We start from the raw sequence: 68,843 nt of genomic DNA, 5'->3' as shown, positions 1-68,843 counted from the left end.
GATAATAGAGATACGTCTGATATCAAAACATTGGAACTAGTGAACTATACACCAACAATACCCGGTTATGGTGATCACTTTATTGACTAAGTACTTTTACACGTCAACCTTTCTCTTTTATAATTCTCTCGAATTGATATTTCATGACTCAGCAGATTTCTAGTTACGAGGTTTCAGTTTTTTCCGTTTACGCCCATTACGTAAAATAATTCACTTGATACCTATTATAAACGATGCACTGCCATTGATTTATGCTTCGTTACATAGCCATCTTACCATGACTCACAGTTTTTTTTTTTTGCTCACGCCCATTACGTGAAATACGGAGTGCTTGGGACTCATCATAAACGATGCGCCAAAGGATTTGTTTTGTACGCACGATACCTATCACCATTTTTCTTAACGATTTACCAAAATTATAACGTTACACTTCAGTACTTCCCTATAACAATCTATGAAGATCCCGTATTTACATCTAAATCTTAAACACCAATTCTTACCTTCGGATTTATTCATTCTCCGTTGTGTTCCGTATTACTCTTATCGCCATCCATTGACTTGTTCCGTTACGTCTCCTCGTGTTCCTCAGAAGATTCAAGGTTCTACGTCGACGACACCTTATACAACCTACCCATAACACTATCGACAGAGCAACCAACCCTGTTACCACCATTATTACAACCACTGGTTCCACGATAGGTATCAGTTTCGCACCTTCCATAATAATCCTATCGATCAAGGATAATTCTCTTACCTTATATCCACCTTCCATCATCACCAGTTCGTGCAGCCATCGAGTATAGTTGTAGTCAACGAAATCTGTGGTTGTCTCCCCCACGGTGGTTCTTGATAATCGGGAATATTCAGGCGCGGGTGTTCCCAACCTTGGGTTTTTCTGCCCAGGCAGCGGTGATGCGTCAGCCATCGTTGACTCCAAGGTAGTATTCCTTAGTTCGACCCTCCTCGGGGACAAGTCATCTTTGTCGTCTCTTGCTAAATACAAAACAGTTGTTTCGGTACTTACCTTTCGGTTGTGGTCTGAGTTTTGGTAGTCCGTTCTGATGTCGGTCCCGTCATCACCTCTGGAGTCCTGCAGAACGTCTGTAGGGGTAACCGGGTTCACACGCGTTGTTGTGGACACCCCACCACTGATTTTCGTCGTTTCTTCGGGTAGGTTTCGCGCGCTAGTTGGCAGCTGTTTCTTCCCATGAGGCACATCAGTTAGTTTAACACTTTTATACTCCCCCTCTTTTTCAACCACCGATTGCGATCGTCCGACTTGCACCAGCGTCGTTTGCATCCGCCATCCTAGAGTTTGGGATGGTAGGTGTCTCAGTGCTGTATTCTTTGGTACTTTTGTTGTCAGTCGTTCCACGTTCACCAAAGGGACGACGGCGTCCTCCTGATTCCTTGGAGTCTCGCTCGTTTCGGTAGTGTTGGGGAGGGGGCTAGTCGTTACATAGGCAGTTCTACTCGCCTCGGGTGTTGTATTACCGTATACATGTCGACCGGAGGAACTCTGGTAGGAAACCGTAGTTCCTGCAAAACCGGACCAATTAGTCTCTACTAACCTTTGGTCGGTTATTTTCGTTTGCGTGGTGGTCTTGCGAGTCATTTTTCTGGTACTTATCGCCTCCGCCGATTTGTTTTGGCTCGCCAATTCCTTCCCCCGTCTCATGACTTCCTGGTGCGCGGACGGGAACCTTGGTAACGACATTGCTTCAGTGGCAGTCGTTAGCATTTCCCAAGCCGGAGACGGTGTCGAGCGGTTGTTTGCTGGTTTCCTTTTTTCACTTGGTGTTACGCCACGCCCATTTCCCAAAGCTTCTGTGTTCGTACTGCCCACCATCATTGAAGTAGTTTGCGGAACTTCGGTGGTCCATGTGGTTCTAGCGCGATGGTTTTCACGGTCATCAGTTGCGGTTAACGTCACGGTTTGAGCGGTAAATTTCTCCCCCGCATTATTCCTATAGGCATATGGCGTATAGACCAGGGCACCATCACAAAACGTCCCCCGATAGATCCATTCAGACTGGAATAACTTTTCGTCCCCCACTTCTGCCTGAATCAGCTTTGTGAGGCCATATAATTTAGAAGTATCGTATTCAGTAATTTTGCTTGTTCTACTAATGTCGGTCGTAGGGTAAGGTTATACCTCGTGGATAACTCCTCAAGTTGTCCCCGCGAGACGGGTCTTTCTCGCCGCGTTTCTATGCCTCCCCTTATTCGAACCTTCAGTTGTGACAAGTGTTTCTTTATCTCTTCTACGTATTGTACCCCAAGACTGGATAGCCAGTTTTTGATACCCCCCCCGTCCATTTCCATCGGGTGTCTCTCGAAACGGGGATAGTATAAACGTTTCCCACCCTTTTGAAATCAAGCAGGAAGTTTGGTTACCCAGTATTGGTAAATGTATTTCCGTCCGCGTTCGGTTTTCAGGGGCAGCAATTTGCATTGTACCTTGCCGGGGGTCCGCAAACACGGCCCGCCCCTCGAAAGGGTCGTATAATACTCTATTGAATATTAGGGCTGTTTTGAGATCTCCAACAGCCGTCGAACAAACTTGCCTATCTCCCTTTAGCTCGCACCGCGAACTATTATGCAAAAGAACTGGGTAAGGGTCATACATTGTCATGCCTGAAGGTTGGGGTTTTGCCATCGTGCGGAGGAATATCGTATCGGTTTTTCGTCCGTCGAACATCACATACCAATGTTCCGTATATGTATCGTTCCTTGCTTGTAGCCATACCAGATTCTCGCTTATCTTTGGCAGAGGAGCTCTATCGGGCCATTGATTGCTAGAAAAGGTTCTCCGCTTATCCGGCGGGTTCCCAATAATACCGGGATCGACTTCCTGTATTACAAAATCTAGGGGCAAGAAATTCTCAACCGGTTGCTCCCCCACGAAGTAGCACTCTATGCACATCACCCTACTTCGACGTTTTTTGTGAGCAACACAATGGCTGAATCTATTCTGCCCAATATCCCATCCTCTACGACGCCCGAACTGATAGCGACAATTTGCTTCCACCGTTTCATATTGTTCCAACAAGTTTATGATCATTGTCTTATATACGGTTATTCGTTGTAATGTCTCGAGGGGTGGAGAATGCGAGATTCGAGTTTCTACGTACCTCCAAAGATGTATCACTCCCAGTCTGCCGTTGCGTCGGTACTTTATTTTCTGGGAATAGTAGTCAGTAGGGTCCAGATCCGGCAATATCCACGACTCAGTCCGTCTACACACACACTCCCGTTCATACGCCCAGGTTTCATTCCAATACCTGGCGTTTTGGGATCCTATGGATGGTATGGGTGCCAGTAATTCGTATAAACTTTGCGGTGCAGCTTTCAACGGACCAAACGCCGAGTCGTCAACCTGTATCTGATAGTGACGTCGAATGTCCCTTCGAGGCCAGTCTTCCCCTAACATAAAAAGCCGGGACAAGGGGACCCTTTGCGGCTTTGGTGGGGCGCCGAAAGGTATCCATCCCGTAATATCAAAGTCGTCCTTGGACTCCACGATCATAGCAGATAAGGGAAGTAGGCTTTCGCCAGTTTGGGCTTTCATAAAATAAACCCACAGGGTCGACAACAGTAGTCTTTGTAGTCCTTTCCATTTGTACAGGTAGTTAATTATTGGCATATTAATTTAGCGTGAAAATCTGTAATTCATATAGTTGTGTTTAGTTAATCATGATGGTTAAGAGAGTTTCGGCGGAGATTGGTTACTGTCGCACTATGGGCCTGCGTTTTTTGGAGTCTGATGGTGTCGACGTTATGTACATTGTAAGTTGAGCGTTAGTGTTCCGCCTCTGTACGCTAGATTTTAACTTGGGACAGCATAGGCTGTGATACCTGACACAACAGAATAAGATAATCACCGCACCCAGCACAAGTCCCAAGGGGAGGAGGATGGATCCGAGGCCCGAGAAAATGCCACTCAGTCCACTTCCAAACAGACCTCCGATTGCTCCAAGTCCCTTTTGTAGGAGGTTACCGGCACCGTTTCCGACCGATTCTATCAGACTTCCGGCACCGTTCGCCAACTCTTCTATCGTTTTGCCAAAGTTCTTCATAAATTCTTCCCCCCCAGCAAACTCGAAGGGGGCTACTGACACATTCTCGTAACGCCAGTCGGAGATATTTACGAACACACTCCGGTTCAGGTCTTCCTTCCATACCTGTATACTGAGATCCACTTCTTCTTGAGCCTGGTTCAGTCGAAGCCTGTTGGCTCGAAGTTTACCACTGATGTCGTTTGTCTCATTTACATACGTATCTTTATAGGCGGCTAACTGCTGAGCATGCTCCCGCACCCGCAACGTCCCTTTCCGAATCTTTGTAAGGTAGACCTTACTCGAATCGAATATTGGCTTACCGGTCAGATTAGCCAATTCTTTCATGACCAAGCGGTCGACAGCAAGCTCGGCATCACTCACCTCTGTGAAACTTTGAAACTGAGCTAGGGTGATGGTAGCCTGTCGTAGTATCATTTGTCTGTTCTTCTCCATCATCTTTTGCATCCACACCAGTCGTCTGTCCGTCAGTGATGCCCTCACCTCCATGTCTTCAACCAATCGGTCCAGCTTTTGTTGCTGCGCCGTTTGGATTCGAGAGAGTTCGTTTATCTTTCTTCCCAGCTCGACTGATCTTTCCGTAGCCTGGATCATTCTATCGTTGATTTGATTACTCAGGTTCTCTGTTTCTTTATGCAGTTGGGAGGATACAGTTGCGACAACAGCGACGACTGACACAACGGCAAAGATTAGTGCCAGCAGGCCGAAAAGGAATCGTTTACGTCTACGTTTCCTCCCGATCCTCCTATTATTGCGCGCGATATCTCCTTTTATTTCTATAGGACCTCCCGGAAAGCGGGGTCGGTTATGTTCAGGGTCGAAGTGTACCTGATCCCAAAAGGCCGCCTTCAACTGAGGCCCCCCGACCGGATCCTGACAGTCGCTACCGCTTATCCGTTTCTGACACCTAGGATCATCCGCAACCAAAGAGGGGTGCTTTCGCCAAACAGGCAGTATGTCGTAGGGTGCGGCTGGTCTTTCGGCAGGCCCGTCGAACAAATTATCCCAACCAAGCCCTTGGTCATCTTGACCCTTCCAGTTCGGTAAGGACGCCTGTATCCATCTAATCCTTCGAGGAAAATTCGTGGTGGGCAAGTCCCCCCACTTACTCTTGTTCTGGGTCGGCCAAAGATTACACGATGGAGGATGCGCGATGTTGCGTAGGCCCTTACCGGATAAGGTTGGTGAGTGATGGACGACCCGCCAAAGGTGTTCATAGTTTTCCTGGGTGATCAGTCCTGACGTAGCTCGCCAGTTCTGCATAGGATGCCACTTACGTTCCCATGCGGATTCCGCACGAATGGTATCTATTTCTTGTATTATTATGTCTGCTTGGCTCGGTTCTAAAGCAGAAATTATCCCTGTGATATCACAAAAAACACAGGTGCCGCGTGAACCTGGCCTTGACGACACCAGGCGTTTGTCTGACGTGCGAGTCTTCCAGTCGTAGGTTATTGAATATGTTCCGGCCCAAAGCACGTTACTCGGCCAACAATGCGCAATGCTCGAGCTACTGGCGTTATACTTATTCCATCTATCAACCCGAGTCCAGTTCCAGGTATCTTTTGTCATGCGCTCTGTCCTGCAAGTCGATCTCACCGCTGAAAACCCCGCGAAGGCTCGTAACATGATCAGCTTGAATTTGGTCATTGCCATTAAGGTATCGTTCACATGAGACCACTCGTCCACTTCAGCCCCAGCCTTCCATTTCTGCCTAGACGTTTCCCAGGTCTCGTCCCAAAACCACCGTATCCTGACCCCATGCCCTATTGGGCGTACGAACACAGTTTCTTGGTCAAGAACGGAAAAGGTTAGGTTCGGCGAAATTTGGCTAAGTTTTCGTTGGCATAGGCAGGTTCGTTCAAAATCCCGTACATTCGACCAATATCGCCCTCGCGGGAACGCCATTTGCTGCAATGACGCCTGTTCGGCCACCACGTAACCGAAAGATTCACTATGAAATAGTGTTGGTCGCCTGTACACGTGACGATTCCCTGTCTTATTGAAAGCGCTCATTAGGTCGTAGGTTTCCCATTGCGTATCATTCAGCCGGACCCAGTCGTCAGGTAGTGAGCCGTTGAATTCAGCCAGTGTACCCTGAGTAAAGCTTCGGGCCCTGTTTGCTACAGTATCTCCGGATCTTGGCACGAAGTCCGCCGCCTCAGACAACAAGCAATCAGATGTGCAACTGAAACCAATTACGACAGGCAGAATATAAATAGCGTAGTCCATTGAGGTGGTACAGGCGTCGGTCCCCAATGCATAAGCTTACTATTTTATATTGAATATGACTTAATTATTGTCTGCAAAAAATAGAAACATACATTGTCCGGTTTGTTGTTAACTTCATTTCTTTATCGCAAAAGGCTTCTCTGGGCTTTACTGAGGATTACCTTGTGTGTCAGGAATCTGATCGCTAGGGTCGTCATTATTATACCGCGGGTCAAGAGATATCGTTTTCAACAGAGCCCCAAACCTTTTTTTACGGGGGTACCTTCTCTTCCAAAGCCACTCCCCCACATAATCGGCAAGTAAATGACGTGCTAGACCCCTCGATCTGTGTAAATGATATTTCAGCGAGCTCCAGCAAGCCTCTAAATCAGGGGTGGGCAACCTGCGGCCGTACGGCCGCATGCGGCCGTGGAGGCATAATTGTGCGGCCGTGAGCGCGTGATGTGAAATGCATGTGCTGGCGGCCGTGTGTTGATGGATCATATGTTACATGTATGATAAAACTTATTACGACGATGGAGGGTATTGTTAAATCACTGTGGTAAACTCTTTTACTGCATACTCTGTGACTGCGTTTCCAGCTGCTTCAATCGACATAATATAATACTGCAATCTACCCACTAAAAGACGGACCTGCGGGGCTCGTTCACTTTCGGACCAAACTCACTACATCCTTACGGGAAAAATGTGTTTTTGGTCCGAATGTGAACGAGCCCCGTCCTCGTCCGGGTTCTTCAATTTCAGATTTGCTTATTAGGCTTCCTGCGATACGAATATGCGACTATCGTGCACTTTATCGAGAGTTGAGGGCACAATAATGATTGCTAAATATAGATCTGCTTCTTATCTGTATGTATTGGAGTCAACCATTATGAAATTGACCAATCCTCATGTATGTGGACAGAAGGAGTTTCTATACAATCTTGAAAGTTTCCATTAACATGAACCCGTAATTGTCTGTGTAACGCCTTCAGTGAATTGGATAATTTTATTTCCAGTCGTCACTTGTCATGACTACCGGTTGCCGGTAAAGCTGACTTCGCCTAGCGTTTTCTTATTGCATTGTTACGTCACACTTCGCCAATGTCGGTCAAGTATGAGGACCAAGGACTAAGCTTAGTCAGTCTTGTCGCGAAGTCCAAATGTGAGGGGCCTATTGGCGATACTGCGATAGGTTGAACCGTAGTTATAAAAGCCTTGGTAAGCGGATAACATTGGGTGGGTGTGGGTGTATTGAGCAAACGGAAAGAGAATAATACATTGAGACAAAACTTTTTCCTTATAGCCCAATTACATTATAAAGTTGGTCTACATCGCAATATGTCAGTAAAACGAAAAAGAACAGTAACAGAGGAGAAGAGGGCATTTAATATCAAATGGGAGTTGGATTATTTTATGGTAGAAACGGCAGCCCATACTATGATGTGTCTGATATGCAATCAAGTGGTCAAAACTGGTAAAGGAGATAATGCAAGGCAGCATTTTCGTCGTCATGCGTCACACAAGTACGCAAAAATGGTGGGTGAGTCGAGGAAAAGTCGTCTCGAAAGTTTGAAAAAAAGTGTGCAAATGCAGACATCTTGCATATCAGCTTTCAGTCAGTCGAAAAATAAGTTGTGCGAAGCGTCTTATATAGTCGCATATCATCTTGGTGCAGCGGGAAAGCCTTATTCAGATGGCGAACTACATAAGCGATGTCTCGTGGACGTTGTTAGGTACATTCATCCTTGTAAGGAAACTGATTATTCTCCAATTCCTCTCTCGCGTCGTACAATTCAGCGTCGGCAAGATGATATCGCCAAACAGTTGACGATCTCCATACAGACAAAGGTTAATGAGGAAGCAACTTTATTTTCACTGGCTATCGACGAATCGACTGACATTAAGGACTCTGCACAACTATTGATCTTCATTCGCTCTCTGTCTCCAAATTTTGAGTTCTGCGAAGATCTGCTCTCAATGGAAACACTCTCCACCCACACTCGTGGTGAAGACATATTTGGGGCTGTTAAGAATGCTTGCATTCGCAATGGATTAGACTTGAAAAATCTTCGCGGTATTTGTACAGATGGAGCACCTGCAATGACAGGTAACACAAATGGCTTTGTGACAAGATTTTCAGAATTCGTGTCGAAAGAGTACGATAATAACCAGCTCACAAACCTTCATTGTATTATCCACCAAGAAGCCCTGAGTGTCAAATCTGTTGCCTTAAATGACACTCTGAAAGACGTCAATCGCATCATCTTGTACATTCGTGCAAATGGTCTTCATCATAGGCAATTTCAAGAACTTCTGCAAGAGTGCGAAACGTCGGCAGAAGACATTCTCTACCACGCCGCAGTACGTTGGTTGTCCCAAGGAGACACATCTCGCCGTGTTCTACAGTTGCGAGAAGAAATACTGGAATATTATTCCACAAAAAATAAAGACTGCCCCTTACAAAATGAGAGCTTTGTCATATATTTGGCGTTTCTTGTGGATTTTCTGTCCCATGTTAACATTTTAAACCGAAGCCTACAAGGAAAAGAAGCAACGATATGCACCATGTACAAAAAAGTATCGGATTTTCGTGACAAATGTCGTCTCCTTAAACTTCATATTCAGCAGCGTGATTTTTTCCATTTTACACAACTTAAGTCTCTCATCGACAGCTGCGAAATAAAGGTAGAAAAGATTCCGATCACTTTATTTTCGGGGATTTTTGATACTGTGTTGCAGGATTTCGCAGATCGTTTCAAAGATTTCCAAAAAATATCACATACATTACGACTTGTTGCCTTTCCACACCTGGTGGAAACGGAAAGTGCACCGCCACACCTTCAGATGGAGCTGTTGGAATTGAAGAATGATGAGCAGCTTGTGACAAAGTTCAAGTGCGAGGAGAATTTGATTGACACGTGGAAAATGGCCCATGAATATCCACTTTTGCGAGAATTGGCTAGAGAAACTCTTGTTATTTTCGGAAGCACTTACGTGTGCGAGTCTTCCTTTTCGCAAATGAAATACCTGAAAAACGAGTACCGAACTCGCTTACTGAACGGAAACCTAGAGTCGCAACTAAGACTTATGGTGTCGCGTGAGGTTCCCAATTTTGCAAGTTTGTCATCTCGTATGCAAAATCAAGGAAGTCACTGATTTCAATGTTAGAGACTTTCCTTAAATATATTCGTTTCAAAATATGTTTGGTATTTATTAGATATGATAAGATTAGTAGAAATTAAGTTTTTAAACAAAGCTAAAATGTCCTCCGAGGGCGGCCAAATGTCTTCGTAGGCAATTATGCCGCGTCTTTATGCTTGTGGATTGCACTAAAGTGGCGTGAAATGTGGATTTCAGCATTCGCGACGACAATGGGTATGGTTGACTTTATCAACCCAAATAACGTTAACGGGTATTTCGGGATTCAAAACGGAAGATTTGGATTTTTTTAGTCAACTCACATATGGCTGGCGGCCGTATGGCGCCGAAGTATTCGAAATGCGGCCGTGGACGCCAAAAAGGTTGCCCACCTCTGCTCTAAATCATTGGTATTGACGCCCTGGGCAGATTTAAACGTGGTGGCGTGGTCAACTGATCCATGTTTATAGCCCTGCCCCCAACTTTCAATGCCCTTATACGATGGATAGCCATCCGTCAGAATGGTCGAACCTCTGGCTACATTCTTAATTATAAGTCTTTTCAGAACGTCCGCTGTTCGATCAGATGTGATCTCCACAAACATGTCACCGGTACCTCGGTCCAGGCCACCGAAAGCCCAGACAGCCTTCACTGCTTGTTGACCGCTACCAGCTGCCCGTTTCCGTTTGGCCAAGTGGGTTTCGTCCAGGATTACAGTTCGGCCAACCCCGCCTAACTTCCGTTTACGTCTTTGTATGTAAGCAGAGCACATCTTGCGCAGTTGTCCAGACCATTCTACCGTCGTACGTGCGCTGATCTCGGCCTCATGGGCCATTTGAATTTGTAGAGAGTCTTGGGCCCAAAAATAACTTAATACTAGCAGCTGGGGCAATCCAAGTTTGCTCTTTGAAAAAAATGAGTACTTGCGGATAGTAGCAGTGGTCCTACAAGATGAGCACCTCCACCTCCATCCATCTGAAATTCTCGCGGTAGTCCGTTCTTCTTTCATCAAACTCGAACACTTTCTGCAAGTCATTTGTTTTCTCAGTAGACCCCGACTTCGTAAAAAAGGTATGCAATCGCGTGTATGAGGTAAGGCTCCCGTTTCCACCAATCGCAGTACGTTGTAATCCTCGACGAAGGAGTCTGAAAGGTAATAGAGAAAAGTACAAGTTCCTCCAACGATCGATGGCTTTATAACAGTTAAATCTTGACGGCTGCATCGTCCCGCATCCTAGGCCATGTTCTCCATCAGTATACACTCTGACGGTATAGGCCCCTCGCACAATACTACTTCGTGATTATGCGACTGTAAGAGTCGTAGGCCTATCCTTCTGAGATCGCTCGCTCTCATTCTCAGAACTGTTTTACGCCCACGTGTCTTTGTTGTGTCAACTTTACTCAAATGGACGAACCGCCGGTCCATCCTGCGTAGTTCGGTATTATTGATTTGACGGGCACCTTCATCCGTCGTTATGTGATACAGCATTCCATCGCCCAAGTATTCTTCGTACGGAGGTGGCATCCCTTTGATGTGCCCGTGTGCTGCAGCCAGGCCTTCATTTGACATCACTGCCCTGTTGCAATTTGCCATGATATCTTTGATTTCAGTTATCCCGAGGTCTTGTCGCAGCTTGTCATTGATTATTCCGTGAACTTCCTCCCAGGAGTGGTATCCATCGACGGAGTTTGCGCAATACTCGTGTCGACAGTGGAACATCAGTGCTCGCTGTATTTTCTCTTGTTGAGATTCCTTTTGCCCCGGGAGGGTGGCCCAGAAATGTGGATCATCATTCCCCGCCGCCATTTCCATCCAATAGGATCGGGACAATCCATCCGACGTGAACACTTGTAACGTGCTTAAATGGATTACTTCTTTTATCTGAAATCCGGAGAGATGATTTAGCCACCTTTGAATCAATGGCTTTGGACTCGGGTTTTTCGCTTCATCCGTCATTCTTTTCAGGAGCCCAAAAACTCCCATGTTGTCAGTAATTATTGTGAAAGGTAAGGCACGCAGCATCGACTGCCATTTCTCCACTGAATCCTTCAGGGCTTTTAGCTCCTTAGTGCACGGGTCATAGGCTTTCGCCGTCGGAGTTACCCACTTTTGACTGTAGTAAGCGATCGGATAAACCTCTTTGAAAGGGGGTCTTTCCCCCACATCCGTTTGGAAAATTACGGAGCCAAATCCTACATCTGATGCATCAGTTTCCACAAAAATAGGAAGTCCTGGGTCCAGATGATACAATACCTTGGTATTGTCGAGTGAGGCTTGAGCTATTTTGTAGTCTTGCAATAATTCTTCGGCCCAAAGCACCGGTGTCAATTTACCTCGAGTCGCTGGGACTTTTCCCGTTAGCGCATCAAATTTTGCCAACTTCAAGCTCAACTCTGGGATGTGCTCCGAGATGTAGCGTAGAGCGCCAATCCATCCACGTAATTCATATATATTTCGGGGTGGTGAAAGCTCCCGCAGAGCCCTTATTCTCTCGGGCTGGACCTCGATTTTTTTTCCCGTCAAGGTCGCTCCTTGCAGATTTACTCTCCGTTTTCCAATAAAGCATTTATTGATGCTGAGCGTCAATTTCATTTTAGCAAGCTGTTCAAATACCAGCCGCAGAAGCAGCAAATGGTCTTCTACCGTTTTTGTGCTAAGGAAAATGTCGTCTATGTAGGCCTCCATAGGCGTCGCATTCTCCTCATCCGATCGGCCATTTTGCTTCATGTGTTGGCGATACTTTTCCGTGATGGGTTTCACCACGCATTCTTGCATGTTAGCGCTCCAAAGAGCAACAGCGGTCTTCAATCCCATCACCATCTTGCGCCATCTTACGTGCATTCCTTTGATTGCTATCCCCACATATTGCTTGGATCTTTCCGTGATATCCATGTGGAAGTAGGCTTTCTTCAAATCTAGAAGAGAGAGCACTTCTCTACCCTGGGCGAGTTGCTTTACGTCTGGTACCAACGGTGGAGGGACTTCGATTGACTTTATAGCAGCATTCAGGGGCTGGAGATTCTGTACGACTCTCCATGATTGCTTCCACCCGTCCTCCTGCTTCTGTCTTTCATTCATTTTTTGTGGGACGACAAAGATGGCCAGTTTCCACTCGGCAAATCCTTGCTCGATTATTCCCAGGTCCAAGAAGTTGTCCACTGCTTCTTTTAACGCCTTCGCCTGGCCCTCCCCTTTACGATTATATGGTCCAGAAACAAAAGGCTTAGTCGAGGGATCCTTGAGTTCTATGTCACACTTATACTTCATGGCTTGAGGGGCTCGTAAGTGGCCACGCAGGTCCTCTAGTTCAGCTGCGAAAGGCTCATAGACGGCTTTCCAAACTTCGTCGGCAATGATGGTATTTTCCGGGGTCGTTAGATCAGGAGGTTTGTATGGAAGTTTCGCTAGTGCTACCGATTGTGCACAGAGACTTTCGAGTTCCGTCTTAACGCTAAGACTGGTACCTTGTTGTAAGGTGTACGTGGTAACAGGGCCAATTATCGGCCGATGCGAATCACGTGAAAAACGGGGTTTTGGTGTTGGTGGAGAGGGGGCGAGGTTCTTCGTTGTCAGCGGGGATTCCCTACCTATCCAATCTGACCTCTGAACTCGGTGCGTGCCCACACCTACCGTCACGCCGACGGACTCAATCTCCGCCGGGGGCCCTGTTTCTCGGGAGACGTGCATCTTAAAATCCCCAGACTCCTTGTCGGACGCCTCTGGACATACGTCCGGTTGACCGACAATAGCTGCTTCGTTTGAACCTTTTGGGAAATTACTCATAACTGTGGCTGTCGTCATGCATCTTTGGGCCGAATTGTTACAGTTATTCGGACAAGTGCATCCACGAGAGCTCTCAGGACCAGTTTTCTCGTGCAGGTCCTTATTTACGTCAGCCGGGATTCCGCGCTCGACGTCTTCATTAATGGTGCCAGCAGGGATTCCTGTCTCGACACTAGGGGTTTCTCGTAAGTTTTTTTCGACGTTAGTGGTATTTACCAACCCGTCGTCCGCGCCAGTGGCGATTGCCATCTCGACACTTGCGCCAGCGGCGACGGCCGGCAATGATGACCGGCGCGCCGACTCGACGCTTATCTGATTTGCAGCTTCCATCAACCCATCGTCGGTAGCAGCGTTGCAAGGACTGTTTCCGACTCTGGTTCCATCCCGTTGATCGAACGAGATCTCGTCATGTAGTGTTACTAAAGACAACTCTTCGTTTGCATTAGACGGAGTTTTGAATTCAGTCGTTATGTTCGGTAATTGTTGTACCTGATCAATCCATTTTAACCCAATAATATTGAGAGGGACCCCTTTTCCGGTCGCAAATGGAACCGATAGTCCATCGAAATCAATTGTTACCAAGGAGTCAACGTGGGAAGAGCCCCCTATACCGCGTAATTTCATGTCTAAGGGTTGACGCTCCTCCCAGCTTCGTGGGTATTTGGTCTTAACGACGTTTTTCATTATTAAATTGGGGATGCTTCCCGTGTCGGCCAAGAATTTAGTTTCCGTTGTGGTGTCGACCAAATACAAGAGCCGACCGCCGAATAACTCCATAAAGTCTGGCTGTAGTGGGTTATCCGGTGTATCAAGAAATGTAAATAGGGGTAGGGAAGCATTATGTACAGTTTTTGCGTGTTGGGGTAACAAGTTATCTGGGAGCTGATTTACCGGATCAATCAGCACCCCCAGTCGTTTTTTGAGAGTCTCAAGCCTTGTTCTAGTTCCTCATCCGTCCAATGCGAGGAGCCATAGCGACGTGGAGGACGGCGATATAGCGGTTCCGTCCAGGCCACTTGGCTATTGCCCTGGTTCGGTTGTACAGGAGGTCCCTGAGGACCCCACTGATCCCTATCATGCCAGTGAGTTCTATCTCTATTTTTTGGCCTAGAGTCATAATAGGCCTCGCACAAAGCAGTTCTCTGTGTCAGAGAGGGAGAACCTTGGGTGGCAAGGTATCGGTCGAGGTCCGGGACCGTCAATATGTTATTCCTTGCAAGGAAAGGCTCCCAGTTGCGTTTTGTGGACTCCTTAACGCGTGGAGGTACCGGTCGTATTCGTTTGCGAACTACCCAACCTAAGGTATCATCCTTGGCAATCACCTCCTCATTTAGCCAAAGCACGAATTTTGACACGCAATTACGGGATTGGTGTCCCGGGGCCTTACAATAATAACATACGGATAAGGACTGCCCCTGAGGGGGGTTCAGATACAAGCCTAATGGGGCGAAGATGTTGGGGTTCCCCAGAAAATTATATCTCTCACCTTGGCTCTCCGCGATGCGGAGGGCTTCCTGACTGCTAGCCGGCGTGATTTCCTGGCTGTCCGCGCCGACTCCAGAGTCCTGCGTATTCATCATCCGAGGTCTCCGGTTCGAAGTACTTGGCCCCTGGCTTGTTTGAGGAGATCTGGGGTTCCGCGTTGGTGGAACGTTGGGTCCATTCGATGCGTCGCGCCCATTTTGTGTCCGGGCAGGTCTGGCCCTGTGAGCCGGGCCCTGTCTGCCAAGCCCATTTCCACTCATTACATTGGTAGGAAAACGGTTGGTCTTTGCGCCGCGAGGAGGGCCGCGTCGTGGCTGCGAAGCTTGCCCGGGGCTGACGGGCTGCCGTGGCGACATATTCCCGGACGGTCTGGGTGGTGTCCCTCCGATCATGTGTGGAGGTTGTCGGGGTGAGGGTGGTTGCACCATCGGAGGTGGTGATGTAGTCGGTGGAGGAGGGGTGTCTAGTCGCCCATCTTCACCCCCGTGAGTAGGGTAACTGTGCATCATGGGTCCCGCCGGCTGAACATTATATATATGTACAGGTGGTAGGGGCGACGTTGTTTCGCGCGTCTTTCTGACTTCCCGAGCGGTGGGACGTACCTCTTGTTCATCCAAAAACTCAGAATTCCAGTACAACTGTAAATCCTCCGCCACGTCTTGCCAGGGCCTGCTATCCCATCCCCGCATTAGCAGTCTAAGTGCTTCTGGTAATCGTTGTCTTAGGTTGCGGAAAAGCCGCAGCCCATCCGGATTCTCTTTGATTTCAGCCTCCATGTCTATCTCTAGTTGTTTTAGGGCGCTGTTCAACAGCGGAAGAGGTTCATCTTCCCACTGATAATTCCTCCGGAAATCGTTGATGACCTTTTCATTGTTAACCAAGCCTTGCGGGTTGGATAGCGACAATGATTTCATGACCGAGACCCATTTTGCATTTCCCGAGTTGGTGTTGAAGAAATTTCCTAGCTGATTAGCTTGTTTGAGGCGACCCGCACTTCGCAACTTCTTCTGCATTGCATTGGCCAGGATTATATCTGTATCAGTATCACCCTCGCCGTGTCGTATACGTCTCATCGTATTAGCCATCCACTTTAGAAGGGGCATATCCCCAGGGTCCATCATTAGCTGAAGCATCTCCTTTTCCGACTGGAACCTTTCGGGAGTAGTTAACACCGGGTTCACGGCATCATTCCGTGGTTGATCTCGTGGAAGTCTCGGCCTCCCTTCGCTCTCTCTCGGAGTAGATGCGTATCGAGGTAACCTGAGGTACTCAGAGATGTCTGACATATTCTCTTCGGGTTCGATTGGGTTGGGCCGACCAGAGTCTCGCTGAAGCGCGCGTGTGGTCTCCCGAATGGCCTCCCGTGCCTCCGCTATTTCTCTACCCAATCTGTCCAATTCGGCATCAGTATCTTCACCCGAATCCTCAGGATCTTCGCTACCGTCTTGTCGGTAGTTCGTCCTCCCTTCTTGAAAGGTAACGCGCCTTGTTGGAGTGCTGGCCGCACCTTGTGTCCTGGTTCGGGTTCCTTCAGTTGCCCGTTGATCACCGAACCATGCCCCGAGCCGTTCTCGAGCGTGTGCATAGCCATCGTCCGAATCGGTGTCGGTTCCGGTTTCTCTATTTCGGAATAGACTGGGTGTATCTACTTGATTTCCCCTTCGTAGTCCGTGGCATGTCCCATTTCGAACCGGGAAGCATTGGGTCGTTCCTGGGCGAGAATCTGACAGTGACTTCGGCTTCGAACCTGGTAACATAGGGTAGACTGCCGTCACGGTATGGCAATCCAGGCCCTTTTCGACTGTAAACGTGGGTAGGGGCGCTATCGTTCTAGGCGATTCCCCAACGGGTGGGTCATACGCCGGTGGAGGTGCTGTAGCCATTACGGACAGAGAAGGTGGTGGCGGTGGTTTATCCCCAACCACTTGTGCATGGGCTTTGCCCAGCTCAAATTCCGATTTCAGGATTTCAATGAGGACTTCAGTAGAGACCTTCCCGCTGACCTTCGAAGTGGCATCACATACCGCTTTCAGGTCGGCTTGAGCTCGCCTGACTTCCTTCTTGGCCTTTTCCAGCCCCTTCATTGTCTCAGGCAGAGTTGATTTGACTTCTTTTAGTACTTTCGTTTGGTCAGCCACGTCTTTTGCCAACTGTCTTTCTTGTTGTCTGACGTCTTCGTGGCGTTTTTGCGTGGCTTTCAGCAGCTTGATACCCTGCTCGAGCTCGCCTGCCGCCTTTGACGACTTACTCTTCTTTTTAAATAATTTTAGCATTTTTCGCATAGTTCATGTAACTTTTGATTGTCTGTATTTTGGTCCCGTACCTTTTATTGGCTAGGGGAAGTACCGTTACGAAGTAGATTACCCGCGGACGTGGTTTTGTTGTTCTCGATCACTCGCCCTTGCGTTGCAGGTACGGAATATCTTCCGAAGTAAACTGGGTCGGTCTCGTTGGCGATTACCACAGCAAATCCGTTACGTGGGGCAGCAAGTGCTTCGGCCGTTGTAGTGACGTCGTTAGAGAGGTCTTCAGGAGTTGTCGTAGGAAAGAATACCGGCACGAGGTGTACGTAAACCGATGCCAACGTTATAAGCAGAGATATAACAGAAGTGATTACCGTCACGCCGAGCACGATTTTCACGAGGGTCGTCTTCACGCACATTTATAGGTCAATGTTTTTACACCGGAAATCTCCCAGTGGTGCCTCCAGTAGTGTCTTTATAGTGCAGCCCCAGTAACGATTGTTATGCGGGCCGTCTACACTTGGTTCGGATTACTTCGCGGTGAGGAATTGACCTTCTATTGCACTGTATTGTCCAGACGACGTCCGGAGATATTGATTGAAGTAGCGGTAGTTGCGATAGTTGCAGTAGTTGTATCTTTCAGCATCAGCCAATGACCCTTAGGTCCAATGTTCTAATCTAGCCTTATATAACGTGTAAATAAGCCTTAATACAACCAATCAAATATCCATGCAGACAGAATGAGGTATCTAAGCAAAACTCGGTTAAATTGGCACATAGAATATCCATCAATTATAACACAAGATAAAGCTTGAACCTATTCATATTCATGCACGATTAAATGTATTTTAAATACTCCAAGGTTTGTTTTCGCATATAAACTATGCGACGGCCTTTCCTGCCGAAGTCGTATCTTTCAGGGTTTGTTAACACATATAAATAATGTGACGGCCTTTCCTGCCGTAAAATAGCTCATAGGTTTGTTTACACATATAATGCATGTGACGGCCTGTCCTGCCGTAAAGCAGCTCCAAGGTTAGTTTACACATCTAATGAATGTGACGGCCTTTCCTGCCGTAAAGTCCATTCATGACATATCGCTACATGATACACCATTCAATCACAACAGTCATGCACGATCCTATGTTTTAATCACAATCTGTTATATCTCTGGGTTCCTTTGTATCGGTGTGTATAAGCTTTTTATTCATTCGTATGTACCGTGTCTCACAAACAATAGATCTGATTTACCACGAATCTTTAACTCTACACATGCTCCAATAAGGTAGAGGTTCCTAGCTTAGTCTAAGGGTGCGTAGCTAGATATAACGCGTAACTCCGGGAGGTTCCAACATTAAGGACTTTGTATCGTTGACCCGATTAACATGGCCATATGCCAATTAAAGTGCACTTGATGATACTACCCTTAACAAGGTGTTGCTTATTCGAACACTGTTAGATACCCAGGGTCTCTTTTACGGGTTTCTGAAGAAATCCCTAACCATTTCTAATCCTAAGCTTCTATCCCGTTAGGGTGAAGGGCCCCGACACTAATATAGGGCGTGGTCGGTGTATAACGCCTATGTAAAGCCTACAGGCATAGTACTCGCTATCATATTACTGTAGTAACAACCAATTATTCACATAATAAATGTCTAATCACCACCAGTCCGTTTACGGTCTTATTTAGTAGTTTTTCGAGGCGTTATTCCTCGTTTCTTCAGCCAGAAAATTATAGCAATTAAGATAGTTAGGCCGAGAGAGGTCAGGCCCGCACTTATGATATTCGCTCGCGTCGAGTTGGTGGCTCCAGGGTATGACATGGGATTCGTTTCTCTGACTTTGCCCACTAGATCCCTACGGGAGGACTTCATTTGTTTCCTTAGAGAAGGATAGGTGTGCGTTACGTTAGCAGCGTTGTACTCCAGTTTCAAATTCCGAAGTTCTGGCATTATTGACAGCAGGGAATCACCAAAAGATTGAATAGAATTGTAGCTGATATCGAACGTATGCAAATGCGGAAATATTTCACTAGGGGAAAACGAAAATGTCAGTAATTTGTTGTACGATAGTGTTAGGACTTGTAGATTAAGCAATGACTTAAGTAGCGGCATTTTGAACTCAGATATTTCGTTGCCATCTAAATGCAGAACCTCAAGCTCACCCAATCCCTGGAAAGCCCCGTCCTCAATGACGTCTATATAATTCCCTGATAAATCCAGCACTCTAAGATGACGTAGAGGCTCGAACGTCCCGTTTTTCAGTCTCTTTATGGCATTGTTGTTTAACGACAGTTCTCGCAAAGATTTCAATTCTCCAAACACCGACGCATCAATTTCTTCCAATAGATTGCTGCTAAGATATAGGGATTCAAGGCGCTGCAGGCCCGCGAAACTTCCCCTTTCAATCCGCGACACGTAGTTCCGCCTTAAGTCTATCTCCTTGAGTTTTGTATTGTTACGAAAAACACCCCTTCGGAGCACTTCGATTTTGTTCCAGCCGCAGCGCAATATTTCCATGTTATCATACTTGTGTAATTGATTTTCGGTGAGTTCACGTATACAGCTGTCGTTGATGACTAGTCGTATTCCGACATGATTTCGCCTCATATATACGATCGGGATCGGGAATTCTAGTGTAATTTGAATGATCACACCATAGTGTTAGGTTTCTCCCTTGCATGCACTCCGGGTAGAGACAGGTTCGTTTGTCGTCTGTTGTGCATTTCATTCGCTCTATCATGTCAGGATCGGTAGCAAAACAGATGCCGGCCCATACGATTAGAAATTTCTTTCCACCCATTGCTTCGTTATTTAGTTAACTAGAGCTTACTTACAAACAAAAAAAAAACAGTATTATCTCATGAACGACATTTCATAAAGGACCTCTTTTCAGTCGCAGCAAGCCAGTACTGAGTAAAACAGCGCTGACACTATTGGCATAAGTATTATTCACAATTACAAAGGACCCTCCGTTTTTAATTTCCCCATGGACCACGTCACGGGTCCGTTACCAAGTAATTTTAGATGCACTCTTTGGTCAATCAACATTCATAATGCTACTGGACGCGGCATGAGTCTCTCTCACGATTTCCCTTGGATACGATAGAACATAACAATAGTAAGGTTTATTTACCGATTACTAAGCAAATTCTATTACCAAGTACATTTCATCCGTTAAAACGAGGAGGAAAACCAATTGACTTAGAGTTCAGTTTCAAGATTAAGGTTAGTCATCCCAACGGTCAATTTCTCTGAATTCGTCCCAATCGAAGTTGTTGGTTGTTTCATTTTCATCATCGGATGACAGAAGTATGACAATATTTTCGTCTGAGTCCTCGTAACTCTCATCTCCTGAATCGTCGTATGAATCCGTCACGGCTTCTTCCGATTCACAACTCCCATCCAAGTCAGTCAGATCATCTCCACTCCCGGGGCTCATGTCTGAATCGGTCACGTCACTTCCGCTATCGGAAGTGACGACAGAACCAGCCGTGTCATCGTCAGATTCACTACTATCATCCAAGATGATCGCACTATCTTCACTTCCGAAAGCTCATGTCTGAGTCGGCTATGTCACTTCCGCATTCGTAAGTGGCATCGGAGTCAGTCATGTCATCTCCAGATTCCCAACTATCATCCAAAACGACCATACTATCTTCACTTCCGAAGTTCATGTCTGTGTCGGTTATGTCGACTTCGCTACTCCCCACGAAGACTGTATCTAGGGAATCAAGGTACTCTGCGTATGCCAAGTCGATGTCTTCAATATTCACCACCCAATTCCCAGAACGCAGCTGCTCATAATTCGCGGGTGCGACCATCTCTTTGGCTATGATTAACTATTTTATGGACACTTAATGAAATCTTTTCGGTTCTGTGACTCTGTTTAGCATGTGAGTGTAGTTTGGCAATGAGGAATCGGCGAGTATTACGTTTACTCATCTCGTGACACAAACGGTCAATGTATACATGTACATTAGAGAACAAAAAACTTCCAAAGAACAATATAAAGTAATACCAAGGTTACGGAGTCCCTTTTTTTAGGGCCGGTTATTTACTTTAGTACTTCCAAAAGAGATGAAGCGCGCCACTGTAAGTATTAGTAACGTCAGTTCGAATCAAAACACAATAAGATATATTACAAGTAGTTGTTGGTATCATTTTCCAGATAAACACGTGTTATTGAACACAACGCGCATCTATTTTGAAATATACATGTTCATATATAGTTTTGTCTATTCCCCGGTCCGAAACACGGTTCGTACGAAGGGCCGAATCGCTTCAGTCTTGCTCTCATCACCCCGGAAATACCAACGGTAACATACGTGTTGTAAAATGACCGCCACATCGGGTATTGGATCATCTCTCCAGGCTTCGTGTTTAAGTAATTCACCACGAATGAGACTAACTAATATTTCATCAGAGTTTATTAGTCCCCCTCCCCGCAACTGATACTCAGTCCGGGCCTGTTCTAACTCCATTGGGGTCCCCAATTCGAAAGCAAGGCTGCAGTATACCAATATCGGATAGATCGTATAGGCTATGAAACGAGCCACCCACAGTGACATAGTGCTTCCCTTATCCCCATGTAAGCAACGATAGCGCCAATTCCCCCTTTTTATCCCCAGAATTCTTTTTATCATATGTAACACCCCATCCACAAGATCCGGGCAATCATTAGGTAAGTCACGGCTATCAATTAAGAATTGATAAATTCGAATAGCCTCGACGGCGGTAGCCCTCGCGCGGTCTACATTGTTAAAGAAAATGTGGGGTTTTAACCCTGTATTAACCTCATCGTCCGTCAGGTGACAACATTCGGGCGTTTGTTGAGTTAGTTCGTCCCACAATTCATACCTTTCCTGGAATTGACAAACCCTCATTTGGAAATCCAAAGCAATCTGCTCCGCACTTTCGCGAATTATACCTTTCAACTCTTCCGTATAGAACTCTCTTTGTTCAAACGCTTCCAGAAATCCACCTTCCCTTCTTTGCAATTCCCAAATTTCCTCCCCTGTGCAATCTTCTCCTACCTTTACCACGATAAGCCGTCGTATCCCAAGGATCATCCTCGCTGGATGTCCTTCCCGGATAGTTTTTAATATGTCCTCTTCGTTTATGCTACCCAGAACGTTGGTACGCTGGCTCTGGTCAACTCGAATTAGTCCGACACACCTTATACATTGAAAAGGTCGCTCAGGGGAGCCGAGGTGTTGGTGTTTTCCTTCACTGATGGCGACCACATTAAGTCGTTGCCCGACGTGAACATAGACTCCAGAAAGTAACTGTGGTGGGCGGTCAACCATATTAACTACTGTCCCGTCAATAATCCTGACATTTGATGTTACTCTCTAAATACAAATTTCAACACTTGTAAAACTTACATTAAGACATTCCTAGCAATCCCATTTGCCCGGTATATAATGAAATAGAGGAAAAACAGTAATATTTCTCCTCCGTAACGCAATATGCACGCAGGCGGTAGATTTACACAAAATAACTATATCGTACGCAATTACTCGTCCCGACTCGAATCGCCCTTCTCTCAGCGCATCAATCACACAGTCAAGTCAATTCCGGCCAGTCGTCAGAGTACCCCATTACTCTCTGCGAATGATTTTGGGATATGTCATCATAGCACACGCATATACATAGAATGGTAACCACCCGCAAGGATATTCTAATAATAGTAGGATTTTATGTTAGAATTCACTGGTAGCATCGTAAAATGTCGCTCGGGAGAGTTCTCCGCGAAACTGATCGAATCACTCTTATCACCAATGACAATCAGTCGAATTTTTAAGATACTAGTTTTTACAACTATCACAAGGTCCGTATAACTCGTTATATGGGCAGATGTAGGCCCTGACGCAACTATCCCAATCTCTTTGTGTGATTATTCAATTTTCTTGACTTCCCCTCAAATCGTCCCCGGCCGCCCCGGGGAAAGGCCGACTCAAGGTCCCAGTCAGGACTGGTGCTTGATGATTGAGATTGATTACTCGCGGCGTTTCGCATGTAGGTACCCGAGTTGCATGATTGGGAACACTTGAACCGCAATTGCTAAATTCCGGTCGCCCGTCTACGGCCATTAACTTCCGACCGCCTGGTTTTTGTTGTTTTTGATTGGCGGATTCGATTCTTTCCCTGTAGAATCCGGATGGCTGCCCATTAAACAGAGAAAATCTATTTCCCATGTAGCCAAAGGCCACCTTATTGCCGTAGGCAAATATCCAAGGGTCGGGACTTCCTGCGCAAAGGAATTCATATTCGCAATCTCGTGCCTTTACTGATTGACTGATTGTCATCTCCCTTTCAGCATTATATTGTTCTAAAAGTAGCGAGATCCCTGTCAATATGGCCTCCGCATAGAGCACGTAGAGTATTATGTTTCCCTTATGTTCGTCATCAAGCTTCCCCAGGTCGCCATTCATTCTACTGGCTTCCGCGACGCATTGAGCGCAAAAGTTCATAACTTCATTGACATCGGCAGACTGCTGAAAATAGGGCTTTACGTAAAGGCCGACCCAGCACTCTTCACAGCCAACGTTTCCCATGCCCTTAGTCCCCAAGGCCTCCATTTCCTCTCTGTACTTAGGATAGGTGCAGTATTGCCAAAACCGTACGCGGGGGCTATCGCATCCGATAGTCCCTAGCAATATATTCATTAACCGTTCCTTTACATGTAAGGTTCTGATAGCTCCCATAACCCATTTTTGTCTTACATAAACTGGTGCCCGAGCTGCCCATTCAATAACAAAGCTATTATCCGCGGTCGGTTCACATAAGAGTCCGTAGCACATTTCGTCTAGTATAGTTCTAGTCGCCACTATATCTGAATCAAATAACAAATATAGATTGTACTATGTTTTCACAGAAATCGCGCGGTTCCCAATAAGTAGGGCGGACTCAAAAAAAGTCGGTTCGTCGAAGTGTCCAACCTCCACGAGGGACTAAACAAATATTTACCCTTCTTCCAATACGTTCCTAAGTTTTCATCAACTATACTATGTAAAATGAGTTCTCGCCATCAATTATATTGTGTAAAACGAGCTCTCGCCATCGCAATGAACTCTAACCCCCACAAGGAGCTCACTGAATCGGCCAAATCCGCATCGATCCGCCATCATAGTGTGAATCACGTTTACGGCCGCAGATAGGCCTCGAAGTACTCCAAAGTCTACCCATCTATTCTCTTTGGATCATGAGACAGTTCGTTAACATCTTTACACGCAGGGGCGCATCTAGCCAAAAAGAAGGAAAAAAATGGGGGTGCTTTTAGAATAGGGGGGGGGGTTTAAAAGAAGAGTGGGTTCCTAGTTCTAACCCAGTGTTTCCCAACCCCGAGTCCGCGGACTCAAATGAGTCCGTGGAAGGGGGTGGATGAGTCCGCGAGCACACTAGTTGACAAATTGTCAACCTGGCAATTCCGTGTGTGTTTTCAATGTATAGACGCTAGTCTCATGTCGCATTCGTTATTTTAGAGCATTAATATTGATAATACCTTGAGAAAGAAGGGTCATCGATCAAAATTTGGAGGTCTGTTTTCTACCACGGACATAGTTTTAGCTTCAGCAAGTCGAAAATCTATGATAATAATGTCAAAATTTGCAATGTTTTCGTCCACTTCCGCATTGTGATTCCGCAATATGTAATTTGCGGACTAGCGGGGCTCGTTCACTTTCGGACCAAAGTCACTACATCCTTACGGAGAAAATATCTTTTTGGTCCGAAAGTGAACGAGCCCCGTCCTGGTCCGGATTCTTTAAATTTTGATTTGAGAATTAGACTTCCTCCGTGATGTTTGATTCGCAAAATACCGCTTTTTAAATGGTAATCACCTTAATAGCTCTGAAATAAAACGCACAGATATCTCGGCGGTCCTAAACTGGAACAGTGCTCTCAGAACTACATTCATTGCGGTGCAATTTATCAACTTATCGTGTGCCCCTTATCAAGAGATAACGGCACAATAAGAAGCAGAAAGAGTTTATATACAATATATACCGGTAATTGTATGTGTAACGTCTTCCGTGTATCGTATAATTCGATTTTCTGGGCTCTCTTTGTTAAGATTGTCGGAGTACCGGAACAGCTGCCTTTGCCTAACGTTCCTTTTATATCATTGTATTGTTACGTCATATGTTGCCAATTTGGTTTTCGTTAGAACCTATTTCTGTATGCTTCTTATTGTGCCGTTAACTCTTGATGAGGGTCATACGAAATGCCTTCAAGTTAATAAATTATACTACAATGAATGTAGTTTGGAATGCAATATCAGAGATACCTCAATAAGCGATGTTTCGCCACGTATATTTCAAACGCAAGAACAACGACAACGAAACATAAAGCTCTGCAACAAATTGTTCAGCATTCCAAGCAATATTCGTTCTCCTGAAATGTTCTGTGTCTTGGGCAACCAGTTGGTCGCAAGTGTCACAGGCAAGACGGGTATGCTTTGGACATCTGTAGCATCTTCCTGGCTTGATACCAAATATGTCAGGGATGCCAATAAACCCTTATTATCGGCAACTGGAATTTTTCAAAAAGCCCTCGATTTATGGCTGAGGCAGCCAATTGGTAAAATTGTCATAACCAATTCTATCCTGGTTATAAATGTACAATTTTCGTCGGATTGACTTGAATTTGGTACGCTTGGATGCGGAATTTGACGATGAGTATTCACATACCGAAAATGCCAGGTATAAACTCCTATGACAGCTCTTCATACACACGTATGCACGCGTTTTCGGCGCGATATACGCTGAGTGTTATTGTATTTATTGCGACTTATGGTCCACTTGTAGACGTTATTTGGATATTGATAAATCGTAGGGACATGTGCTCATCACAGAAACAATCTATAGTTGTCTATTTATCAGTAGAACTCGAAATATGGACTACATTACTGAACATGAACAGTTGTTTGCATTGCAAAGCCGTCAGATATGGAAAGACACCTTTAAAAAGGCTTCTTTGACTCAATTTTGGACAAATGTGCACTGTGCAGTCGATGGAGCATAGTCTTTCAGATCTTTGCTAGCAAGCTGCAACAGCTCTTTTGCCATTTCCAACCACATACCTGAGTAAATCTGACTTTTCAACCCTGACGATGATCAAAAGAAGTATCGCAATAGACTTCAACCGGTAGATGACATCAGATGTAGGCCTACATTAACAACCATAATTCCGGAATTCGATAAACTTGTCAAGCAAGTTCAAGGACAAGGCTCTAATTCAGTGTGTGTTGAGTGCAAAACAGTGCTTGATTTTTCCGTTGATACCGTATTAAACTCTCTTGGATAGAAATCAAAAAACCTAATCTTCGTTAATATATAGCTTGAGTCCGCGGATATATAGGCGAGCTTGAGAATAGTCCGCGGGCCAAAAAGGTTGGGAATCACTGCTAACCGATTGATCAGCTTAAAAGTAGGTAGAAATGCAGATATTAGCACGGTCAGATAATCTTACTCGTGTTTGGTGACTGCCTCTCTCGCATATGCAAAACTAAGTACATCTAAACATAACATTGTAACCAGTGAGCGAAAATAACAGCAGAAAGAGAGACTGCGGCTCTGCGAGGTATCTTGACCTTAATTACCAAAGCGAGAAGGTTATCACGAAGGTGCGCGCAGATCATATTACAGAATATTACATTATATTTCTGGAAATCTCTCCATTTGCGCTCACATTCGAACACTCGAACAGTGAAGATACGCAAATGAATGTTCTCGCTTGCATCAATCGTTCAGCCTGCCCTTGCACACGATCGAAATGTTGAGACAAAGGCTATAGCTTCGCGTTATGACAACATTACATTGCACATCGATGTAGAACTATTATGCGCCGCAAATCACGGAGTGGTCTAGCCTCCAAAGTTTTCATACTGGCCAAACGCGTTAAAGCAGGACAGCAATTAAAACATCGCAAATTTGATAATAAACTCGCACAGTACCGAAAATTCATGGGGTCTATTGCAATGCTCTTCAACCGGGGTTGTCATACTCTCTAGGGTGTACCAGAATTTGCAAAGGGTGTACCACTCGAATGGGGTGTACAGGGGTGTACCAGATCCGAATTACAACGAACCGATGGCTAGCTATTCCAAAGGCAGGTTATGGGTCAGTACAGGTTGACGCACAGGTTAATGAGCAATACGGTACGATGTTATCTCAAGTGTAATACTGTACATCGCTTGATTGTGATGTCATAAGAAAATATTTCCTCTATACACTTACATTAGTGATGTAAATTAGCGACAGTAGACTGTGTATACTGTATAGCGTCAGACGATCTTAGGTTACTGACATCTCTTTGCAGCCAATTGTACCACTATCGACTGTATGTGGGGCAGGCCTGATACGCAGTAGGCTGGTGCGCCTGCTATCACCGCTGATCTGATTTAGTTCATGTTGTTGTACAAGAGCGTGATGTGATCCGACAAAGCACTATCTAGCACTCAGTAACTGGCACAAAGCGATACATCAATCGGAAAAATGAGTCACTGAACGCCGTTAACACGCCAGTAACACGCGGCAGTATCTCAGCGATCGTTACTCCCGATTCTATGATCGTAAGAGCCTCACTCAGTTCATTTTAAGATCCTGATCTTGCTGTTCAACCAGTCAGGCGATGACTCCACCCTAAGCAGGCCTATATATGACGTAGTCGCAATTTAAAATTCAAATTCTCCTATTTGCAAAACGTGGAGAACATTTTTTGGTATAGGGGCATCACCTATTTCTTTCCCGCTTTGAGAGTAGCTCAGTTGGTCTGGCGATTCATCGGCAGAGATGGCCACAGTCCGGTTCAGGAGTCGGAGCCGGACTTTGAATAAATTTACTGTAGCCAGATCGGAACCGCTTCCTGAAACCGCCACATGGGCCGGGTTTAAACAGGGTTTGATATTCATCACACATATCAGGCGGTAAAAGGTTCAGGATATCTTATTTTTAATGGAAGAAAACTACTTCGACATTATTTCTGTAGTTAAATGCATTTATTGCTACGGATCAAGCCCCGGCTGGTTCCGACAATAAATGACCACGTTGAAACCGCTGATACCGGTCACGCCGTTGAAATTTGGCCGATGGCCGCAATCTCTTCGAACGTAGTTAATGGCGAGCTCCGGAATTTAAACTTCGGTGTCTAAATTCATATCCAAGTTGAGTCTTAAATTCCATTACAAACCTGAGTTCAACGTATTAATGTTGACAATAAGTGGACTGTTGTCAACCACTATTCACTCGTATTTTGGTGTCATCTCAGTCTGACATAGGATTACAGGTTTAGCCAGTTCGCGGCCGTAATGAAATCTATAGCCGTGGATATACGGCCATACCAAAGATCAAAGCTGTTTCAGCACCCTTCTTAATCGATTTGGTCAACCGGACATATCAGTGAAAGTACCATCGCAGTGCCACCCTGGATTATTCTTGAAAATATACTAATTATTATTAATTCTCAATAACGCCTATATTTCAGAATTTCAGGTTCTTAAACTCTTGAGCGACTACATAATATTGTTTAGTCATCTCCTCGGATACTATGCAGCCTATATTCACTATGTTGGGATCCAATCTGAAATTCAAGGGTCTATCTGGTAAGTACCTTTTACCTAATAGAATTCAGATTCAGCAGGCCTCTTGCCATGGCACTGTGCACTGGCAATAGGTTACCTGACATATAACAAAATCCTTTTAGAACTGGACATTTAAGCATGAGTGTGACCCCAGTTTTCGTTTGGATATAAATCCAATGATTTGTCCTCCCTTTATTCAATATCAATCCAAATTGCCACAATCAACTGAGCCCAAAACCTGGTCCAGTTCTAAGTGGTCAAGAATTCCAGCCTGTGGTCCACAATCTGAACTTACTTTAGAATTATACAAATTTGTTAGCCTCATCAAGGCAATCCACATAGCGCATATTAGGTGTCTGCGACTCTACAAATGTTTTACAAATGTGGTCTCCAATCCAAGAAATGAGGATGATTTGGTTTCATTTTCAGTAGTTTTGGTTTTACTGACGAATTAAGGTCTTAAAATTAAGACGGATTTAGTTTTTTAAGACCATATTGAATTGTCACTATTGCTTGGTCCCAAAAAGCTTGTACCATTGTCCGGTAAGGCAGAGTAAACCATGAATATAGGCATATTGGGTTCAAGTTACAAGATGCATTCCTGAATCAATGCAAAATTACCGTAAAAAACAGTTCAAGCCAGCATCCTCAGAAAAGAAACAAGTTTAATTATCACAATCCAAAGGTCAATTTTTCCTGTGACTTTAATTGAGTATTGTGAGCCAACATGTTGCAAACCACTACTAGTATAGCTCTAATTCCCGAAATTTGCGCAATAAGGTTATGTGAAGTCTTGGGTGAAGCTAGCAGGCCCATAAAGACTTTATCGGGAGTGCCTTATTGACCTGCGTAAGGGGAAAGGTTCATCACCACGCCGCTTAGTCTTCTCAAGGAAGATTGCCTGCGTATTTCGTGCCAAAAAAAAGATGCCGCCCATTGGCTAAGTAATAATTCCTTACCAGCTCCTACAGGAACTAGGTGCTACATCAGAACCCAACAATTATTAATGCAAATGTTTTTACTGACATTTTGCTAGACTTTTAACACAATTTTCTTGAATTTTAGAGCAACAACCTTGACCCAAACAGTCAGTATGACACACTTCCCGAGCCACTCTCCGCCAGCGCTGGGACCTATTCACTTTCCCGAGTCACGGTACATTCTGACTGAGCCAGGTCAAGTCAAGTCGAAGTCAAACCACCAGTGAGTCGAGTCGAATTGTCTAAGTAGAGACATGACTTCAAGTTGAGGTATTATCCAGCTTTTAGCTACAAAAGAGGCCTCCATCTATCCGAATTGAATAACAATTAAGAGTGGAAGAGTTAATTATGCCTAAAATATGCTGATATCGATCGCGCACGCATAGCACTCAGTGCTGATTTTGACTGAGTTCAATCAAGTCAATCGATTTCCGAAGGTGACCGAGTCAAGTCAAGTCAAGTCACGAGCCTGGTCACAACTCAAGTCAAATTGAATTTTCAAAATACGAGTGAGATTCAAATTTCAAAATCATAACATTTTGCCAGCTGTGCGACAGACACATTAATTAACCATTTATCTTGAATTGAATATAGTCAGTTAATCAAATATCAAGCCCAATTCATATAGTACGGTGCACTACCCATTCACATGTGTGAGAATATAAATGCATGAATATATTCATTGACTCAATCATACAAGAGGCCTGAGGCGCAATGTAAATAAACAACATTTACTTAATCATGACTCGAAATTATCTCGTAAATTCTGCTTGAGCCACAAGTCAAGTCAAGTCACCCCGCAGAGTCAGCGGTGTCTCACAAAAGCCTAGAGGTGGGCCAAGCCACAAATCGGCATAAGGAGAATATCGGCCTGGAGTCAATGACCACAGCAGACGACAAAACACCATGAACATCCCAAGACAAACAAGCAAGTGACTGAGTAAGCCGACCCACACAGCAAAGTTGATTGCAATTGTATAAGTTACCGTTCGCCTAGATCACACTAGAGGACCAGTCAAGGTGGCACTGAAAGCCAGATACATTGCAAGTGGGCTATATATATATTGTTTACTACTAGTTTAACACCATGCAAGCCGCACATTTACTGAATGATTGATTAATCTCGACAGGTCACATCGGCGCATTGTCAAGAATTGGACGCATACCAGGCTCAAAGCACAAGATTCCGGATGGGTCAATTTGATCGCCGACCCCATTACGCCGCCAAGTCAAATCTGGCCACATGGAATAAGGATAACAGTATCAATTCCTCCAACTACCACTGAATCGCAAGGCAAGTAACCTACTCCTTTTAAAATTGGGACCCAAAAGCATTTACCAAAAGACACATTGTGCCCTTGGGACCACGTTTTAGTGCCCCAGTTTCTCAGGCCTGTTTTTCCAGGAGGATTTGGTCAATTACACGCATCCCAGGCGGCGACCTAAAACTTAGTGCGTTGAACAATTGTTATTAAAAGATGGTGGACTGCTCTGCTTAGTACAGACTTGGGTGCTGCGACATAGTCCAACCTATAAGTACTATTTTCGAAAAGACTGATAACCGCTGGTACACACATATTAAAGGTGTGCAATGAGCACTGTTAGTCTCTTATAGAATCCAGGCACCATACTAGCAGACTATGTCACTTTATCACCTGTCTAGACAAGGTTATTCAACTCATTTGTGATACGATAAGCGCATGATCATTCAATTCTTACAGGTTACACAATTCAGGAAGTATTCAAGGTGCCGTGATCCAGCCAATCATCGACCCACATCTTAGAAATCCAGTCAAGACAAGCTAAACCACAAAAAAAGGGGAAAAAAAAAGATGACATAAATTCATATTATCTGGCTATTTCTCGCACAGTACTCAATCGGTACACAATTTTAATCCAATCAGGACATTATCCGTGGCCTAGTGAAACCAATCTGTAACAACACTGATCGTTCTATGATTTCAAGACCCAGAAATGACCCATGTTATTTTAACTTTCAAACTCAAAACCCCAGAGAGTTCTGGTTTCAATTTTTAAACATCAAGCCTTCCTTTGATACTAATTGCAGGCATCATCTCAATTCATATTCCTATTTTTGTCGCAATCACCATCACCTATACAATCGTGTGGGCATTAAATCCATCGTTCCAAATTCCCCTAATTTAGCACCATAATTATTCAATTTTAAATCTATACAGGGATTCTAGCCAGTTTATATAGAGTTCCATTACTATACAGGTAAAAATTACCCTCTCCAATTACGCAATGTCTCTTTTTCCACACCCAATATCGGTATGAATTTAATTAATTTGCATATTAATTTCACACATCAAATTATAGCAAAAAGAGTTCTGACGTAGGAAAGAATTCAGGAACCGCGCGAATTTGAATTTGGTCAGAGATTACGGTATCAAGTTCACCACCCACCCCTGAGCCAGGCGCATGTCTACGGCCGACCAGTAACTTGAAGACCACCCCCTCTTGTAGTGGCCCTGGCATGACCGGAACTCGCAACACACCGATGATTGGTAATCCTGCCACTATCAAGCAGAAATTCGCAGGTAGTACTTCAACAGCTCTTAGCCTATCCAAGTAACAATGCTGCCATTATGACCACCTTTGGACTGTAGTGGTCGTTGAGCAATAATCAGTCCTCCTTTCACAGAAACCGCACTGAATATCATGGCATTCCCACAAGGACCAGCTATCACTCAGGCCGAGCAGCAGGAATACCGCTCATTCGGCAAGGTAAACTCATATCCGTAACTCGTTATGTATCAATTGTCAAAAATTATTTATTATGACCTCGGCGAACTCGACATCCAACATAGATCAAGGCGCATGCCTCAAATTTCAGACAATCAAGATCGACATTTCATTGTAATTTTGAATAATAGCAAGGTTATCAAACCACTAGGATTCAATTCATTGGTACCGAACTTGAAAATGCGACCATAAACTGCCAGGAGAGAATTAAATCAGTACTAGCAAGACTTCAATAGGAAACTGAGCAGTCAAATCCGAACTTGATCGCTGACTCGGTCCCGTTTACAACCCCGAATCGAGGAGTATTCATTTTTGCAAAAGTGAAAACGCCAAATTGAAACTGTCCTGTGTAGTTTACATGGATTTAACCCAACAGATCGACTTATTATCAATTGAGTATCCTGTGTTCCTCACAACACATGTGCTGGGCTAGCGAGTAGAATATGCCAACCCATATCGTCGTAATTTGCCAATTCCATTGTACGTGAACAAATGCTGTTACTAGGTATTTTATCAGCTGACCGGCCCGCGAGCGATTGGAAAGCCTGAATCCGTCCCGGGACGCCATTTGAGTCCGACACCACTGCCTCAAACCTCAAACTCATGGTATGTATTATTTTGTCCGTATCATTGTGTACCCAGATCTCGCGAAACCCCCATCAGTGCGCGTTACGTCACGTGCCGTCCTATCTACAGATTCAACTTGAACGTACGTACCTACTTGTAATGTATATCGGCCATAACATGAAACAATTCGGATAGTGTTTAATGTCCTTGAGTACTCTAATCTAATAAGTCCTCACAAAAACAAAGTTCACTCCCTGCGCCCTAAAGAAAAAACATTTTCCTCCCTTAAAACAATAGCCATAAGTCACTTGGGCAAGTTCATTCGATCCAATAATTAACAAGAAGTGGTGAAACCATGTATTAGGTCTTAGTTGGACTTTTCTGGGCTCGCACAAAGTTGTTCTGAGGTATAATAATAATCAATCTGAGTAAGCAACTACCCCAATCTGGCATACAATTCAACAGGGCAGGGCATACTCCTCTCGAGCAGTGAGTGGACTGGGGAGGGGCGATTTTAGTCCCATTGATGAAACGAGGCCTTCAAATCAAACTGCTTCAACCTCTGAAACTAGGACCACAAGCCTCAGCATTTTCGGCCTTAGAGTCTCCCAAAGGGTTAGACCAGCTACAGACATCATAGGCTCATGGGTCTCCAGTTCCACATTAGAAAGTTGTACAATTCACACATTATACTCCACTGTCCACTCACTACCATCAAATAATAAGTCATATCGTTGTTTCAAATTTTACTAATCTGGTGGAAAACTGAGTAAGAGGTTTTGTTAAGCCTACGCGTTGTACATTCATGATATAGAAATACATAACATTTATATATCATCCCCACAGATCGGGACAAATCACAGCAAAAGTCACTCTCAGCGTCTCAGTGTCTCAGGTCACTGGGTTCAAGCAGGATTTTGCAGGCAGCACATCGTCCGCCCTGGTGATAACGCCGGCATCATGGCCACACTTGGCCTACGTTTGCAGTGATCGTCAGTTTACCCCCCCAAGGGCCAGCCGCGCGTAAGGTAAGGTAACCTTGAGGAACCAATCATTAAGCTTGACGTCTAATACAGACCAGGGCATTTCGAACCATAGCAAGATTATCAAACTAACACTATACTATTCATTTTCGCCATGACCCAAAAATGTAACCCCAAAAACCGCCAATCTAAATAATGCGTACACGAAATACAACAACATCTTGGGACTTCACAATCAATCATTCCGGCCAAACACACATCAAAATCCATTGGCTGGACGCAGGTTTCAGGTTAACATGCAGGTTCCAGATTATCATACATCGAATAAACTGGGGATCCCTCTGCGCCGCCGCTTCCAGACATCGCACTTCGCAGTATCGTGAGTTCGACATTCCCAATTTTTGGAGCAACAAATGGAACAATGATTAGCCGATAACGTACACCATTTGGGAGTGCGGGGATCCTCGAACTGAAACGTCGACTTGCCCTTATGGGTCGCCCTTTTTTTCAAAACCCTCGACAAATCGGGTCGAACTTTTAAAGCTAATGGTTTTTTTGGTGATTGTTTAGAATCCCTCGAAGGGCTGCCATCACAAGCTTTTTTAATGTGAGATAATTCTTCTTTTTCTCTTATCCGTGCTATCTTGGCCTGGGTTGATTGTCTCTTAATTTGGCCACAAACCTTCTGATTTTTCGTTTCAGGTTTGCCAGATATCACGGGTTTTTTTGAAACCCGCGCGATACGAGCCAATTCCCCTGAATGCTGTTCCGTTTTTCGAGCTAATGCCCTCTTCGCCCTCTGATTTCTCGTCTGGCCAAAAAGCTGTCGGTATGGCTCGTCGGGTAGGTGAAATAAAATATCACACATATCTATGACGGGACGCCACTTCGGGTCACCTTGTTGTTTTAATCTAAGGAACTTGCTGTATGCGATCAGCGACTTGTAGTCCAACCCGTTTCCGAAGGATTTGAATTTTTTTGGTTTAGACATCGTTCAAGAATTACTGAGTTAATAGTACTCTCTGAAAGCATAAAGGTATAATTCATTTTTTACCAATAATTTCAAAATGTCAAACTATTAGGTACAGATTCATTCATTCCAGTCTCTTTTCATAGCCACAAATGAGGCAAAACAAAACACCGAATTGTCGCAACGAATCTGGTGATATTAATTTATCATAAGCAAGTTTAAACACCTATTATTCAGTCATTTTCAATCGCATTCATGCCATTTAACTCCTCTCCGATGTCCCACGATTCCACCACACACTTCCGGGATATCAGTTTGTCATCACCCAATATTGGAAGATTAATTGCTTCATCATCATCAATTGCAATTACTTCTGTGGTAGCATCATCAATTGTAATTACTTCTGTGGTAGAACATGGTACATTTACAGTCTCTACACATTGCATTTCCTCAGTCTCTACACATTGCATTTGCTCTATCTCTACACATCGCATTTGCTCTTCTTCTAACACAAGCGATTCTGCCATTGTTTCCAGGATGATGTCCACCCTCATAGGTTCCTCAGCCATCAATTCATCTAAATCAGTCCATGTCTCCTCAGCCATAATTTCGGCCAAAACAGTCCATGTTGCCAATCTCCTATCCTCCGGTATATCGAGAAATAGTTCAAATATGGCTCCGATATTCTCAAGGGCCAGCTTCAGCAGTTGACCGTCAGTCAAAGGGGTAGACATTTTGCTCTTGAAATTGTTATTATATTATAACCACAATGCTATCGACACTAATATTAAAACCTGCCAGACCTTAATACAAATTTTCTCTCAATTTTTGCAGGAACAAAATCACAGTGCAGATTAGGGACCCCCTATTGACGCCACTACAAGGATATCAAGACTGGGACTCATGTCCAAGTACTAAAGGAATTGTTCTAAAACGGCCAAAGGAATTGTTCTAAAACGGCCAGAGTGTTATGCTACGAACATACCCCTCAAATGCAAAGATGTACTGTTCGTCAACAATGTTTGCATACGCTGTACGTAACTATCTCGATATCAACAGATTAGGGACCCCTACATTTGAGTACTACTTGTCATGTAGTGTTCGCATCCGGGTAGATGTGAAACTGGGTGACAATATTTTGGAATGATCACGATCCCAACCTTTTATCTAAGAATTGCACCATTCGGTAACCACTCAGACTCAAGGCTTCAGGTACACGAAAATTTACTGCACAACTATCGTTCAAATGGTAGCCAAATATTCTCGAAAAAAATCCATCGAAACACCATCCATTTTATTTGCCAATGCTGGAGTCAAACCCCTACATTCGAGTTATGGGTCACTATACATCAGCTATATTTACCCTATATTTTCAATTGTCAATGTCAATCCACATTCGTGACGTCGTTGCATAAAAAAAAACAATAAAAGGAGGTCTGGTTCACTTTTTAGGCATCGGATATAGGTTTTTCAGACCTGCACTAGACCTTTTGAATTCAAGACCAAGCAATTAGCGCGGGCCGCTGTCGAGTAGTTTTTTTTTTGAAAAGTAGTTTTAAACTACTTGAATCTGCATATCTCATACAAAACAAGCCAAATGTCAACCAGGAGCCCACTCAGTTCCCCACTTTGTCGAATCTCGCACTATGACGTGAGTTCACCTCATTTTCCCACCAGATGGAGGGTCAATTGGTCACATACCATATTTATCTATTAACACAGAGGACTGCAACGAATGGATGAGGTCTCCACACCGAAGAAACAACGCCGCTTTCATAGCAAAGCACCAGTACATGGAAGTCATAACCCAAGTCACCTCAACGATGCCCTTGGTACTTATAATTTACTGGTGTTCTAACATATAATTCAATCCATATTCTAAGATAATACCAAGTTCAGTGATTCCCCATTTAATCGCTGCCTGTCTTTTCCCAGGAGTGCGACCGAGACTTGATCAAAGAAATGGAACACAAGGAAACGAGATCAAGGCATAATCCGAACACTTCCAGACTATTTCTGAAGTTACGTTTCTGAATTTATATGAAGCGCCTGTTGTTCAACGAAATGAGTAAATGTCGTATATCGCTGGCCCGACTTGCAAGAACGGGTCTCTTCGGTGTCTAGACTTTCTGATATAAAGCATTAGTTGACATGGTCAGAACTTATTTTTTAGCCAACATAATTCATGGGTTGCGGCCAGACCAATCCAGCATTCGGCCGACCCAGCAAGTTCACATCCTGTGGGGCCCATTTTTGACAACGATAATTAATTTAGGAAATTACGTCGCGGGTCATTCAAAACCTTCCCGCGGACACGGGTTGGCTGGTCCTGATCTAGCTCAATCAGTGCTGTGCAAATATTTTCAGGTTAATCAATTGTGAACTAGCGGGACGGAAACTTGGCCCATATTGCAACTCGTACTATATTTACAAATTAAGATCCGTAAATTACATCCTCAATGCAGGCCATTGCAAGTCAAGCCCTTTTTCTCCTCCCCCATCCAGCACAAACTTTCATGGTGGGCTCAGCAAATTTTGGTCTGAAAGCGCAGAGTCGCAATGCCTCGAACCAAGTCAAATGACCCTTACAGCAGGGGTCAGTATCCTTTTGCTAGCCGCGGGCCAAATTTCAGGTGTATAATTTTCTGGCGTGCCGAGATATATTTTTTTTGTAATATGTTTCGCGCTCACTTCGGTATATTAGCCCGCACTGCTGCAACTTCGATCATACGAATCAGAAGACACATGTATTCACACTTCTACAACATAGGATTGCTGTGACAGTCGACGCAGCTTGCTCTGTGACAGGTTTTCAACTTCTGGTAACAATTAAATCAGATGAACCTAGAATCAGATTCTATTCAAAATGGACGTCAGAAATACGTGATCTTAGTTTGCACCTCGTGAATTCCATTGTTCGCAACTATTGTTCATATGCATACGTGCTTTCAAAATTTGATGCAATTTCTTTTGCATTGCTGGTTAAGCTGGAATAAAGACCAATTTCGAGAACGTATTCTCTGTCAAAATCATGCAGCGATATGCTCTTTGCATAAATTTTGACTTTCAATTCAACTGCATCGCATTTCAGAAAGGCCCATTTGAAATTTGCAGGCAATGGTATCGGCGTCCGTATTAAACAGAGTACTGAATAGTCAGAATTCATTTTGTAGAGAAGGAATGTCGGAAACGCGGGTGAGTATTCAGTAGTTAAATGTCGCACCACAGTACCTTCTCCAGCATAGGAAAGTGAGCACAATTTTCTTTGTACTGTCGACATTACCAGAGTTACAGATTTGTTTTAAATGTGCCCCGACCTCCCACACGTTTAGTTGTTTTCCCCCTGGAGTTGCAAATTAAACTTGTTCAGATGTGGCGTTAAATATACCAGGAAAGCAAGAGGAGATACCCATTTTCGATTGCGGGACTATGCGCCGGGGATATTTGTGTTTTCGAGGAAGGTTGCTATTTCATTTCTCAGTTCATACACTCGTGTAGGCGTAATGCATTTGATTTAGACGATGTAGGTCACTATTATACCGTGGCAATGTCGCATTTTTGCGATAATTATTTGCTATGTCGCGGGCCAGTCCGAAAGGGATGAACTATTCGGCGCCTGGACACCTTATTATCGAAGGCTTTGACCATACCTAGGTTTCATAGCCGACGACAGTAGTTAGTATGACCGCTCGTGAGGTGGGTGGGGCTCTTATGGGCGGGGTGGCGAGCTAACGAGAAACCGGGGGTGGCGAACTAACGTTTTCGTCTTATGGCGGGGTGGCGAACTAACGTTTTCGTCTTATGGCGGGGGTGGCGAACTAACGTTTTCGTCTTATGGCGGGGGTGGCGAGCTAACGTTTTCGTCTTATGGGCGGGGTGGCGAGCGGCTGGGAAACCCGGGGTGGCAAGCGGCTCTTTTGTCTTATGGCGGGGGTGGCAAGCGGTTATTGTGTCTTGTGGTCGCACGGTAACCCTTTTCAGCATAGGGATCGGTCGCAAGCGGCTCTTATGTCTTATCGCGGAGGTGGCATACGGCTATTGCGTCTTATGGTGGGGGTGGCAAGCGGCTATTGTGTCTTGTGGTCGCAGATCTCTGGTGATTCGCTGAATGAACCTTTGTTAATGTGTATATCGTGAATTATTATATATGATGTAGTTTAGTCGTGACAAATGACCGATCGTGTTCTAAGTCTTTCGTCGCTATTGATTTCTACGTAACCTGAATAGTACTTTCAGATCGGATTATTCGCACCTTGTATACCGCTGTTTCGCGCCTACAGAATAGTCTGCTGTTCACAGTCGCGACTTCACCGCGATAGCGCAATTTTCGCACCTCGACCAGTAGAACAACACCGCGCTAACCCAGTTGTCGAATCACATAGACCAAACATTTCTTGTGAATGGAAATATTGTATTGTGGTATACAAATAAGCAAACTATTCTTCCAATTCAACAAGTCTAGTTAACTGATCGATTTTCAATCTGCCGACACAGTTTTTAACACGAGTGAGTTGATATTTCTTCCCGGGTACGAGCGAGGCTTTGGTCCATTGATCCAAAACCACCTCGCCAGTATCATCCTTCAATGTAAAACTGTATAATTTCAACTCCTTTCCGGCGCCAGAATTGACCATCTTCTCCTCTCGAGAAACACAAGTAGCAGCGATCGATACGTATTCGTCTTTATTCCCGTATACCGATTCGCAGGTCAGTAATGGATATTCTTCAGTCGTATGTCTCGATTTTCCACATGGGGTTACTGACGAAGCCCGACCCAGTAATACAGCGGGGTTTCCAGTAAATTTATCAATTTGGACCCGACCGGATTTGACCATGAGTTTTTTTTCGTTTGGAGAACGCTTTCTCAATGTTCCCGAACAATTCATGATTGAAACACGTGAAAGATATCTCTTCATTATTTCCGTCGATGAATATACCTTTGAGATATTGACAAACGCCACCTCTTTTGGGTGATGAAACGAATTTGACGCCGACGTGAAAATTTGAAGTTGCTCCAACTTGCATACTGGTGACGCTGTTCGATGTCATATCGTTTGGTAAAGTGAGAGTCATCAACAAATCAATCGTCATTTATAGAATTAACCACGTGTTATAAAACAGGTTAACAGACTTTGTATAACGCTGATGATCCGTGCGAACAGACTTGGTTGGAAGTAGACTTTACAGGAATTCTGTAGGAAATTACACCATTCACAAGTGGTAAATAACACGAATGAATTTTCTTCTTACCCAGTCACATATCAATGTACTGTAGTGAGTATTCAAGATGTCTGTTGTTAAATCTCTGTACACCGCGATGTTATGAATGTCGCTTTTCATCGCTGCAATGCTGACGACACTAAAAAACCCATTCCAGTCGATACCATATGATCGAATCGAGTTAACCAAGGCAGCGAAATCACACTTTCGAACACGGTTCACGTTTTCTCCATGTACATAGAAATCTAACACTCTGTGGATGAATTTTTCCGTTTCGCTCAAGGTGGGGGTTGTTAAGTTATGATAATACAGAAGGTAATTCTCAATGATCACACTAGTTGCCATAACGAGTAACTATCAACTGAAAAAGTAAACCATGACACCGCGAGGTGTTAAAATGGTGAAATATACCGCTCGATCACCTAGAAAGTAAGGGGTCTGTGTAAGCGTGTGAAAATTAAATCTATAAATAGACACCACCTCGACCCGATTGTTATACTTCACTGTCGCGGACATAAACGTTGGTTGGAGCAGTTAGATCGATTATTATACAATGGCCGAGGCTCAGATAGATAATCTTGATAAATTTGGTTATGAACCAAACGCATTTGAATCGCAATTTGAAGAGAATGCCGATATCTTTGACGCGATTAATGCTGGTGATCTGATGACGCCTGATTTAAGGGTTGAAGCCACAGAACGCGACTCTACGACAACGATCGAAATGCGACCAAACCATGCAGATATAGCACACCAGGCGTGGCTGAAGTCGGGTCAACTAGCTAGAGAAAGCGTGATTAATGATCTCACGAACTTGGTGACGACACCGTGTGTACCGATCGATGAGGCGGCCGTTAACCTCGAATCACTGAGTACCGAGAAGCCGTCGACTTCTGGGGTGACGCTACAACGCTCTGCTGAGTCGCTATCGGTGGTTGATACTCCTAAATCTGTATCAAACAGGAAGCTGGCTCGAAAAAGAACCATATCGACAACTGTGGGGGTAGGCATATCACCAGCTAAACAGCTTTGTAATGATAAATTGAAAAATTCGAGTCGTACTGAACCCAGACAGAAGGCCGGCAAGAAACCTGCGAAATCTAAAAGCGTGAGTGACGACGATTTTCGCGACGATGTGAAGGGTAAGAAGAAGCAGGAAGAAAAACTATGTCAATACACAGTTGACAAGATGATCACCCACCTCCAAACTATTGACGTTGTTAAACCGCATTTAGGTTCAATACTATGCTATGTTGACTCGTTGATAGAGAAAAAAAATTTGACAGTCACAAAGCTCATGACTGACATCAAACGATTGCTTGCTGTCAAGGGTCAGCGCTGGAGTCTCGATGAGATTCAACCTGAATTAAATACCGCAACCGATGAGTACTTGCACCGACTTCTAGAAATTAGAACGAAATTGAAGTATAATTTGTGATTGTGCTGTATGATTTTCATTGTTTCGTGTGTGTGTATTCTCAATTTCTGTTTACCGCTTCAGATTTTACATTAGAGCCATAAATCATAGCTTCTGAAATTCAACCACTAGTGGCGCTGGCGCTCGTGTAATCTCGAATCAGCGGTTTAGGTCTTTCTCTCCGGGCGTCGAGCAGCGAACAACGTGGCTGGCTGTCTGGATATATTCGATCGCGGATTGCTGGATAAGGAGTTAATTAGTAAGTTATTCGGTACGATTACTTTGATTTATGAATATAATATGTTATTCGTTTATCCTACAGACAAAACAAGCGTCAGAATTGAAGCAAAGAATTCTGTAGGTGAGTTATTACTGTTTAGAACTAGTGAACATGATGTAATTCTCTATGTTGTTGACAGACAGAGCAAACTCAAGTTGAACGCACGAGTCTACTGGTAAGTTATCCGCTATAACACAACGTTAGTGGACATAGATTGATGTGTTGCTTGTTTTATTAAGCATAAAGAATCGAAGACACCGGCAAAGAAACTTGATTGTAAGTAAGACTAGTTTAATGTTCCCCAAGTGCTGAATTTGACCGCGTGTTATTAATTTTACAGATGAGTCGACGCAGACGGAATCGTGTTCGCGAAGAACCGAATGCACCACCAGAGATTGGGGACGAACGCCAAGAAGTTGTAAATCAGAACTGGCAAGCGATAAAATCGTATGTAGTGAAAAAGACTGGTCATGTGTATAATATTCGAGTCATCGGTCGGGAGCTAGCGGATGTTTTCCGTGATATACAAGCTATATTTTTCTCAGAGTCGACACAGGACACATGAAACAGTTCGCCATTGATCGTAAATTACTCACCAAACCCACGCGCATGTTAGTTGCTTCATACTGGGGTAAGAAAATCTTGTTGACCTCCGACTTGATCAAGTGGTATGTTAAACACGGGTTGATTATATCAAAAATTCACGAAGCAGTCGAATTCACCAAAAAGACATGTTTTGACAACTTCGCGAAAAATGTCTCAGACTGTCGACGTGCTGGGGACCGTGACCCTAACCTTGAGATTATTGCCCTGACACAAAAATTAGCCGGAAATAGTAGTTATGGCCGCGTCTTGATGAATCCGCGTAAATTCAAACGAACCACCTTCTGCGATAAAAGTGAATTGGACGTCAACGTGAAGGATCGTTTTTTTGTGAAATATGATGAATTGCACGCTGATCTATTTGAAATAACGAAGCGACCTAAAACGATCAAGTGGGGTAACTGTATTCAAGTGGGATTCTAGGTGTATAACAATGCTAAGCTCAAGATGCTGTCGTTTTTTTATGACTGCTTGTGTAAATATTTCCGTGACGAGTGCTTCATGCTATTAATGATGGACACAGACTCCCTCTATCTCTCGCATTCAGCCTCATTCGACGATATCCTTATCCCCGAGAAAAGAGATGAATTTTATCTCAATTACGAGAACTGGTTTCCGCGCTATTTTTGTGACGAACACCGAACTGAGTTTCTGACTGACCCGGTTTCTTTTGACCGATCGAGACAGTGTTGCAAAGACACGTATGCCTATTACCTTCGTCAACCGGGTTTGATGAAAGTGGAGTACGAAGGTGGTACATCCTTCTGCGGACTCCAATCCAAAAATTACTTTTGCGATGGGTCAAAGAAAAAACTGGCTTCCAAAGGCCTCCAGAAATCCGCTCAAATCGACTTCAACACTTTTCTGGAAGTCTTGACATCTAAGGAAGCCGCGGGGGGAGTGAACAAGGGGTTTCGCTGCAGAGATGGGGGTGTCTATACGTACGAACAGCAGCGTAAAACATTATCCTACTTCTACGCCAAACGTAGAGTACTTGAGGATGGTGTGTCGACCCTACCATTAAATGTGTAATTGTGTGTTATTGTATTCTGTGTGCTTGATTTTGATTTACTTGTATTTTTTATGTGTTGATGTGTCATTTGTTTTCCAGATGGATAACGCTATTTCATATATTGAGTCAGTAATGTCAGAATTGGATTTAAATAGTTTGCACAAAGAGACGCTTGAACTGGAGCAGGAATTAACACAGCTCTCGATTCACGGTACCGACGACAACTCACAAGACCGCACGATACCCGATCGATCCAAGGCGCGCCGTCAGGAACTAGACGAGAAATGGACCCGTGTCCGAAGTGTCTGCATAGAAGCGCTACTTCAACTACAATTTCCTGATCGAAAGATGCCGAGTGATAACCACATCCTATTCAACAGGGCAAAGCTGACAAATTATGTGGTCTTGGGAAAAAATTGTTCGTGGATACCACTTTTCGGTTACGAAGAGAGACAAGCCTACTTGAGAACTCGCAAGCGACATCGAAAATTCCAATTTTTCCTTGATCAACATAGAGTCGCAAACAGTTTGAAACGACCTCGTTCTGACTCTGAAAGTAGTGATGCTACAACCGATGATTTTTTGCAAACATGATTCCCTTGGTCATTGTGAACATAATCATGTGGTGAACACTGATAGTTTTAGGTGAAACTTTGTTTACAATCTGTGGGTGTTTTCTAAATGTCAACTTGTAACTAAAACATTTTAGTAACAATATTTCCTGATATCTGTGTCTTGTTTTTACAGATGGCTAGTGATTACATAATATCTGTTCTGGAACAAGCAGACCTGACTCGGTTACACGAAAAGACACTTGTACAACGCCGCGATCATGTACACCTCGTGGAGCTGTATTTGAATCGAGAGATATCACATGAATTATACGAACAACGCGTATCGACACAACATAAAGATTTAAAAGAGTGTTCAAAAGGTGAGATCTATAGTTGTTATAGTAACACTGTTAGATTTTAAAGCGCTATGAATCCTCTCGTGTTATGAATCCTCTTATGCGATTTTTTATTTTGCAGATTGGGATCAGCTGCTTGACAACCTGAATAAAGCGTTTATAACACTACAACTTCCACTGACGAAATTACGAGAGACAGATGAAGATTTCATAACCCGGGGAAAATTGTTAAATCGAACTCTACTGGGTTTATATATTCCACTAGAACAAGATGACTACAACAGTGGATATTCCCAACCTTGTTGATATATAAACACATGCACTTTATCGAGTTTTCAATAAACAACAAATGATGGAATTGATCCACCCATTCGCGTGTATTGTGAGTGGTCCTTCAAGAAGTGGGAAGACTACTTTTGTTGCAAAGCTGATTAGGCATGCCACATCAATGATTAAACCAAGTGTATCCAGGGTCGTATATTGTTACAATAATTATCAGGAGGTTTTCAAGACGATGCATAATGTAGAATTCCACGCCGGTCTAGATATTTTAGAAGAGTTGAAGGTTTGCTCTGAAGACACCTTGATTATAGTGGATGATTTCATGACTGAGACAGCGAAAATTGCAGACTACTTTACAAGATTTTCTCATCATTCAGCCAAGTCAATTTGCTATATCACGCAGAACCTGTATCACAAGGGTAAAGGAGCACGTGACTTGAGTCTCTCAAGCTCGTATATGGTGATTTTCAAGAATCCGCGCGACCAACAGCAGATCAGTTTTCTTGGTCGACAAATGTACCCAAACTCTAGATTTTTACCAGAGGCTTATCGTGACGCTGCTAGGCGACCTCATGGTTATTTATTTCTTGATGTCACGCAAGAAGCACCTGAAAATCGACGAGTTATGACCAATATATTTCCTGGTGAAACCATGGTGGTTTATAGCCCACTGGTATAAATAGCCAAGCACAGAGACGACTTTAAACTCAAAATGACCAAGGTACCAGCTCGGACACGGCGGCATATACCCACACTAGAGTTCTTACATAAAAGTAAACCCGAGATACGCAAGCAAATTATATCGGGAGCTAGCAAAGAATTGATCGAGTGTATATGCGATTGTACAAAGAACATTTTAAACGGCAACATCCCTCTTTCAAAGTATAAAAGAAAGCGACTATCAGCTCATAAATGTAGTTTACGTCGACTTGTCAGGAAAGACATCCCTATTCGACATAAAAAACACATGGTCAACCAGAATGGGGGTATGTTTATGACTCTATTATCAAGCATCCTACCCGTCGTCACTGGTTTACTCGGTAATCTTTTCAAAAAATGACTTCTTTTAAAAAAATCTTCATAAATCCGAGCCCGATCAACGGAGCTGACGTTCAGAAATTGAATTTGGATATCGACAAATGTATGAGCGATATATTACAGATGAACATACCCCAAGAACGAAAATTAGCCTTATATAACGACGCACTAAATCGTTATCAAACAAAACACGACACATTGAATCAACCGATGAAAATCGATATATCAGAACAAAGGAATCTATTTTCGGCTAGTGAGTTGGACGCACTACGACGCCTGATCAAGGGTGAACCATCAAGGATTCCTATACCATCACCGAGTAGCCAACGAAGCAAAGTAAAGACTCAGCATGCCCCGACGAAAAGTGGTCGTACACCCAAGACCCCGAGACGATACGGATGGGAGCCATACTAAGTATTTCACGCCAGGGCTACCTGGTAGTTATCGCGGTGCATACGTATTCTCTAGAGGGCGGAATAGAGCCAAAGTCAAGGAGTTTCTTTCGAGCAAGGACGCGTACACAAAACATTTTCCCTACCGAAAGAAATTTAAGAGACCTAGAGTGATTACGTCCGGTCTCGGTGTTCAGTATCAAACCGATCTCATGCATATGCAAAATCTTTCAAAAGAAAACGATAATTTTAAATATGTGTTGGTGACGATCGATTGTTTCAGCCGATTTTTATATCTGTATCCACTCAAAAACAAAACCTCGCGAGGTATTATTCGCGGATTCAAGGAAATATTTAAGGATCGTATACCTCATGTTATTCAAAGTGATCAAGGTTCTGAGTTTACTAATCGTGCGTTTCAGACTTTCTTAAAAGAGAACAATGTGCGACATTTTCATACAAATAGTGAACTGAAAGCATCGATATGCGAGCGTGTTATTCGTACTCTGAAGCAAGTGTTATACCGTTATTTCACGCATAATAAGACTTTGAATTATGTCAGTGTCCTGTCTGAGATATGCCGGGGGTATAACACTACTTTTCACGTTGCTATAGGGTGTCCTCCAGCGGATGTTGATTATTCAAATCAAGAACAAATTTTCCATAGGTTATACGGTGACATGACCCCTAAAAAACCCAAACTAACTATTGGCACACCAGTCAGGATATCGAAAACGCGTGGTAATTTTGTAAAAAGTGCCTTGGCGAGTTGGACCGAAGAAATCTTTTTCGTATCTCAATGTCGTAAAGGTGACCCTCCTACTTATCAATTGAAAGACTACCATGGTGAAGTTATAGACGGTCGCTTTCAGCGTGAAGAGTTACAACCAATAACTAAAAATAATAATATTTACAATATCGAGAAAATCCTGTCTACTCACAGGAAAGAAAAGAAAACGCAATATTTTGTAAAATGGTTGGGTTACCCATCTACATTTAATTCCTGGGTCTCGGATTTGTATAAATAGACGCTGAAAATGTTGTTCAACCAAACTATGGATTCTGATTCCGTCTCATCTCGCATGGGTCAAGTCTCGAACAGTCTGAAAAACCAGATTGTGTTTATTGTACAGATTTGTATGTTAGTGTGTGTAATCGTGTTTTCCTTATATCAAATTTCTGTCGGGGTGGATCGTGAGATATATTTAACGCTACTGTCTTCTTCACTTGGGTATTTATTACCGAATCCATCACCTCACCGTATATGTTGAAAGAAACAATAAAATGTTGTTGACTCTACCTTCGAATGCGAGTTTGGATAAATTTCCGAATACTAGCACAGATTTTCAAACGGAACTTTACAAAGAATTAGAAATGAATCGCCATGAGCTAGGATTATGTGAGCTGACCTTCCCCCATGATTTCCAACCGCGAATTGAAGTGACAGCGAAAAGTATCGGTTTTGGATTTGTCGATGCGAATGGATACACCGAACGGTATTATATTCCCGAAGGTTCGTATTACAGCATCGGTGAAATGTTAGAATCGTACGAGAAATATTACATGGGGGACATTTTCATTTTACAAGGATTCGGTGACTTTAGAATCACATTCAGAAGATTAGTCACGAGTAAAAAAAGACACAAGCGGGGTGTACCCATAAATACCGATACCGCAGACTCTAGCGTCAAACACATACCCCATACCACGCATGATTCACCCGAGCCTTACGGACTGATACCGCTTGGTTCTGTGTTGGCCACAATAACATTTAGACGCGTTGTATCTCGTCGCCGCGGAGTGGTAGAATTTATATTTACACCTGCGATAAAGTTGGAACGGATTGATAAGGTTTATGTGTATTGCGATCTGATACAACCAAGACCACATGGTAACAAGCTGCAACAACTTTTACGGGTGGTTACTGTAACCGCTAAACCGAATGAAAACCAAATCAACATATTTCCAAAACCATACTTCTTTGCTTTAGCGAGAAACAATTTTAGAACGATACGAATTTATCTACGTGATGCAGCTGGCAACCCTATTAAATTTCGAAAAGCACCAGTGACAGTAACCCTACGCTTCCGTCGTAGAGCTGTTGATTCAATATGAGTTACATCACGTTGTCTGGCACCCAAGGTGAATTCTCGGTGGTGTTACCGAATGAAATTATTTGTAATGAGCTTGCGTTGATGGATATGAGTTTTGTCAGTGAATCTCTTGATCGAATTATAATCAATCGTGATCAAGCACTCTGGGAGCTACATAATGAGAAAGATCGAATAGTAGAAGCGTACCTAACACCACTTGGGAATTATGCAAACAACCTCGAGTTGACGCGAAGAATATTATCTGACAGTTTCAAACACTGTTTCACCGAAAGAATCAACGATGAACTTTTCCGAATTCGTTACTCGAAACGTATCACACTCCACCCCACGGATATATTCACGAATTATTTCAGTGTAGTTGATCAAGTGTCGACACCAGTATGTAATGTCACGTCGATCAAACCTAAACCAACTCAACCCCACCTCAGATATCTTTTTGTGTATATCAATGTACTACGACATCATCCGGTGGGTGATTACATGAGTCAATTGCTTCGTGTGATCCAAGTAAATAACGAGACGTGTATGAGACAAGAAGTTGTATATGAAAAACCGTTTTATTTCCCAGTGTCGATTAACCACATCCGTGATATAAAAATCACCATCCGGGACCAATACGGTCAGTTAGTACATGATATAGAGACCACATTGACACTCCACGCACGATGAAAATAGTGACGTTAACCACCTCTATGCTTGGTGTTGATTTTGAACACAGACTACTCACCATCAACAACATCCCGACGAGATATTGTGAATTAGCCCTCATGGAGATCGATTTCACTTTAACCGAACCAGCGATTGGTCAATATTTGTTTGTGTATTGCGATATTATTCACCCTCACTTACTTGGAGATACGTTAGCGCGTTTATTACGAGTTATACCGCTGACACCTGGCGATGTCGCACATAATTGGACAGCGACAAATCCGTATTATTTCCCTGTTTCAAAAGATGTTGTAGATTCTGTATGTCTTTACCTCAGGGATGAGTTTGGGGAACCTATAAATATAATAAGTCGTTCATTGCAAGCTACATTTAACATTAGGAAGCGATTATGAAAGTTGTTTTCACGTGTGATCGTCATTCTGTCCATCGTCATTATAACCAGACAGGCGATGGTTATGGATATTTTAGTGGTGGAGTTCAAGCCGGTTCCGGTATCGGGAGTTTGTTTAAATCACTCGGTCGTTTAGTGACACCTATTGCGAAATACGCTGGTGGTCAATTGTTACGGACTGGAGGTGAAATAGCGAGAGATCTATTACGGGGTAACTCGATCAAGTCTAGTGTTGTCAAGAGAAGTAAACAAGCTGGCGGTCGAGTGATTAATAAAATTTTAACCCCAAAAGCTATAAAAAGGAAAAAAACAAAGTCAAAGAACACTTCATCCAAACGTCGTCGTAAACAACAGGATATATTCGACTAAGAACTATGTTGATGCATGCGGGTTCCCGAGAATGTCATAACTCCGGATTAAACATATTTAGTATACCCCACACACAAACCAGTATTGAAGAATCGCAATATGTCGTCGTCAAACCCCATAGTTTAGGTAATGTCATGGAAGTACAATTACCAAGGACGGATCGATATATGGATCTACAAAACACGTTCTTGAGATTACGTTTGAAGCTCACTAAACGCGATGGAACTGATTTAGCAAACGATACACAAGTGGGCCTGGTCAATAACATGTTGGATTCTCTTTTCAAACAAATCGATGTAACTATTTCAAATGAGGTTATCACGAATTCGGATAATTGTCATGCGTACAAAGCTTATATCTCTCGGTTGTTGAATGATACACATGGTGCCTCGGAGAGTTTTGTGCAAGGACAAGGTTTTTATAAAGATGTCGCTGGATCTATGGATGTTCTTGGTGCAGCGAATACTGGATATGTTAAACGAAAAGACCTTACAAAAAACAGCACTCCGTTAGAGTTGATCGGAAAAATTCGAATGGGTCTTTTTGAACAGTCTAGATGTATGTTGGATAATGTCGACATGAAATTAAAATTTACACGTAACGAAGATAATTTCTGTCTGCTTGGTGATGCGGAAGATGTACAAATTGTTTTACTCGAAATGGAGGTGTATGTCAAACAGATGAAGATCGCCGAAAGTGTAAGCTTAGCACACAAGTCTGTATTACAGAAGAATACTGCCAAGTACCCCTGGATACGCTTACAAATGTCGACTCATACATTTGCCGCGGGTTTATCGAAAATTGATAGAGAGTTAGTTAGCGGCACCATGCCAAAGAAGATCGTAATTGGTTTAGTCGAGACCACGACATTTAACGGTGTTCGGGCCAAAAACCCATTCAACTTTAAACACTTTGATGTTCAAAATCTTTCGTTAAGTGTGGATGGGCGTCAAATTAACGGACGCGAATTTCATTTCGATTTTGATAAACACGGCGGACTCGAAGGTTATATGACACTATTCTCTCAGACAGGTCGCTGGGAATCCGAGGCACCTTTAAATATTTCACGCAAAGATTATGTCAACGGATACACTCTTTTTGTGTTTGATTTGACACCTGATAATAGTTTGGGATGTTATCAACTTCATAAGACAGGAACTGTGCATCTGGTTTTGACTACATCGAAGCCTTTACCAACCTCCGTAACCTTGTTATGTTTGAAGGAGTTTCAACATCTTCTACAGTTGAATCAAAAGAGACAAGTCGTCGAAATATGAATACGTCTGAGATCAATGATATTCTCTATAACCACCCCGACACACAAAGTCTATATCTAGGAACTTATCCAGTAGATCAGGTACCGAAGAAACCAACTAGCGGAAAATTCGCTATCACCATTAATTACGATGAGTCGAGTTTGCCTGGGTCTCACTGGGTGTCTATATACAGAGAAGACGATACTCATTTTCATGATTCGCTAGGTTTCGGACCGCTAAAACCTCAGATAATCGAATTCCTGGAGCCGGATGAATTTTCTGTGACTGAGAAACAGTTACAGAGTAAAACTTCGGATGTGTGTGGAGATCATGCTATTGCATTCTTGATAAAAAGAGCTCAAGGGTTTTCAGCCGAGGAATACTTGGATAATTTTGGTGATGATAAAAAAGTGAATGATACGATTGTACGTGCTTTTGTGAAGAGTTTGATTTCAGAGTAATAAACGAATGTGTAAATGTATATACTTGTGATTCTTGTTGCGACTGTTGAACAGCAGATTATTTTGTAGGCGCGAAACAGCGGTATACAAGGTGCGAATAATCCGATCTGAAAGTACTATTCAGGTTACGTAGAAATCAATAGCGACGAAAGACTTAGAACACGATCGGTCATTTGTCACGACTAAACTACATCATATATAATAATTCACGATATACACATTAACAAAGGTTCATTCAGCGAATCACCAGAGATCTGCGACCACAAGACACAATAGCCGCTTGCCACCCCCACCATAAGACGCAATAGCCGTATGCCACCTCCGCGATAAGACATAAGAGCCGCTTGCGACCGATCCCTATGCTGAAAAGGGTTACCGTGCGACCACAAGACACAATAACCGCTTGCCACCCCCGCCATAAGACAAAAGAGCCGCTTGCCACCCCGGGTTTCCCAGCCGCTCGCCACCCCGCCCATAAGACGAAAACGTTAGCTCGCCACCCCCGCCATAAGACGAAAACGTTAGTTCGCCACCCCCGCCATAAGACGAAAACGTTAGTTCGCCACCCCGCCATAAGACGAAAACGTTAGTTCACCACCCCCGGTTTCTCGTTAGCTCGCCACCCCGCCCATAAGAGCCCCACCCACCTCACGAGCGATCATACTAACTACTGACGACCCCTCCGCGAACGCAAAACGGCGCAGGAAACTTTATTTCATAATTGTAAATGCAGTCCGGCTCAATTACGAAGGGGTAACCTTATTTGAAGTAAGCAATCGTACGGCATGTTGCGCAAAGCGTGTAGAAACTTCCTACTCTTGACACTTCCACCGCAATTTATTTTGCTTATTTAAGTATTGTACAAAGACCTACCAAAAGGTGCCCGACTAGTGGATTCGGTATACTGCGTCGGGACTGATATTTTAGTCACCACATCTCAACAGAGGCGGCCAGACTAAATCAATTTCTGGCCGGTTTTGTAAGCTCGCAATCCGTGCAATTATTGCTAATTTTACAAACTACCTCACCGTCACTCAAAACCTCCTCGCGAGCCATGAATTGGCCGGTCCTATAATTATACACCCTTGTGGGTTTTTAGTGTTCCTATCGAACCAGGGACGTCACTCCTAGATTTCGCCCTATTCACATAACCTCCGTTCCTATAAAATCTCCCCAGGCCGTAAACTAGACTCGATCGATGTGCGCCGTGACTGGGTGGCTGGCAGTGCAAGGCCTTGCCCGTCAATCTACAGCGCATAGAAGTGACTAAGCATAAGGGTTAGTCACCATCGGACGAGTACTGAATTCCTGGGCCCAGGACTGCCACAAAAGCAATCATCTAAAAATGGAACCATCCCCACTCTTACTATACTCTAACTAATCGCTACTGGAACAGAGCCCATCCCGGACCTGCGACAATAAGAGCACCGCCCTTCACGTTGTCCACAAGCCCGCGATGAATGCTCTGATCCATAGGGACCAATTTCCCAACTGGAGGCTGCCAGTTCTAGAAAGAAATGTGACACGAATAAAATTTTATTCAAACCTGGCTTATTTTCCGATTTGAAGCTGATACGATCTATCATCGTAATTCCCACGTAGTGTGAGTTCTTCTTGCACGGCAGCGCTTGTATACGCCGGAATTATCGCAACAATACTAAGCCTGATTCCGCCGCTCATTATACCTAACACGTTCCTAGAATAGGTAATAATATTCGACGACGGACGACTATCAATTCAGGGTACCTGCCAGAGGTAAATATTTGAAAGAGCTATTGAAAAGCAACACTTTTAGCATGCACTAAATCAGACACATTCCTACACTTATGGTAGCCGTCATGGCTCCAAGGCCTATTTTACCAAGTTAATTGTTTTATCATTTCACGCCTTCCTGTTCTATCCAGAGGTCCCAATTCGGACACGCTCGCGGGCTTCTTCACCAGGTCCTAGAGTTGCTGCAGACGCGGTATTAAAAGTGGGAATATTGAATATATTAATTTCAAGCTGGCCCCCTCCGACGGGTTTACATAAACGAGAATTTTACAATCTTAGAAAAAAAAAAAAAATTACTTTTGATAGTATCTTGCGTTCGATACGGAAGGGAACTCACCACTCCATACACGCAAACCAGATCGCTTTTATGCCGGCCATAATTTGTGGTTTTAAAATCTTGATATGACGAAACCTGCCGGGTTTCTGCAGCAACCTCAGAGTGAACCATGGGTATAGTTCGGCCCGCAAGCTGTGCCCGTAGCCTCCATCATGGGTCGCTCGTATCGGCGAGCCCAGAGGCTCGAACTCAAACTAAAAGGCGCATCATAATTAATGACAATTGAAACGGTACCGGAAGAAAACACAGGCCAGCTTTTTACAATCGGGAACATATTCGGTGTCCTAAATTTTCCCTTTACAGGGTGCAAGTACAAGACGACTTGACGCGCACTACTTCACGCGCGTATACAGCCGAATAAACCTTCAACCTTCTAGGACCGCAACTGCGTTTAGCGCTGCCACATGAAATATTTCTTAAAGGTACTCAACTCAGTGCTGTGATCTTTGCCATAGCCTCGGTGCAAGAATGCCGGCTGCAGTCCCGCGCGTAGCATGCGTCTCTTTCTAAGCTTCAACTCATCTGCGTCGCGTTGGAGTCCAAAATTCGGACTGAATTAGGTTGTGTTGTGCGGCCGATTATATGGGTTTCTGATTCAAAGAATAAACAAGGCTTCCTGTACTTAATAGTTGGTGATTAATTTCGGGCCTGGCTCGGGGCAAGTTATTCTTACTTTATTTTTTTATGATTCATAGTTCGTGGTCTATCCGTACCCATTTACCAATTGTTCTTTCGCTCCAAAGCTATTGAGTATCCTGTTTACGTTCGCGATTTGGTCTGTTTTCGACTTTATTAACGACCACGAGCCATGACTCGTGCGCAATTTGATGGTCCGGGAGTTTCGGTCCCCCTTTTTTTTTATTGAAAATGCGGCCGCCATTTTGGTTTTTTCGTCAATACAATGCCTTGCAGTGCAGTACCTTGCCCGCTGCAATCACCCTCTCCCCGCTCAGGGAAATACTTTACTTTTTGGTTGTAAAGTAGGTATCCTATTTAGGTTTTCTTTCGCAAGTTTACTCAGCAACCCACACACCACAATGTCTAACAACAAGGATCCTTCAATTCGGATTCCCATGCGAAGCGTAGCCAAAACTCCGAGATCTCAGTATTTTCTAGGCACCAGAGGCATACCCTTTACGACTTAACCTCCGTCGACCCATAATCGGCTGAAGCGCCGACTTTGAGATTCATATTTAGCCCCCCTTTTATATCAAGACAACCACTATTCCTTTCGGCCGCTAGCAGGCGCTGTTGTTTCACTATGCGGCATCCACATACAAGGTGCAAGCGGGCTCTTCACAAACTTGATTATGGTACATAAAATTACAGTACGTGTCTTAACAATTGGTCTCCTTTAACGTTACATTGGGGCCTAACCAGTTCATGGACCTCTTATCTTCAACTGGGTCTTCCTTTACACTATTCTCAGGGTATAACTAAACCGAGCGCTATTCGTAAATCATGTCATTTGAGATTGTTCGCTCGCACCACTAACGGCGCCCAAGGTTCACGTCAGATCAATGTTGCAATGCTAAGATCAGATTACTTGCATTCGTCCCAGTTATACGAAACATCCCAGTTTTCATGATGAAGAGTATCGCCTTACAGTTGACATTTTCTGGTTACTGGAGCAAGGGGTACATTCCTTTTGATTTGCCTCGAAGGAATGAACTAATACAATATAGTCCATTATAAAATCATTTCGGCCGTACGGGATTATATTCCAGTTACCTTAGGACGACCGTCCTCGAAGCGCTCAGTCAGGAAGTCGCAGCGAGTTCATGCGGGTTTCATTATACAGTGACCATATGGCGCAACCTCGCTACTGTCACGATCTCATTTCCCCAGAATTGCGAATCCCGACGGTTTGAAATTCGACCCGTGATGCCGCCTCGCCCGAAAAAGTCCGCTCAGCTATTCTACTTGAATTCAACCTACTTGAACAAACTCGGGACTCGCGCCACCGCAAGTCTCGCGCCGCATCAACACTTCACGACCTAACTCAATGCCATGCACTGCACGGTGTTAATTATAGCTCAAGCGTTGACCCGTGACATCAAGCTGGTACAATGTGTATAGAACCGACAAGAATCAGTAGCCCACAGATGATATTCATGCAATAGAGTCCACTTCCAATACGACTGAGAACTTGAAGTTCGCGCACCCAATCTAAGCGTATTAACCAAACCACGACTCGCACTTTATTAATAAAGACGCCGTTTTGTCTCATTTTAATTTGGGGTCGGTGAGATTGACCGTTGCCTGATCAGTGGTCCATTTTTATGATATAAGCCAGCCTGGACCGGGTGCAGTACCAGTTTGATCCGGCCCTGGCCTTACAGGTATTACATGGGCTTGATCTAGCACTCGCACCCGTTCCCAGTAACGTAGATATAGACCGCCCATTTTGTTGCGTACAACGCAAGCTTCATAACATTCAATCCACCGATACTGTCTGACATCATATCAATAGCGCAATCCTTAGTGAAAATGGCGAAATAACATGGCTTAACAAAGTTATAAATAACAATGGGCTAGCTCGAAATTAACTGCGGGAAACTAATGAATATTCTTCTCCGCGTAGCATGAATATATTGTAAGATTTACTGTACAATTACATGCCGCGAATTTTCGAAGTCATCACTTCCATCGGGCGAATCTGACCACGTATGGTGATATCGTTCAATATGCAGAACATGCAAGTACAAGCACCAATATTGTTGAAGATATTCATTCCTTTGCCAACGTTGATCGGGGAATGCAGCACTGTACGGCGTTGCATTAGATCAGCTTCTAAGCAGCACAAATTTGTGATTTTATTCGATCCGTTTGAACGGGTATCCTCTGTCGATAAGGTCATACGCTGATCTTGTTCCCATTTTCAATCTGACTTGAATATCCGTATCATTATATCTGACTGTATGTCTTGATAGTGACGAGCGCATTGCCGGAATTAAGACGTCACATCAGTGTTTTACCGCGGTAGGCCTATATCGATCGCATGTTTCGGTTTCAAGCGCGTTCTCGTGCATGTATGTCTGTCTTGTAGTAAACCCACAATATGTCACCATATCGTCATAGTGTAATCAAAGTTACTTGTGTCCATATTTCAATATCTTTTGGCATATCAGATAGGAGGTCACACAATAGCATGATGTAAAGAAGTCATTATGCCAACGGGTACGCCCGAGGATATTTAATTATATTTAGGGGTCCTACCTTTTCCAACACATCTCACTCGATCAGCTTTACCTGTAAATGTGATTACGTGAGCATAGACAGGATTAAAATTGATAGCAATATACGCAATTCCCGATGATATTGGCTGTTTTGATCCTAAGCTATAGAAATTTTTCGGCGCTTCGCGCGTTTAGTCGGAACGCCCACTAAACGAAGACCAGACATAGTTGATTAGTAGCGGTGAAAAGCGTGTAGCCTGAGGCGAGTCTTGCGGGCGAAGTCCCCCAGAAGTTCTGTTTATCACTCTCTAGGGGCTGGTTGCGCACTGCTGTCCAAGGGCCTGCGCAGTGAGTTGGCGTATTTGCGCAGGCTCGTGAAAAATTATAGGGAACATTGGTGACGAGCCTTTGGCCGGCTAGGTACTTTATTATAATCGCATCTCTTTGGTATCGAGTTTAGCGTATGGCAACGATTATGAAATTCGACTCCTTATAACTTCCTGAATTCGCATCGCATCAAGCTTTAACGGATATATTCACTCTATCGGGCCAGATTTAAAAATGTTGCCGCAGTTCGCTGATTATAGCCGCGGCGTCGATTTCATATTTCGACTCTTTCAAAATGGCCGACGAATTATTCTTCTGTCAATTTATGGTTGTTCCCAGCAATTATCCTTTTTACACGTACACCACATTAATACCCTCAAGTTCAGATTACTCTGCACTACAATTCTACCATTTTCTTTACGCTTACACGTCAATTTTTGGTGGGGTTAAGTTCATCTGTTCCATATAAGTTCAAATAAACTTCAATAAATTATATGCTTCGTCATAATGCACTTCTTTTACAACCATTCTCTCGAATTTCAAACAGTGTTCACCGTGTAGAGTAGGGTACTAGGTATATGAGAACCGATAATCCTATATTACAGGAGTCACCGACATCCGGCCCGCGAGGTCATATTTTGCGGCCCGAGACCTGGTTTTAAATTCCGGAAGAATTCTTAGTGAAGTATTCTGAAATGTTGAAATTGATTTCAGTTTAAACATAGTGTTGTTGTTGTTCGAAAGAAGCTATTCTCCTGTACCCAATATCACTATTCCGCACTTGCTGATACGGCTTCGGTGATGGTAATATCATTCCATGAAGGAAGAATTTTCTGATATGAATGGGCATATTGCCTGGACGTGTAATGGCCCACCACTGCCAAGACCGATACGCTTGGAAAATGACTTCGGTTCATAAAAGACCAATCTTTACGAGGGGATTTTCCAGCAAGTACCGTGTCTATAGCTAACCCCAATATCGATTATTTAGTCCAGAACAGAAATATGCCAGAACCAATGTTCCCTCTAAGCTGCGCACGTGCGCAATTGCGCAGTGCTGAAGCGGTCTCGGCGCACAGAAAATCTAAGTTGCGCACAAAAAAATCCGAAGTGCTGTTTTTTTAAGTCGTTGCGCACTGTCGTCCAAGGGACCACGCAGGCGTGCAAGCAAACTCTTGAAAAATTAGATTGAACATTGCCAGGGAGAAATAGTGTTATCGCTGAAGTCTTACACCGAGGTACAAGTGCGGCCCGCAAAGGTAAATATTGCGCTCCGTGAAGAAATGAGACTTTGCAATCACTAGCGCCTAACGAAAAATGTTTTCTTTTAGTATGGTCTCGTACGCGTGAGCGATCCTGATATCATTTCAATAGCGCATTATTTTCTGGGAATGGCGAAATAACATGGTTTAACAAAGTTATAAATAACAATGGGCTAGCTCGAAGTTAATCTGCGGGAAACTAGCGCATAGTCTTCTTCGCGTGTCATGAACATTGTGTAAGATTTCCTCAGGACCGTAACCGCCGCACCCCAAACCCTCAATTAGGGGGCCGAAATCGAAGGGAGCCCCAAATTATTTCGTGAATTAACATAAATCATGGTGTATTTTTTGGGAATTTTTCAAAATATTTTTCGTGCCGCGCGCGAAATAATTTGTCAAATATCTTGATTATTGGGTACCCTTCCCACAACAAAAAATACGCGTGATGAGAAGTTGGCACTTGGGCGTCGGCCATTACCTTGCCACGACGCACCAAGACATATGAAGTTATAGGCTATGTGACATGCGACTACGAGAAGTGCGCCAAAACAATCAGCAGCTAGTAAACCTTGGCCGAAAAGGACTGCCCTATATGCTGATCGAAAACTTCGATTCGTACAGATAAGTTTAATTGTCCATAGGCGCGTAAATGGCTGGCACTGAATATTCATGTGCTGTTCATCCGAGTCCCACACCAAGACAAATGCCATGTCGAGGGAGCATTATTTGCCAGTAGAGAAATACCAATATTAAATCGTGTTCGTGTTTTAGTTTAGTACGTTTGAGCGATTTCAATGTCTTTTGACAAAGCCGATAGGAGGTCACGAAATAGCATCATGTAACGAAGTCATTATACCAACGGGTGCGCCCGAAGATGTTTAATTAATATTTAAAGGACCTACCTTTTCTAATACACCTCACTCGATCAGCTTTACCGGTAAATCTAATTATGTGAGCAGAGAGAGGATAAAAATGGATAGCAATAGATATATGCAATTTCCGGTCATATTGACCGATTCAATAATGAATCATATAAAAATTGTTCAAGAGACAACCGCCCAACTGGCCCCTGATGTAGGTGATAAGTACCGGCTAAAAGCGCAGAGGCCGTTAGGGGGGTCTGGGGGGCTTCGCCCCACAGAAGTTCGGTTTATCACCTTATGTGGGGGGATGGTTGCGCACTATTGTCCAAGGGCCGGCGCAGTGAGTTAACGTGTTTGCGCAGACTCGTGAAAAATTAGAGGGAACATTGGCCAGAACGATATGCAGCGATTAAACCTTGGCCGAATAGGACTGCCCTTATGTTGACTGAAAACTTCGATATATATATAAATATATACAATATATATGTGTTTAATTGTCCATAGGCGCCCAAATGGCAGGCGACAAATATTTCTGTCCTGACAATCTGAACCTCACAAGACAAATGCCATCCCAAGTGACAAATTAATTGCCATTGAAGAAATAGCAATTTCTCAGTACGTTTGGGCGATTTCAATATCTTTTGATAGAGCAGACAGGAAGTCACGAAATAACATCGTGTAACGAAGTTATTATACCAACGGGTCCGTCCACCCGAAAATGTTTAATTATTATTTACGGGCCCTACAGTTCCAATACTCACTCAATCACTCAGATAGCAATATATATGCAATTCCCGATCCTATTGACCGATTCAATAATGAATTATTGAAATTTTAGGCGGTATAAGCCGACTCGCTAAGCAGTACAACAATCTCGGCACCTGGTAAGTCCCGGTAAAAGCGACCAACGGAATGGATGGTCTGGGGAATATCGGTTCATCACCCTATGGGGGCCCATGACCAACGTTTTGGGGTGGCTGAAAATGTGCTGTTACGGTATGGGGTACAGGCAAAATCTGTGCGTCTTAAGTTATAATTCAATCTCAATAAACAAGCATTCAACTAGTACTAACTGCTTGTATTTAGACTGGAAGACGGTTCACTTTAAATTCAAGAATTGTATTTGTTACACTATAGCTTTCGGAGCCACGAACTCTCATCAGTTGTGGTTGTTGTTGTTCTTTGTGGTATTCATGATGTTTGTCGACTGCTATGGCCATTTTACCAAACCAATTTTCTCCATTTTTATAAGACCGCTTACCAGAATGACATAGCGAGGAGGAGCCTACATAAACCTCCAACACGTAGGTGTTCAAGTAAATGTTAATCTCTGTGTTTCTGGCGCAGGCTGGGATGGTTTACCCGGGGATTCGCCAACGGATGATACGCCAGATGGATCCGCGAAGTCGGTCAACGATCTCAAAAGCTCAATTTTGATCTTCACCAGAAAATAATTATGAGACGGAAATTGCTTATCTCAATGCTTATGTAGTGATGTGAATGTCTTCAAGTCAGTTATGGCAGATAAGTCAAACGTACTCGATCACATTCATGCGACTGCCCTGGGTGATGCAACGAATATTTTTATGTTGAAGTCGCTCAGGCCATGCTTCTACTGCCGTCCAATAGCTGGCGGCCGTATGGAGCCGTATTTATTATCGCTTGAATGTCCAATGCAAGTGCTACAGAGACTTAAAAACAATAGATACCATGGTCAGGAACCTTTTTCATCCGAAGAGTCATATTGACCCGATATTTTCCATTTTAACTCACAAAGAGCCATATATCACCGTTGAACATTTGCGACGTCATCATAGCACGAATTCAAACGCACTGTACTTGGGATTCGTAGTGTGCGTCACATTTTCTCTGTAAAACCTTGCACTTATCATGCTGGTTGCCTTATTTGAGCATGTGAAACTTGAGTTCCATAGATCTCAGTTACATCTTTTTAATTGCATCACAGTGAGAGTCATATGATATTTTTTGAAACTTAGGACAATAACCATTTACAACAAATGTAAACAACAGTAAACGTGTGAATCTACTTTCATCAGTTATACGAGATCGTAGGCTCGTCTTGATGCCCCTTTTTAATGTGAGGCCCCATGATCACATGAGTAGGTGAAGCCAAACATGGTCACCAGTCACCACAGCAGTACATACCCATCGTATGGTGTCACACGTCGGTGACGCGGATACAGAAAAGGCGAATAAGGAAGTGCATCACCTGTCGTCGGGATGAGTGAACGAACAATTGTAAAACCTATAACGAATATCAATATTTTCAATCGACGTTTATGAATGACTAGATTTTGAACATTTTTACTCCCAAAATCATGCAATTTGCACATTTATTGCTCGAAAATGAAGCGCGAAAGGAGAGGAATGTTTTGCATTATAGAATGTAACTGTGGCACTGATTCCGAAAATCTAAATATTGATGGGCATCTCAATTCTCATAGCATTCGGCGGTAACATAACGTTGCGCAACATGCCTACATTTTACCGCCGGTACTACAGAGCTACTTACTAATCATTATTATTAACTTTAATATTGTTAAAAGTTATAGTGGCGCGTATCTCCCTTAGGGGTGCACCACGGTCTGGAGTTACCTACTGGTATAAGTACCCTCCCGATGTAATTCAACCTCGTCTATATACGAATCAAATCTTAAAGGATTCTACGACATGATAGCACGAATTCAGCCACAGGGGTTAATAGCTCGGGCTGGACTTAGAGGTTATAAGTCGTGAATGGGATGTCATGATTACGGCATGACTCAATGAAAAAGGACCGTCGAAAATCGTATCTTGCACAATTCAGTAGAAAATGGTCGACGGTTTCGGCGATATTACAATGGAGACATAGCGGAGTATCTGAACATCCTATTTTGAACGAATGGGCGTTAAGCCTACAATGGCCGGAGCGCAGACGGGACATGATGACCTCGAATTGCCGACATGCATGCATTGACGGGAATTCAATTGAAATGCAACTATGGAAACGCTTATAATGCATCCCTTTATCTTCACATGCGTACAGTTCCTGCCAGAGAACTCGCGAATATTGGCGGACAAGTGACTTAGCTTCTCCGGTGGTCACCTAAGGGACATGACGATTCGGGCCAGACAAAGCCGCGGATGTTGCTTCGCGGTCGGCGATCTCGTTGCCATGGATACCTTTGTGACTGGGAATCCATCCAAATTCTACCTCTATACCTCTTCCAGTAACCCGCTCAAGCAAGGGGAAAAACTTGTTAAATATATCTTTCGGCACAGGAAGAGGGTTGGATATCGTGTTCAACACACTGAGCGAGTCTGAAAGAATCACATATTTGTCTTCTTTGCATCCATCATCAGAAACCCAGGACAGTGCATGTTGGATCGCTAAAAGTTCAACATGAAATACGGAATGATAAACATGACAAGTTATACTAACCCAGTGGTTCCCAACCGGGGAGGAAAATTTTGCAATTTTTAGGGAGGAATTCCACTTTATAATTGTAACGGACTTCCCAAATTGTTCATGCCCGAACTGTCATGTAGTCAACCAGTTATATCCGAACGTATGCTCCTTGTGGCTGTTTTTTGTTTGCTGAAAGTATACTCAAATGCTATTTGAAATCTCTTTTTGACATACGAATCCCCGCTCCCCATTTTTAAACTAGTTCAGATGTGCTGCAGTTCGCAAGACAATTTTGTAGGCAAGCGACGGCCTGTCAATCAAATATTTCCTAAGCGAGCAAATGTCGTGCCGATCTATCACAATATGGCCTCTAGTGAAATAATTTATCTTATATTTTCAAGTCAACATTTTCAGACAGTGACAAAATATTCCAACGTCCAACGTTTTATAGTCTCAAGTCATATGGCTTTGTTCGAGTCCTGCACAATGACTCGAGTCCAAGTCGAGTCAATACCCAGATTGTCTCGAGTCGAGTCGTTTCCGTATTTTGAGAAAATGACTCGAGTCAAGTCGAGTCATCAGAAAATGGTGAATCGAGTCTGGTCAACACTGCTATATATGAAAGTACCAATATTATTGGCCAAATGCATACGCAAACTTGAGAAAAAAATTAGAGACCAGTAAATTTATGGATACTGATTTTTAAGAGCAGTTATATTAGCGTTTGGTGCATGCTAAGCCGAAAGTACAAATGGAAGGGAGGGGGTCTGTTGAGTCAAGCCTTCCAGAATTTGTTTGATTGGAACCAAGGCCATTATTTTTATAGGTCTACGAAGTGGTATTACAGCACTGCTAGAAACAAACACTCGGCACCGGCCATCTTATTCTCTCAGTCAACAGGTGTTTGCGCGGTAAAAATGACCTTTTTTAATCATCGGGGAGATTTATCCTAAGGGGGGAATTTTGGCTTAAATTTCGGCCAAGGGAGGCACCAGATGAAAAAGGTTGGGAACCACTGTACTAACCGATACCGAACGAGAGGGGATATAGAAAGCGTAAGCGGTTGAGGTCTTGGACCCATTTGTATATATCTCGATAGCTCTGTCGTGGCATTCAAACATATAGTCGTGGAAAAAGGCCTTTATGACCTCTTGAGTGACATTCTTTGGGTGTAAACGTAGCAGTTGCGTATTGACGATTGGTGGGCGGGCCAGCCACGGAGCTTGATAGTGGGAGAGGGTTTTCTCCACTGAAATTTTTCGAAACAACGGGACGTTGGAGTAAATGTTATACGTGACAAAGCTAGGTCTAATTAGCCCATATATCTCGCGCCATGACTCTTGCAATAGCCCAAGTGCGGAATGTGGATCTGTATTTTGTTTGAGTAGGTAACAGCGATAATTCATACACGTATATTAATCTCTAGTGTGAAGAGGGGGCTCGTTGCATGCTGCTTGTAACGCACTGACCGTGGAGCTGCGCATTGCTCCACAACACAAACGCAATGCTTTGTTCTGCACTACTTCGATCTTATTCAAGTGGCATTTAGGAGAGAAGTAGTATGCTGGCATACCGTAGTCAATGACAGACCTGATTAGAGACCTTTATAACAGTAATAATGATGATCTGTTACATCCCCAGCCCGTACCACAAAGTGCACGCAACATATTGATTCTTTCACTACACTTTTTAACAACACTGTCAATATGGAATTTATACGAAAGATTTTTATCAAACTTGATTCCCAAATACTTGAACTGCTCAACCAAATTGATGTTGATTCCGTCAATGCACAATGATACTTCGGGGATATTCCTCTTTCGGGTAAAGAGCATGGCCACCGACTTGGTTTTTGAGACAGAGAAACCCCACGAATTTAAATACATTTGAATGGAGGATGTAATGCAAGTAATGGATAGGCCACTTTCCCACACTGCGCAATCATCGGCGTAGACGCCTATACTTGAGTTTAGGATGGGGAGGGGGGATATCGTTTATCATTAGGCCTACAGCAATTAGTAAAAGACTCAGTACACTGCCTTGACGAATGCCATTTTCTAGGGTACCGACATCAGAGAGGGTATTTCCAATGCGAACTTGATAGGTTCTCTCACTGAAGAAACATTCAAGCCATCCCAACATATGCCCTTGAATACCCAATTTCGATAGTTTAGACAACAATCCGTGGCGCCACACTATATCATAGGCCCGTTCAGTGGCGGCTCGTCCTATAGGGCAACTGGGGCATTGCCCCACCAGATATTCTGTTCAATAACAATTATTTACCATTTATAGACGCACACCAATCTATATATACCGAAATCACAGCGAAAATCGTATTCTTCTTGTCCTTCCGCTTGTAAATGCCCATATATAGCGAAGTCTCTGCGAAAATCGAAGTCTCTTCGTGTTTTCGCTTTGCGAATGCCTAGCCGGGGCATGCCCCGGTAGCGCTCATAACTAGCTTTCACTGCCTATTCTCTCGAAGCCGCGCACAATAAAGAAACGCTGATTTACTCTCTCCTATTCGTAAAATGGCCGAGCAAGCGGGGCAAATATGCCTGGTCGCTCCTAAGGTGTGATGTAACAGTCGTATCTATATCTGAACTCGATTACCGTAATATGCGTTTAGTCGACCTTTGCTGGTATAGGTCGATTTTGATGGTGTTTCACACCATGAAAACTCTTGAAACTTGGTATGTCATGTCGTGATGGTGGTATTTAACACTGCCCCAAGTTTCAGGGTTTCTACTTAGAGTTTAGGGTAGTAATTCCGTTTCCGAAGTTGAGTGTGTGCTGACGGCTGATCCATCATGTATCGCAAACAGATTTTACTCAAAAGCTGGTATTGGTATCCATTGATTTTGACGATGTTCAATACTGAGATCGGTTATGAAATTTGGCGCGGTAAGTCTTAATATTAGTATCGAACGCTGTACCAAGTTTTAAGTTTGTCACTGAACTGTGTTAGTGGTAATTTCGTGTCCTAATTCGAGTGAGAGCTGACTCGTCATTTATCGCTAACAGATTATACGCAAAGCCGGTATTGGTATCTATTGATTTTAACGATGCTCCCTACCTAGATCCGTCATAAGCTTTTGCACGGTATGTCTTGGTGTTATTATCGAACGCTGTGCCAAGTCTCAAGGTTGACACTCAGTGATTAGGGCAGAAATTTCGTTATCAAGGTCGAGTATGGTAGAGATGTGCTCCGATCTGACACTTTAGCATACAACCCATTGCGGATTTCACGCAAAAGCCGGTAAATCTGCGGTAACGTTAACTGAGATGATGATATCATTCTCAGTTTGCATTCAAATATTTACTTTGATATTATATTCTCCAATGTCAATTTCACCGTGAAATTGTGGCCTTCAAGCCATTTGCTCACAACCCCCTGCTGTCAAGCGCGATGGCTATTTCGTTTTCGATGGCGGCTAACAGCTGATCACTTGATCAGCCTATTCCTCAGTAAATTTTGCGCAAAATTCGGTGTTGGTCTGTTCGCATCAATTTTGACAGTGTACCATACCGAAAAGGGCCATGAGACCACTTCTCGATGATGTCATGTAACAGTGTTTAAAGCTTTCATCCACGTATTTATTCGGTAATATATTTTCCAAAGGCGATTTTGCAGCAGACCTATAGACAGTAATAAAGCCGTATGTGTCGTGTTACAGTCTCCAGTTTCGAGGCCAAAATCTCCTATGCTGTACCGAGACCGAATTTCCGAGGCTGCTATTCTTAGTTCTTCAGAATGATGTTTTGGATTCAATATGACAGGCCCAATCTATGAGATAACAATTGCGTATCTGTCCGAACTCGTTGACCTTTCCAGTTAGGCTTACGTTATCTCTCGAGTTATAGTCATTTCCAGGTCTAGTGCGAACATGAACCGTGAGTAGTGTAGTAGATCGGTCGCGAACTAACGTTTTTTGCATAGGGTTCTTATGGGTGCGGTGGCACGGTGCCGAGAAACTCGTGGTGGCACGGTGACCCTTATCTCTTATGGGTGCGGTGGCACGGTGCCATTGTGTCTTATGGCTGTGGTGGCATGGTTACCTTTTCGGGTATAGGCTGCGGCGGCACGGTGTCGTGAAAACTCGTGGTGGCATGGTTACCTTTTCAGGTATAGGCTGCGGCGGCACGGTGCCGTGAAAACTTGTGGTGGCATGGTTACCTTTTCAGGTATAGGCGCGGTGACATGGTGACCTTTCAGGTAGAGATGATTTGACTAACGTTGTGGGTATAGGCTGCGGTGACATGGTGTTGAATATGTATCGGGTATGGTAAATAGTCACGTGATTGGTTCTTAGTTAATGTATATGTCGCAAATTATTATATATGACCGATTCCAGGTAATCCCAACGTTTGCGGTGAGTGCAACAATGATATATCGTTATTCTTATGGGTGTGGCGGTGATTCGTACTTTCGGGTATAGGCTGCGGGCGGAATGTCGTACTTTCAACAAAAAGGTGTGAAAATAGTTTGCTAAATCTAGGAATCAGTCGCATAGTAATGTTTGGGCAATTAGATTACCACAGTGCCGGCGTAGACGGCGATACGAATATCAACAATAGCCGCGTTCACAAACTAACACTTCAAATAGGTGTGAAATAGTTTGCAAAACCCCGCAATCGCTGACAAGATAATGTCTCGGACATAGCCATCTTTCGCGGCTTCGTGTTACAGGCATATCGATCGCTCACGCGGTGAAATTTTCGTAAGCAGTTTGTCACAGAACTTGATTTCACTCGTAAGATTTAATAAGTAACGAATAACAGACCGCCAGTGTCGGTAACTTGAATAGCGACAAATTGTCACTTATTTCTACTCTAACCCTAATCCTTTGTGAAGTGTACGCTTATTCAAAAAGGTGCGAAATAATTCTAAAATCCTACGATCGCGCACAAGATAACACCTATAAAACATAACCATCTCTCGTGACTTGTGGCTACATACATCCCAATCGCTACAATGTAATATGTTGGTAGTTTGGTGCAGAACTGGATTTCACGAGTCTGATATAATAAGAATATTACCTATTAAGTAATAAGCACCGAATAACAGAACCGTCGCAGACGGTGACTTGAATATCCAAGATTTGATACTTTCCGCGATCGCTATATGTTTCACGTTGACTTTGGTTGCGTGATGCGAATCATGAGAATATTCAATCAATGTGTCAATTTGTCAACTTGAAATGAAACTCACTACACGAGCCAAGTTGATTCGTATTTGAATGTGTTGATCCGGTACAACTCTAAACCTTTGAGAAATCCATTTACCGCGATCAGTTGATTCGAACGTAACCTGAATATTGCTGACTCCAACTTCAGTCGCATCGAATTATTCACACATTCCACGCCGCTATTTCACGCCTATAGAATCAATACCAACTAACTAAACAAGAATCAAGAATCACAAGTATGCACATTGTATTTATTACTGAGAAATCAAACGCTTAACAAAAACACGCAACTTAGCATCTGCCAACTCTAGCATTACCAAAAAAATCCAGGTATTGTTGATTGAAAATCCTTGAGTCCTTATTATCAAAAATGTTATAGCGCGGTGTCGGAATCCATTCGCGGGATGTACTAAAGGTAAATCCAGATAATCCAAAATGAAACATTTGGACTTTTACATAATCTGAATTGAAATAGATTGACAAACATGACTGCCAACTTTGATCCAGTCACATTTCAAGATCATACTTTGAAACAATCCTTGAAACTTACAACTCTATTCACGATCCTGCTTTCCGTTTGTCAAAGAGATATTTTAACATCGTACCATACTCAAAAGAATTATTCACAACATTAACAATTGTTAAAAATCTAGTTTCACTTACTTGATTATATCACTACAACTCATAAATTTGAAATAATTCATCCTGGTTGTACTCGTATGATCGGTCTTTTTTTTATTCGATTGTAAAGGTCGTTACTATTCTGAAGACAAAGTATTTACTAATCGGTGCATATACGATTCGACTTGAACATATTATATTTTGAGTATACGAGATTTGAATGTCTGAACAATAACTGACTAATAATTTATCACAATTAAATCCGTATATTACAGCGTAAAAGATATTTGAATGTCAGCAACTCGGTAAGGTCATAGTTACTACCACATTACCTAATTTACCCGACCAACTCGTCATGATCATTCCTGAAATCAACACAAACATGACTACTGACTTGAGTTAACCACAAAACAGCATCAAGTTTTAAATCCACTTGTAGCTTACGGCTTATTTGAATGCGGGTTATGTTTTGTTGTAATTGAGTGTACGGAAATAATATTACGTCTCGACATCTCACCATCTTACCATATTCAAAGAGTCAACCACGAAAACATTGTCAAGTAAATCCGTTTGTAACTTACCCGACCAACTCAAACAGTATCAGTATGAAAAACAGCCAAACATACACGAATCCATACAATCACTAAAACCTAAAATCCATAACAAGCTTGGTT

General features: G+C 43.5%; 3 long non-coding RNA genes across 3 annotated transcripts; all 3 read left to right on the top strand.

Annotated features, from left to right (window-relative positions):
- Nucleotides 1–30,136: 30,136 nt before the first annotated feature.
- On the top strand, nt 30,137–31,452 carry LOC145443611 (uncharacterized). Its single transcript, XR_013916489.1, has 3 exons — nt 30,137–30,446; nt 30,504–30,554; nt 30,637–31,452. It is a non-coding gene; the product is annotated as an uncharacterized LOC145443611 (long non-coding RNA).
- A 4,199-nt stretch (nt 31,453–35,651) lies between these two features.
- Nucleotides 35,652–37,808, top strand: LOC145443540 (uncharacterized). Its single transcript, XR_013916458.1, has 3 exons — nt 35,652–35,703; nt 36,515–36,624; nt 36,728–37,808. It is a non-coding gene; the product is annotated as an uncharacterized LOC145443540 (long non-coding RNA).
- A 4,690-nt stretch (nt 37,809–42,498) lies between these two features.
- Nucleotides 42,499–44,604, top strand: LOC145443210 (uncharacterized). The gene is made up of 2 exons (XR_013916340.1): nt 42,499–44,258; nt 44,356–44,604. It is a non-coding gene; the product is annotated as an uncharacterized LOC145443210 (long non-coding RNA).
- The last annotated feature ends 24,239 nt before the right edge of the window (nt 44,605–68,843 follow it).

This window comes from Botryllus schlosseri, chromosome 7 (genome assembly GCF_051294905.1).
Source record: "Botryllus schlosseri isolate E-star chromosome 7, Bs_hap1, whole genome shotgun sequence".
NCBI classification, from domain to species: domain Eukaryota; kingdom Metazoa; phylum Chordata; class Ascidiacea; order Stolidobranchia; family Styelidae; genus Botryllus; species Botryllus schlosseri.
Note: the sequence above shows the minus strand (reverse complement) of the source record. Positions and strands in the feature narration are given on the sequence as shown.